We start from the raw sequence: 60,948 nt of genomic DNA, 5'->3' as shown, positions 1-60,948 counted from the left end.
ATTTGGCAGAGCGCAGGAGCCTTGAGCTGCTTGGTGAGATCAGCTTTGGGGTTTTGTGTGACATGTGAGTGATTTCTACAGTGCCCGGGCACTTAACAGATTGCAGCGCAGGGCTCAGTGGTGTCACTTGAGGAACTGCACTGCTGGGCAGCCAAAAGCTGCGTTTCAGAGCCTACTCGCGCGAGTGCAGGGAAGCTGCGTGCGGATTTTAGGCTACTTCTGGACTGCTTGGGAGGAAAAGGGCTACTAATATACCGGGTAAGATTAAAGGTAACTTCGAAAAATGAGTTTCGCCCCAAACTTTTCAAGTAGTGTGAGGACAGGGAACACCCGGCCCCTCGGGCCGGGGGCCGCGCGCGCCCCCTGCCGCCATGTTGGGGCGCCCGCCCGCGGCTGCGGGGCCGCCCGCCGGGCCTAGGGGGCGCTGCGCGTCGTGCGCGGCCCCGCTGCCGGCCTGCGATTGGGCTGCGAGGAGTCACGTGCGGCGCGGGGAGCGAGGCTGCGGTTGCCAAGGCGACGGGAGGACCCGGGGCCGCGGGGCAGGTAGGCCGCGCGCGGGCCGGCCTCGGTGCCGCCGGGCCCGGCAGGAGGGTTCCGGGGCGGAGGGGTCCCCCGGCGGGAGCCGCCGCGCCGCTCGGAGCCCCGGAGCCAGTAGGGAGGCAAGCGGGAGGGACCCATCTCGCTCGCGGCGGTGTCGGGGGAACGGTGGGCGGGGGGGCAGGTTGTGCTGTGCGCGCGCCCCTCTTGACGCCGCCCGCTTTCCTGCTTGCCAGGTTTCCAGCGATGAGGCTCCGCAGAGGCTCCTAGCGATGGGGGATGTCCTGGCGTATGAAGCTGAGTTGCTCGGACTAGTCAGAGAGGTTTGCTTTCCTTTTTTTTTTTTTTTTTTTAATCTTCCCGTATGAAATGAGCAAGGTGAGACCTCATAGTACTCATATTCAGGAATGAGATGCGACGACTGTGATCTAAATTATGTACTTACTTATCAAAATATTTGCTTCTTCTTGCCATTGCGCTGACTTCTGTCTGTCAGTCACACTCTGTAAATTCCAAGTACTCTGTGTTTGTTGAAGGCCAGCAGTCAGCCACTAAATCAGTCTAGAATTACCTGTCAGTCTTGTAAATGAGGCTCTGTTAAATGGGAACAGGTAACTTGATCCACAGAGAGCTGTAGTACTCAGGTCTGACCAGTGATACCCTCTAACCAGTGTTAGCTGCGTAAAATCACAGAGGTCTCTAGTACTTTTGCTAATAAAGCCCACAAAAAAGTCCTCAGACCACCAGTCTGCAAGGTTTAACATCAAAGCAGGGTCATCCAATTAGATGTTTCTCTACCCATGCTGCCTGTAAGAGGTGAGATCAGAAGTTATTTTAAAGTAGAAAAATAATTCCATAAAAAAGACAGTGGAAAGCAAAATTTAAAAGAGTGGACATCTCTCTACTAGTCTTCCCTCCTGCCTTTCAGGTAAATTGGCTAAAACAGGCCACATGTTTAGTATGATATGGAACAAGAACACAAACTGTGATATGTCTGCTATTTGTTAGTGCTTGTTCCTTTGGTCAGCATGTGTTCATAGCCTGGCTTAGGGCCTTAAGTGAAGAGCAAAGCAACATGTAATTTAGTAGTTGTAAGTGGTGGGAGGGAGGGAGAGGACTGTTCATTTGTTTTCTAAAGATCAACATTTGATTTGCTAGTTGACAATTTGACTTGCTTGGACACCTTCAGCTATTACGAGTGGTGTAATTTAGAGGTGAAACAGTCTGACTGTTTTAGAGATGATGGCTGTGTGTTCCTTAAGAATTCTGCCCTCTGAGAAGACGGTTTACAAGGAGGCTATTTGCTTGTTTCTTCGACTAAGATGTTGAATTAATAGATTCTAAACCCTTCTATTCTTTGGCTGAGTGTAGTTATTGGAGAAATCAGGGGACATTGTTCCTTCAGATTGTCAGTATTATTGTCTAGGATATAGGAGAGACCTCGCTTGAGACTCAAGATTTTCTTACTGCATGAGATGCCAGTTCCTAGTATATTTCAGTTCAGTCTTTGGTATTTACAGGTCATGTAGCACAGAAACTTCAAAGGACTTTGGTGATTCATGGGTCACTCTTGGAAGCATTATTAATCTAAATATTATAGTAATCTAAAAAAATTATTGTCCTATGTTTTTCTTGTAGTATTTGGATTTTGCGGAATTTGAAGAAACAGTGAAGATATTTGTGAAGGAATGTAAGGTAAAAGGGAAGCCACTGCCTAAATCAACAGGGGTTTCCCTGCGAGATTCAAAAACTTTGACTGTTCAGGTAATGCTATTGACACTTATTTTAAATAATTAATACTCAAAACAGATCACTTACCACCTTTTGTTTTATTACAGCAATTGAGATCTTTTTAAATCTCTGAAATGATTCTTGATATTTTGACTGTTAGCAGTCTTCTTTCAGTGCTGGAACATTTTTACACAAAACCCCACTCCTTTTGAACTTGAAGAAATAGATTTAGTTCACACTGTTTTAAACTTTTAGCTTGCTGTACATTGACAAGGCTGATTTTTTCAAACACTGTAGGCACTCATTTTTCCTTATAGCATCATGAACCCCAAAACTCATTAGACGTACCTGAAAATATAGGCTTTGCTCCTTGCATCGATGGCCTATTCAGGCTCTGAAATAGGGTAAAATAGGTGGAGAAAGAATATTTATGTGGCATTTGAATGGTAAGAGGTTTTGAATAAAACTTTAAATGAAAGCCTTCAGATGGCTCTTAAATTCTTCACACAAATCCACTGCTGAAAAGTGTAGTTCTTCTGTGTTCTTTTTTTTTTTTCCCACTGGGCAATTTTCCCTTCTGCAGGAAGATCTGCTGACAGCATTTGAAAATGGAGAGCAGAAAGTTTTCTTCTGCCTTTGGAGGGAGCATATACCATCTTCAGTTCGAGACAGTGAGCCGGTTGCTCAGAAGCTGGAGTTTTATCTTCACATACACTTTGCCACTTACCTCTTGAAGCACTCTGTGGGGAAGCCTGTAAGTTTACTTTACGGTTTGAATTTAAGATTGCTTTTGTTTATTTTACTTCCTGTATTTATCTTTGGTGTGGATAAGGACGGGATCCTTAGTAAGGATTTGCAGAATTCACATCCAGTCTTTGGGCAGCAGTCTTCAAGGATGAAAGCAGGCCTTTCCACAGTAGTACTACTCTGTACAGAACTCTGTACAGTACATCTCTGTACAGAAGTACAGAGATGAAATTCATAGATTTCCTTTTTTGGACTGCTTGAAACACTTTCATGTTGATATCTGCATATTGATACCTTCACCTCTCTTAATTGTGTTCTGTAGGAAATTCTTAAAACATGTCTGCTTTTAGTTTGGACCAAAGCCATTTGTTGAGAACCAAATGTTTCTGTTAAAATGGGGAGGTTGAATTTTGACCCTTTCACTGTACCAAATTTGAAGGTATTATTTTAAATGGTCATAAAACAAAATCTCCATTACATAGGGCTGGGATATCTTAGGTGATGCTTTTATGATGAAGAGACATTTAAGCAGCTTGAAGCTACCAGATCTGCCAGGTTCCTGCTTTACCTACTTGCAGAAGTGCTTGGATGCCCTCAGTGTGTTTTCCAGTTCCTGACTATGAGTTTTTTTTATCCCAGCACCCACAGATCCTTGGGAGAGCTCAATGTTGAGCCAGGTAGGATGCAACAGGGCTTGTGCTTTGTCTAAGCCGATCTAAGGCAGGCTTCTCAAAGGCAGTGGTATCGAGCACTTGCAGTACTGACCTGGCAGTTCTGCTTGTTGTCCCTGTGTCCGACCTGGAGTAGGAGTACATTTACCAGCTGATGTGGACTTGGCATTATGTGAATGCCTCATATAGCCTCTGGATCCAAACTCAGCTTCTTTATATTAATTCACAAACAGTGTACGAATATATGACAGAGTTGACTGCAAGGGATGTTAGCAGTAGTAATAAGATGAAAAATTTAGCAGAAGGATTTTATTACTAGAGTTTATCAATGTCTTGTGTGAGAACAGCTTTTCGTAATGCATATGACTTTAATAGTATGTATTCTGGGTTTAGTACAAACCTTACTGTGAAGCAGATCTCAAAATGAAATTGTCCAAGAAAATAGTACACCCAGTTCAGTTGTTGACCCAGTGATGTCTCCTTCTTCCCCTCTCCCCTCAATACTGTATGAGTAGATTTTACAGTTCTGCATTTTTCACATAAATGAAGCATATCTGAAGTAAGGTAAGTATTTCCTCTCTGCTTTGAGTGTGGAAATGACACTCTGCTTTATAAATCTACTCTGAAGTGGGCAGGACTAATTTACACTCCAAAGCAATCAGCCCTCTCTTCCTTTTCTGAACCTGGGTAGCAGAAACCACAGGATTTTCCTTCTAAGTAGGGGAATCAGGATGTAATACTTACTAATGGAATGAAAATTACTTCCTAGGTTGGCTGTGTTACTTAGATAACAACTATTCTTAGATTTCACACTTGAAAATAATGTTGAATTTAGGTTTCCAATTGGTCAGCTTTATTGTGCATTCAGAGTAGTTGTGTTCAAAATAAATGTGTTGTTTTATTTCCCAGGACAAAGCCGAGTTTGAGGAAAGGATTTCTCACTTTAAAACATACCTAGAAACAAAAGGGGCTGCACTTAGCCAGACAACAGAGTTTCTTCCCTTCTATGCCTTGCCTTTTGTTCCTAATCCCATGGTACACCCTTCATTTAAAGAACTTTTCCAGGTAAGTATGTGTATGTATTTTGCAGAAGTGTTTTTTATTGATTTTTTTTTTCTTATTGGGTGATAGATATTGAATAATGTTTACTTCAATAATGGCTTTTATTGTTTCCTTTAACAGAAAATATACAATCATAAAGTATCTTATACAGGGAAGAGTTCTAAGAGTGCTATCAATAACAGAGTACTGGCTTGTGCCATAAATGCTGTGCTATCTGTATGTTCTCCTCTCCTTCCTTTTAACACCACCCTGAAAGACACATCCTTCTTGGAAGCACAAGTGCACTTGTTGATATTTCTACTGCTTTAAGGTTGTTGCCCAAGGTACCATATTATGTGTTTATGTATTGCTGAATTAAAATATGATAGCTAGGCGTAAGAAACCAAAGGAGTTGCATTTCATGTGGAAGAGAGAAACTTGAATTTATAAATAATCTTCCTGTAATAAATGATGAAATTGTAATTGTCTCAATTTAGATAACAAATTCTTGTTTTCTGCATTCTCAGAGACCGAGTGTGTGGTTGTGGAGATGGTATCTGCAGCAGTGATTTGAAATTCGAAAATATCAGTGGGAATTTTTGTGGGGAGGCTACTGCCACCATACATCCTGCTGAAAGCTTATTGATGTAGTTTAAAACTATACCTTAGTTTTTTGGTTGTGCTGGAAACAGCTGTTTGTGCAGCTGCCCTTGGCCTGGATCAAGGAACTGATCATATGCTTTACTGCATATGAAGGGGTGTTATATACATGTACGTACTCCCATGTACATACTCTTGCACACACGTACACAAATTTGTAAAACTATGTAAATTAAATATATATCTAATATTTTGCAGGATTATATGGTTGTGTGCTTCACTGCCCTACCACATGAGCAGTTGTGATGGCTCATGCAAGCAGCTCGGGTGGGAGGGAGATCTCTTTTGCCTGCAATGCTGCCAAGTGCTTTTTGACATCAAATGAAGGCTTAAGTGATACTTACCCTAGGATTGACTTTAGACATACCAGCTGATGAGGAGCTCCAGTTAACACCAAAAAAGGCATATACTGCCATTTTCCTTTGGGACTAGTTATAAATAATGAGACGTGTTGGTTGATCTCAGAGACAGGACATGAATACTCTTCTTTTTTTTTAATTATACTTACCAGCTTTTCTTTCTGAATGCCTTGTCTTAGACAAGACCGTCAGGTTTATTCATAGTAACTCGGTGTCCAAGCTCTGAGTCTAGTCACTCATGTTTTCTTGTGGGAACTGTACAACTTGAATCCTCCTTAGTCTTGAAGCAGATTGTTTTGTGATTGGGAAAGAACAGCAGTAGGTCACTAATCTACTAAGCAATGTGCTTGCAGGTTTGGGCTTTTTTGTTGTTGTGTTTTTTTTTTTTTAATTGGGTGTCTGCTGCTTTGTACAGCTGGAGTTTTGGGTTTATTTATTGGGTTTATACCTCAAAAAAATAAGATAGACTCCTTTCTTTAAGAATCGTGGTTCCTACGGTAATATGCAGTGGACTGTAATGTACCAATGTCTTGATATTGAATTGATGAATGTGGCAAGTATAATCCTATACGCTCTCTAACGTGGTAGAATTTGAGCAAATTTGAGCTGTAAGAACAGCTTGCAGCATGCATGCTTACATACATACCTATACATATGTGTGTGTATAAAATTATGTATATACACACACACAGAGCAGCAGATTCAGAAAGCTCCTACTTGTAGAAAAATAACTGTTTTTCACCTGGTGGCTAGTTTTCCATCAAACAGAAACCAGTTTAAATGAAGGTCTGAAGCAGAAGAAATGAGTAATCAGAATGATTCTTAGATGTATTTTTTTCCATAACAGTGATTTCTCGTGCTTAACAGACAATTAATTAATGTCAGACAGAGGGGAAGATACGATTTCAGGTACTAGGTGATACCTTAGTCCATTTTTCGTACATGAATTGTTTTCTTCTGTAAATCCATCTTAGAAATGTTTTACCCTGACCACCGCTATCGTGTCATGACCTTTATAATAGTTTTTGACAAAATCTACAAGTTCCAGATCTCATTGAGGAAAGATTAATACAGTGATTTCTTTAAAAAAAAAAAAAAAGGAAAATATTTTTGTGCTCCATTAAAGAAAGTGAATCTGTGTTCATCTTCTTATTTTCTGCTCAACTTGTTTATATTTTAAAAATACTTCTAATTTAAAGGCAATTGTTGCATGTATGTACAAGGCACCAACACCTAGTCTAATAGGATTACTTAGAATAGTAATTTTACATTGCAATAATGCTATGTCATGTTCTTAGAACTCTTGTCTAGGAATAATATGAAATTCACTTCTAATTTCTCTGTGTACACATATTCACTTCAGTAATAGTGAAGAATGATCTTTTCACTACAGTGTTGGCCACTTTATTTACCGGCGGGGAAGGTTGCTGCAATACAAATAGTACTGTCAACATAAGTGTACATATTTGGTGATCAGCTGTCATCTTTGTTTTTCTTTTCAAGGATTCTTGGACATCGGATTTAAGGACAAGGTTGGAAAAGTTCCTGTCTCTGACTCTCAAAGCCAGCCAGACGCCCAGGCTTCTCACTTTATTTGTATCCTTTTGAGAAAACACTTTAAAGATCATTAGAATTATTGTAAAGGGGCTCTATAACTTATTGGAAGTGGATGTTGCTAGAATTTGTTGCATAATTGTAGTAATGTTACTGCATGGTGTTTTTTAGAGTAGGAAACCATGTTTATAGTCCACATCCAGAAAAAGTGTTTGAACAAGTTGTCTCAATGTATGGATGCATGGGAACTTGCATATTTATTGTATAGCCATTCTTTATTTCCACATATGAAACCCAAAGGCACCATCCTGACCTGACTTCTTTCTTAGCATTTGTAAAGTTGTTAGTCTTTTCAATTAGCTATTTCAGGGACTAGCCAGATTTTTTCCAGGACTTTTAAGGATCTTGGAAATTATTATTTACTAAGAGCTGTGCTTTAGACTTTATTTTCTTCTAAAAATATTGTTTGAAAATCCTGTGCTTTTAGGTCTTAATTGTGGAGTATATAGCTGTGTGACAAGACTGCCTTCTCCATTTTTGGTCAGTACAGTTAAAGGCAGGGCAGAGAGGACTAAACTGGAGACTTTGAGTCTTTTTTTTTTTTTTCTTATCTTTTTGGTGTTGAGTTGGAAATGTTATTCTATGCTCCATTCCTGTTGATTTGCTAGGGAGGGAGTCAGCGACTAAAAGTGACTGCTTTTAGTCCTGTGTTATGGCTCTTGGTGTGGCAGTCTGGCATAGAAGAGTTGAAGAGAAATTCTCTCCTCTTATTCCTTCCTTTTTATGGAATCATGGACTGGATCCTGAATGAGCCCTCTGTATTTGTTTGGTATAAAGCTCCCTAAACTATTTGCATGTTTTTATGTTTGGGGTGACCATATCTTATATGTCAGGATGAGGTCTGAATTTAATATGTTCAGAGGTCAGAAAAAAGAGGTCTTATGTCTTCTTACAACCTTCTGCACTTGGCTAGGTGCCTTACGAGTTTTTTATTTACTAATTTTTGCATTCCTGTGAAGCATCAGGTAGTGATTGCTGTCTGGGACAGTAGAGATATTTGGCTTGGTTGGGTTTTCCAAATGGTTGAATATCTTGGTCCATGTATATGGCAGAAACACTTACTGAAAGGACACATTTTCCTGAATTACGCCTTCTCTCCTACAACAGAAGGAGAATGGACAGTGTAACAAAGGTGAGTGTTGGGATGTGGTAAGGATGTTCCCTATGATTAGTATGTTGTTAGGGGCTGTAGTTAAGGGGATGCAAATTCCTTATCTTGTTAATAGTTATTGCGAAACTGGTTGAGTTCCTCAGGGCTGAGCACAGGCACATAACTAAAAATGGTAGGGGTCTCAGAGGGGTTTGGATTTTAAGCCTATTCTGCCCTGAAAGTGTCAAGTGGCTTAGGTTCATTTTAAAAAAAATGAGCACTAAATCTCATTAGATGCTGATGGTACTTGAAGTGTGTGCCTTTTAAACATTAATTCAGTAAATAGAGCTTAGGTTCCTACTTTTCCCTTACATTCATTTTTCATTTGACTTTCCATGTTCAGTTTGTTGGTAGGGATTTATATGAGCCCAGCTTGGGATCATAAAATGACTTTTCCGGTTGAATTTGGTTTAATCTGTAGTTTTACCTTGAGGATTTATTATTTGTAGATTGTAGCTTTGTAGATTTGTAGATTGTGTTAAAAAGAGAGGCTCATCTCGCAGTGTGAGTTCCAGATGTTTCCTTTCTTATTTTGTTGCATTAGACTTTCACTGACTAATAGTTATCTTTGTAGATCTTTATTTTCAGAAAGTTACTCTTTTTCCTCATAACAAACTTTTCTGAAGGCAATAATTCCATACTGAGATGAAATAACTACATGATTGAGCCTGAATTATTTGGGGCCTGATTATTTTTCATTTGAGCAAGTTCTGTGTCCTGTGCAAGGAGAGACTCTCAGGGTATTGAATTTGTGAGGGTAAGCCTTCATTTGTAGATCTCTTATGTGTATTGGAGTTTAAAGCAATTTAGATTTTTTTAAAGGTTATTTGAGGCCTGTCTTGCATGGAAGAAATCTGAGAGCTTAGCTTTGCAGCATGTTTCTCGGCTCCCATGAGATCCCTAGTACACACTCACTGTTGGAAGATGATGCTTATGCTCTTGAGGATGTGCTAGAGTGCTTAGCATGTTTACCTTTCCTGCCTGCTGCAGGATGACTTCCTGTGCATCCTGTGTGCAGACAGGAATGGAGAGAATTGAGTGTTCGGAAGGTGTTCAGCTCCTGTCCCTTCTATTGCCTCATTGCAAATCCTGAATGAGCCTTTAACCACTCTTCCATGCTTGTGGGGAAGGAGAGGGTGGGAGGAAGTGCAGTCTGAAATGTCACTTGAAAAGCTTATTGTGAGGATATGTGTGTATGTGTAACTCTGCGGAACCACAAAGGAACAAGAGCCAAGACATTAAAGAGGCTTGGCAGGTGAAAATGGAGAGTTACCTGCATGAGTTAATAGGAAGAAATCAAGAGAAAAAGGTAGAAGGCTGCAGAGGTTTAGGAGATGTATCATGCATCTTCGGTATCTTGTAGCATCTTCATTTTGGCAGTATCACCTCTGAAAGCCTCTCCCTTCTCCCCTGTACTGACCCAGGCTGCAATAATTTAGCATTTTAAGCCAGCAAGCAAATGATTGTACCTGGAGCGGTGGCTCCCTCATCTGGCCACCTAAATGCTGCTGTTGATCATGGGCATCAGGCAGGAGTCTTAAGAGCAGGAATAGGGCAGTGTGCGACCACCTCTTTCAGCAGTTGGCTTATTGTGTCACTGGGAGCTTTATCAGTGGTCTTTATTTTGGTGGGGGTGATCAGGACCTGTGGCTTGGCACAAGCTCTGCTGTGATTTCCATCCTGGAAAGCATAAGAACAAAATAATTAGAATGGCTTAACTTGCAGTTTGATACTAAGTGTCAGTCACAAGTCCTGCAGGTGCCCACTGCTGTGGTTAATAACGGATACTCAAAAGGATTCCCTTAAAAGGGGAGCAGGCTGTGAGAGTAAAATAATTGTCTGGATTTTTTATATGTAAAATTTTGAAAGATGCCGGTTAGAGGTAAGAGAAGGCACCTTCTCTGCATTCTGTGCTTTATTTTAAACTGTCAGTGTATGGAGCTGAAGCTTATAGCTAAAGTTTATAAATGCACTTTTTTTTTCTCTAAAAGAAAAGATAGCTGAAGTTTCTGAAATTAAATATAAACTGCCATATTGTACCATACATTAAATATATGGCAGAAGTTCTATCATATATTGCTTTTCATATGAATGAGATAAAAGCAGCCTATTCCAGAAACCCTTAAAAAAATAAGATGTGAAAAGTTCTTAAAGCAATTTCCAATATCAGAATTTAGAGATCTATCTAATGACTTCTTTTTCATTTATAATGAAAGCTTTATTAGCAGTTCTATCTGACTAGCATTATTCTGACACTTTTATGTCTTATAAGTCCATATGTTTATTACTTTATGAAGCAGTTTGTCAGAAAGTAACTTTCCAGACAGTTATTTGGCAGATATTTGCGTATAATCAGCATGTCACCTGTAATGTAATTGGATTACCATTGCAGAAGACAGCTTGCGAAGGCTCTGCCAGATGAGCCATGGTGCTTATGCAGTATTTTTATTTTCTGATTTTTCCCTCTGTGGAAGATTCCATTCCTGTGCTAGCCACTGGGGAATGGGACAGGATTTGTGCCTTGCTTCAGAAGAGGGGAGCAGATGGTTATCTAAGCACAGTTATGTTTTAAATAGCTCTACCTGAATTCTCAGGAGCTTATCTATCATAGCTGCATGATATGCACGATAGCGTGGACCTGTTTTTGTTAGCATACCCATACTCTACTATTCTAAAATGTATCTTTTGCACTTGTATATTCAGTGATGTTGAGTCTGGTAGTTGTATGGCTGAAATTTGTGACTAAAGGAATTGTGATGGCAATTTCTGTGGACAATCAAGAAAAATGTTTGTTGCTGCCATGATGAACTGAAGTCATACCAATAGTCTGGAATTATCCTTGTAGTAGAGCCAACTCTTTGAATAAAAATAATTCCATAGCAGCATATGAACTTGTTGTTCCCATCAGAGCCATAAAACTCTTTTTCAGTGTTGGTTTCCTCTTTCAGTTGAGAAGATGAAGTTACTTCCTTTTTATTAATCTCTTTACAGAAATCTTACAGCAGCTTCATCAACAGTTAGTGGAGTCTGAGCACAGGACCATGACCTACCTGAAACGATTTAACAAAATGCAGGCAGACTACCATAATCTCATTGGGGTCACTGCAGAGCTCGTGGATTCCTTGGAGGCCACAGTCAATGGCAAGATGGTAAGAGGCAACTCAAATGTGTACTTGCTTTTTTTGAGCATGACACTAAAACATGAATTAATTTTTATAGTTATGAGCATTTTTCTAAGTACTGTGTCTCTTTACTGATGAAACAGTGCTTGGGCTGAGAGAGTCTTCCTATAACTTCAGCCTAACCATTTTATGGCAGACATTAGTGGCCCTTAGATGCTATTAAGGGAGCTATGAACTGCTGGCATGGAGAATGGCCTTGGGGATGCTGTGCCATGTTAGTACACACCTTCTGCTGTCCTCAACGAGATGATCTTGTGCTTTGTTACCTGAGAGTCAGGATCACTTGTCTGTGCACATCACTGCTGTGTGGTAGAGTTTGGCTGTAGGTTTGGATGATGCTTTACAGCAGAGTAGGAAACACGTCTACTCAGATGAGCCTTGAAACAGTAAGAAACATCCAGTCATTCATTTGCTGCCTCCCATTTCATGCTTCATTGTGCTTCACAGCAATATCTTGTGTTCTATAGTGCAGGAATTAGGTTCTGTTTACCTTTTTTTGCAGATGATTTATTGATTTCCTGTGTAAGCCTTATACTAGGCAGTCATTTAGTCCTTCCCAAATGTGTCCAGCTGATGGTGCTCTTTCTTTATGAACTTGGCTTGTGTCACTTTTCTGAATAAAAAAGTGGAATTGGGCACTGAATAAAATAACGTTGAAATTACAACTTTCCAAAGTTGTTTTGTTGTCTCGCCATAGGATAGTGAATATCAGACATGTCCCTATTTCCCTTTCCCCTCTCCCCTGCATACTTACTCTACACTATGTGAGTGCTGATGGAGATCCTGAAAGCAGCTTCTGCTGCTGCAAGAGTTTGATACCATGGTACATGTTTCTTGGAGGTGGACGAGTAAGCTTCATGGCTTCTGAAAATGCATTAAGTTTCCAGGGGTTGGGTGTCCAGATCCGAGAATCCTTAAATTCAGCAAGAGGTGCTGAGAGTCGAGCGTTTGAGTAGTCTCAGTCTTCTGACCTCTGTTTTAAAGTCATCGACTAGTCTGGAATTAGGCAACCCTACAGTGATAAAGATTTCCAAAACAACAACAATAGAGAAACCCCTAAAAACTCTGAGATGTTTTGTATTAAAACAGAGTCCTCTACTGTCTCATGTCTATTCTCTTTTCTGCATAATTGAGTGATCTCAGATCTTCTCTTCATATAGACGACACTTCAGCATATCCTTGCCTAAGTCTGAAGTGTAAAACTGCTTCATACTTACTGTAGGAGAACTTAGCTTTTTGAGTGAGGAAACTGTGTATACAAATGTGTGTGACAGATACCGTCTTTCTTTTCTCTCTGAGAGAAAATGTTTAGAGAAAGTCTTGTAAATAGCTTAATTATTCCCAGGTGAGAAGAGCTTATAGTTAGTTCCTGAACAAAACTGTAGTTTGTTGTATACACCTTGTACTTCCCTCAGCAAATCTGAGATCTGTGATTTCTAGCTCTTAAAAAGAGGAAAAAAATATGCAAATATTTGACTGATATAAAGTGCAAGTCTTATATAATCCTGTTCTATTGGTATGCTTCCCAATTTTTTAGATCACTCCAGAGTATCTTCAGAGTGTTTGTGTTCGCTTGTTTAGCAATCAGATGAGACAGAGTGTAGCCCACAGTATTGACTTCACAAGGCCTGGGACGGTAAGTATCAATATTTGCTCTTCTTGTAGTAGCTATCTGGAAAGACAATACGAGTTAATCTATATGCTGAACATGGGAAGTGAGATTGTAAAAGACAAAAGTTATGTCCAAGCTCGCATAAGAGTATAGCAGATTGTTGGTCTCAGCTGGTAAATGCAACAGGTACACAGGCATAACTGCGTATGTTTAATTAACTTTGTTGTTATCATAGCAGAGTCAGTTGTGTCTCTCTTAAATGCTAAATGATGTTATAAAAACACAGGTTAATGTCTTGAGCGTGGTTTGATGGCACATCTAAGCCAATTTAGTTTAGCTAAAAAGCGGTTCTTTTGTTAAACTCTGGACACATGCTCTGTTTCCTTCTGCTGCCAGCAATACTCTTACGACCATCCCCTTTGTAACAGCTGGTTGTTAGGTTGGCTCTTAGAGGATATGCCTAAACCATCCTGTTGCTTTACATTATGGGTTTAACTCCATAGGTAAAGACCCTTGATCTTACTAATAAGCAGGCCAGGATGTGTAGGGCGTCTTCCTACTCCACCTGCCTCTTGCTCCTTTTCAGGTGGTTGCTGTGAAACCCCAATACATCTTCTCATACCTTCTTTCTCTGCCTCATTTAGGGCCAGCTGGGAACAGAAATTTGTGTGTTTAGTGGGATTTTGAAAGTGTGAGTGCCAGTTCAAAGTTGGCCTCTCTGCAGCCGAAGTAATAGATTCACAGACACTTTATAAGCTGGCACTGCTGCTGAAAGAAGCAGTTTTGCCTTTTTTTCCAGCAGTATAAGCAGATTAGGGTAGTTTCTAGTGACAGTGAAGCTGTTCCTGGGGGACATGAAATTTAAATTATGGTATGGCCTAGTATAAACATCATTCAGTGGCACAGTTTTTTAAAATACTTGCTGATTATTTTTCTAACTTAATGGTTTTCAAATAAGTTTTAACATGAAAATTGTGTTCAAACACCTCAATATTCAATAAGTTTTAACATGAAAATTGTGTTCAAACACTTCAATATTAAAAAACTGTTTACTTTAAAAAGTCAAGCCAAAGTCATGATTTGCAATTATTATTTTTGCCATGACATTCATCCATACTTACTGTGTAATAAGATGGTTTATGAATTGTTGAGAGAAGAGCAGAAAAAAAGGACTCTTGCTCCTTGTTCTAGCCAAAGTTTTTAATAACAGTGACACTATGGGAACATCTTGTTCTCCTTGAAAATCTGTTACAGGAGAATGAGGAAATTATAAAAATGTTCCATTTACTTTTTCTCTATGTTAACATTTTCAGAGATAAATATTCCTCATTGCTCTTCAAGCATTTTAATACCCTTGTTTCACATCTTCAGGGTCAGAGCTCCTTTCTCTGACTCGCCATGTATTTAGGAGGTGGCAGCACTAGCAGGTTTTGCAGGCTGAATGTCCTGAGGGGGTCAGGAAGGAGTCTAGAACTTCTTATATTTGTTTCTCTGCTCCCACTTCCTTTGCCAAGATCACCCATTCCCTAAGAGCCTATTCTGTTTGTTCCTGCACTTCTCTTGCATCAAAGCTTCTCTTTCTTTCTCTCCACACTTTCAAGGTGCACCGTGTGTCCAGTGTTTCACTATTATTTCTTTTCTTTCTCTGAGCCAGACTGACCCTCTGATCATTTAAACCCTTCTGGGAGATGGGCAGAGGGAAAAAAGGAATGTCATCCTTATGGCAGATGCCAAGTTGTCTCTTTATCCACTCTGTAGAGAATGCAAAAGTGTCTGCAGGTTTCTTCACTAGTAAAAGTTGGGTGGATTATTGCTAGTTTGCAGATGTCTTTCTGTGCCTCAATCACATAGGCTATTTTTGCATAGATGCCTATTTTTGTGCCTTTTACCTTTTAAGTATAGGCACCTCTTTGATTCTCCATGAAAAAGGACTTGAAGTTTAAGACTCATAAGTGATCATTGAAGATTTCCGTAGGCAACATTGTATAAACACAGTACTTCAGCAAGAACCTCAGTCATAGGAAGTTTTTAAAGATCAGGGCAGATGCGTCTGACCCTCTGTCAGATGCTTGGCTGGGCCTCCAAAAGGACAGCACAAGCTCTCATGCTTTGCCTGCCTTACTGCCTCCGTTCCCTTCTCATAAAAGATGCTTTCCTGGGAAATGACAGTCCATCCTGTGCATCATGTCTATTTACTCCTTCTCCAAAGCTGTGTCTAAAAGTTCTGTAAAAGGGCCTTTGCCGCTCTAGTTTTGCAAATGCGGCCACTTCAGCAAAGTCCTCCACTATGTAGATCAGTCAGAGAAAGAGGATTTGTTGGTGGTGGTTTCCTTGCCTTCCTGGAGGCGAATTTGTGTCTCTGCTCCAGCTCAAATTAGCTAGGTTAAACTCAGTAGAGCTGTGTTATTCTGACACAGTTGTATGTATTTTTTATGCTAGGCTGTGCTAACATAATTGTGTCTGTGTGAGTTTATGGCTCTCCCATGTTCTTTGATGCTGTAGCTCTGTCAACAGGGCTCTTCTAGTGAAAGACCAGGACAACTATAGCAGTCAGTCTATTTATTTCAAGGATTCCTTGACTGTGTTAAGTCACTCCTCACTGCTTGACGTTGAGGTTATACTAGTTACTGGTTGCAATCTAGTGTTGTTTGTACAAGCAGACCCACATACTTAAGCTGTCTGAGGGCTTAGCCATGTTTGGGGAACAGGGCTAATCAGTCTTCACTGTAGACCTTAGCTGAATCGTGGAAAGGTTTCCTGCTCTGATCCTTTTGCTCTGCGGCTTAAATGGAAGAAGAAAATAGAAAATATTATTAAAGAACTGTGCTTCTCATGATTACTTTGGATTCTTGAACAGCAAGCATATAGAAACTTAAATATACATACAAGAAAAGAAGAGAAATGAGATTCCACCATTATCATCTTCATCCCCAAATACTTCTCACCACTCCCTGGCTTTGTTGATTCAGGAAGCTGGAAGACACTGACTAAAAACCGAATTCACACAGCTTGCTTCCAGGCTGCTAAATCAACTTATTGCTGGTCCTTTAAAATTACCTCATTGTTATACACTTGGATGTTATTTTGTGTCCTTAAGTGATTTCAGGTTTTCACAGGAGTTTTGGAATAAAGCTGAGGTGTCGTGACCCAGGCTAAGCAGTGGCAGGAGTTTGCAGTGTCAGTGCTGGCCTTGTTTTGCAAGATCCCTTCACTATTTAAACTGATCAGAGACACAGGGATACTGGCGTGTGGACATTTGAGCTGCACCATTTGACCAAACTCCTGCTGCTGCAGGGATGACAGGCTGTAACAGTGAGGGAAGGGACCAGCAGCAGAGCAGCGCCCTTGGCTCTTCCTCACCATTGGGTCACTGTGTAGGCTCTGTAAGTGTGAGTTTGGAAAAGAAAGTCTGTAGTCCCTTTCTAAAGACTTTTTGCAAGCATTAAATATGACTTGACTTTGCTTTTGCTTTGCAAACAAAATTGATTAAACCTTTTTAGTTTACATGTGCTTTGAATATTTGAATATTCTCGTCAACTTCACTGATATCTGGGCTGGCTGCATCCCTAAACAAACTAGTTCAGACAGATCTAGAGAAAACAAAATGATTAGTTTGGAAATTCTCCTCTTGATTAGCTTGTATGCAGCTATAAATATCACTTTTACCTTGTGGATGACTATACATACATTTCTTTAAGTTTGCAGTCGGCTGCACAAGTGCATAATTTGGGGAAGGATCCAAGTTTGGTAGCAGGTTGCGAGAGCAGAAATTGCTAAAGCTGCCAGTAACTTCAACTGCTGGAAGTAATGAGTATGTGCTCGTGCCCCTTGCTGGGAAATGAAGATCCCAAGGGCCGTTAGGAGAGGTCACCTTTTTTTATCCTTGAGGTATCAAGTGTAGGTGTAAGCGTATACCTAGGAACTGGGTTTAGAAGGGAAAGAAATTATCATGCCGTTCTATTGCAGAGAGACAATTCTGAGTTACTGCAAAGTTACAGATCCACAGCTCAGTGCACAGCTGACGTTACTTAGCCAGCAGATTGCAGCATCGTGATCCAAGATGGACACCAGGGCTCTACTGCACCTTTTTTTGCATCAGTTATACTGCATTAGTAATGTAAGGATATACTGGGAAGGAGAATGAGTGCTATAGCCAAAATGAAATATTGCCAAAGAAAATTAAAGATTATACCTTGGATTATGTCCTTGGTAGCATTATTTGTCTGCAAACTTGATTTTGTTCCCAGTGCATTGTACTTTGTACTTTTTTTTCATTGTCAGGAAAGTAGTGTTGTGTAATATAAAGCCTTGAGGTCTCAGGCTTTTGGAATTATAATAAAGGTTGCACGTATCACTTATTAAGGTATGCTGTTATTGGACAGTCATCTACTTCCTGGTTTGCCCTCTGTGGCTGAAGGTCTGTCTTGCTGGAAGAAATTCCTTTGAGGAAGAGAAAGTCCAGAATTCAGCTTTAAGACTGCAGCGGTGATGTCTCTTAATGAGGAGACTGCCAGCATAGTCGTACCTGCAAAATCTTACTTAGCCAGCACAGGGCTTCTAGCGTTGACTGTTGCCTCATGCTCTCCTGCAAGCTGATTTGGATCTCATTCTATTGTAGAGTAACTTTATGCTTCTCTCTTGCCCAGTGACCTCCTGGGTTGGCTTGTGAGCTCAATCCATAAGCCATTAACAGGATGCATCTGGTGTATGGATTGGGGAAGAGACCACAGCACTGTGGTACAACTGGAAGATATTCCTTGGGCTTCTGTAGGGCCATACCTTACCAGAAGGCTTGTTCCCAGTTGCAATTGAATGTTATCCCCATCTTTGATCATGTTGTTTGACATATGTGGTCTGAATTAGGAGATAAGAGACTTTGGAGAATTGTCAGAGCAAAAGGTCCAAATGTAAGACTAGGAGGTCAAAGCACTGGTTCTGACAAGTTGAAGGAAACACTAATATGAAGATTTAATCTGATGCTTGACTTCCTAATATTCATTTGGCCAGGAAACTGATATGGATAATGCTGGGTGATTTTAAAAAGAGCATGTTAAAATTTAGTTCTCTAGTATGGTCCATCATATCTTTAATATTCTTGAGATGACTTATGTGAGGTCTTATTTTTTTTTCTAATAGTGATCTGTTTGATGGCTAGGAAGCATGGGTCATAGTCTTTTGATGCCTGCAGCTGTCTAACACATATCATGAAGTCAAAAGGATTTTCCCTTTTATCAGCTGGTATTTGATCCTCCAAAGTGGATCACTCCTTGTCCAGTGTAGCTTTTAAATTTGGTCTTACATCCACAAATAGATTTTTTGATTCAACTTGGACTACACACCTTCCTGGAATTTCTTGGATTAGTGCTCAAAACATCACAAGACTGAGTTTATGGCTTTTAGCTGAGCAAAACTGGCTGTGCTGCTTCAGCTCTGTGCTTTGAAAAAGATGCATCTCCTGTCCTTGGGACTTGTTAGTTTCTAATGGTAAACACTTGCACTAATGTGCCATAATTCAGATGTGAAAAAAAATTCTGGTATTGATACCTGGCATGCAAGGCATCAGTCAGAGACAGGACTAGTAAGAGAGCAGGGCTTTCTGAATCACAGCTTTGTCTAGCTGAGTCTTGAGAACCTCTAGGAATGGGAAAGTCTTTCAATAGAAGTACTTTAAAAGTACTTCTATAAAATATATTCTAAAAGTACTTCTAAAGAGTACAGTGTCCCTCGTGATGAAGTCTTTTCATGAACAGCTCTTATTAGAATTTGGTCTGCTAACAGTGATTCTAGGCCAAAGATTATTTTTATATCTACTTCAAGTACTGTTTGAGAATACAAATACTCTCCTTCCCTTTAACATGGAATCAGGAAAATTCAGTCAGAAGAGACTCAGACAAACTGGGAGAGAAATACAGGTTGAAGCTGTAACTTGTCTTCATTAGGATTTTTTCCACACACTAATCAAGGTGAAATGAAAGTCTTTGTTCTTTGTCAGAGTAAGACCCAGGAAGGAAATTCAACTTCTATGTTATCTTAAATCACCTGACACAGCACGCTTTTGTCCTAAACAAAAGAAAATCAGTTTAATGTACTGCTTTGTGCCCTATCATATGCAAATTTTATGAGTTATTCATCACTTATTGTGGTTTTTCTGAAATGGCCATTTTAAAAGGCATTCATCTTGAGTACATGATCACAGAAATCTTTGCATCATCTAGTGAAAGGAATGTTTAAAATGTTTAAAACTCAGGGTTACTTGAGTTTCCATAACTTTCTGATTAAGGTAGAAGTTGCAGGAAGTACTTTAGGTTGTGCAGGTTCCATCAATAGAGGAGCTGTGTCTTAAGCACCTGGGAGTCCTTCTGTGACTAGAAAGCAACATAGTTGGTCACACATTTTGCCTGTGTTATGGAATAGAATGAGCTCCTGTCGTTTTTTCACTGCTATTTGTATTTTCTTGCAGTCTAATTGTGTTTATCTGTAATTCCACTTAATTGTATTTATCTTTCGAGCAAGTTTTAGATCTCTTTTGGCATAGTTCTTAGAAAGCTTTAAAGAAATAATAATATATATATTTTTTAATTCTTTCATTGGACACCAGCTTTTCTATAAAGTTAGGCTGCTGCTTACACACTATTTGTAAATCAGATTTTTAAATGCAATTTTTTGAATTTGCTTTCTTTCTTGTGGTCTTTGATTGCAATTTCTTTCCTCAAACGTGCTTTTTATTTCAAATATGAGCATGCTATCAAGCTGCAATAGCTGGTGGAAAACATTCTGTTTCTTATTTGTAAAAATATTTTCTGCACCAGGTGTCCACATGAAACCTAGGAGACATGGTAACAGAAGTCTTTTTATTATTATTGGCTATTCTGAGAGGATTCACCAAGCATTACGTGGAAGCACCCTCTTTCATTTCAAAACAAAATACACATTACAGCAAACAGCATTTCCCCTAATTAAAACTTTCTTGGGATGGAATATGTGTCTTCTCCCTCCCTGCCTGTGGGATGACTCTTGTATGTGACCTCTCATATATGATACTAAAGAAACCAACCTGCCTTTTCATGTGAACAAAGGAGAATTCTTTTTTTTTTTTTTTTTTCCTGTTGACACAATATATGATGCCTTTTCTGCACATTGCTACTACCTGCAGTGAACTGGGCATCTTCTGTGTTTTCATAAAATCCTGGTCTGTAAAGGTAAGATGTTATCATCTGTAGTGGTTTTCACAAAGTTACCCTCTTCTGTTCTCAGATTCTTCCTTTAACATCATCTTTTTCTTGATGCTTACAGACATTTTCGCTGGTTCATGTCATGTCATTTCCATCATGCTAAAGGTGGTCTCCTGGTTTCTTCTGCTCACTTACAGGTCTCTATCCATCTTGTCTTTTGCCTTTTTAAACAGTCTTTATCAGGGACTTTGCAAAGCTCTGGAAGAGCTGAATTCTTATCCACAACAGGGAATCTTGGGTGAAAGGAATAAAAAGAAAAATATCAGGATTTAAAATTTTTCTAAAGAACACAGGAAATATTATTTCTGACAATGATTAGTAGCGAGGTTCTCATACCTTCTGTGGGAAGAACAGCATAAAGCTGTATAAAGCTCTTAGAAAGGATCCTGCTAAATATCCTGTTTGTACAGTGATTATTCATATGCAGAAGTATGTCCTCTAAAGTAAGTATTGGCAGCTTTTTCACACACATACACACACACACACACAAAGCAGAATAATGTTGGTTATATTTCATTGTATTGTACTGTTGTACTGTATACTTATATTTTGAGTTAAGACTGATATCAACCTGTTGTAAATTTTATCAGTTAAATATTTAAGTAAAGAGTGACGGCATATTTGTACTAGACTACTCAAAGCAGAGATTATGCTGAAATTTTATCTTAGGACCATTTTATAGGTATCTAAAGCTTAGGCTTCCTTCCAGAGACCTTGCTTCAGTTTAGCTTTAAAGCATTCTGGAACGAGGAATTGAAACATTGCTGAAACACTTCAAATTGTTTTTCTTAGCTTTCGTTGTGTGCTGGTGAGAAACTCCAACCAAAGCAAGGATGGAGAATACTTAGAGCTAGTTTCCCAGAAACTGAGGTCTTCTGATCAGTATCACATTTGTTAGTATCTCTCTTTTTAACTGCTTTAGTGTAGTCAGCAACACAATTCATCCGTCTCCATAAATGGGTCAGTGCTTGTTATGCAGCTATTCCAGCTGACAGTTATACTGCAAAATGTGCAGACTAGGTATGTTTGCCAAGTATTGGAAGGAGAGCTTGTAATATAAATGTCCCTAGAGAGTCCCTGATACCAGTCCTAAAACACATAAATACATGGAATGGAAGAAGAAGGGGCTTATACTTTTTTTTTTTCCCCCAAGGCTAGTAGTCTGTTAATCTTTAGCTAATTTTACTTTGCTTGCTGTTTTTTTAGAACTGTGCAATTCTCTGTGATTTATTTCTGTTAACTTGTTTTTTTTAATCTTCTTTATTTTAATGTGTGCCTGTTTGCCCATAAAGGGATATTACTCTATGAGCCCTTGTGATGACGAATATGTAAGTGTCTATATCTTTATATCCTTTCACATTGCCTGCTGTAGCCTGTCACAGTCCATATTTCTCTTCCTTTCACAATGTCTAACAAACTTCCTTGTGTTTTAACTTGTCATGACATGAACTGTATGATTTATAAAGAACCAAAGATGTATATGGTTTGGGATTTCTGCATGAAGAACATAAAAAACTCTTGAGTAAACTTGGAGCTTCATAATACATGTAACAAAGCATGTCAACAAAAAAGCTACTTTGCCACAACTCTTACATGAGACACAGCTTCTTTATAATGTGCAGAATGCAATTGTTTTCTCTCTTGGAAGGTCGGTGTGGATAGTATATGATATCTTTGAAGTGTGCTGTCACTTAACTGATCCCACAACATCTTTGAGTAAGCAGAAAAGTAATGTTGCTCAGATAATAAAAACAGAGTTGTACTCTTCTCAGTGCTATATCTTACAATTTTAATTATTTGTATTCTTAATTTTAACCTGTGAAGTGAAACTTTCTCCCTGTAGTTCAGGTTATCACACAGTTTCATGCAATTAAAGTGGATCCTCTTTCACTGAAAACTGAAAAAAACAATATTTTTCGTAATGCCTGTGCCTTCTGTAGTCCAGATGGAGCTTTGTATTCTGGCAATATCACAAGTACACCATAAGCATCTAATTTTGCCCATAGTCAGTGCATTCTTTGTAAAGAAAGGAAATTAATCTACTTTTGAGTAACACAGGATGTAATCAAATCATAAAAGTGATTGACACCTCTTCTAAAAAAAGTCAGTAAGTATTCTCCAAAATCATCCATGTTTGTATATTTTCCCCTTTTCTTTGGGTAAAACAAGATTTCACACTTAAAGAGAAATGGTACTTTTTTCAAATTTATTCCTCACCTGAAACTATAGTAATGTCTATATGCACTCAGCTTCTCATTTAAAACTACCTTTTCTTCAGAGAAATAGAATCACAGAATTACTGGATGCGATGGGCTATTCCTTAGTGTTTCTGTTAATCCTGACCCAGTGAATACTGGGCACATTCACCCATGTTAGGAGATCAAGAGGTCATCTGCATCAAGCAGCTTATTCCCATTGATGATCATTTTTTATATGCAAAGTAGGAAGCTTTAATTACAGCAGATCTCTAGTGTAGTTAAAAATACAACAAACATACCCCCAGCAAATTAATTCAAAACATTTGTAGGTCTTCCTGTGAAATAAATGTGGATAGCCCCAATAGAGAATGCAGATTACGCAAGCTCAGAATCAAACTCATCACAAGCTGCGTGTAGCAGTTTTGTTGTCATTAGTGTATAGTAAATGACCTTGACATAATTTTGTAAGGTCCAGTGATGTGTAAAAGCTTGGGTTTTATACTTCACATATTGGATATCTTTGATTTTTGATTATGAATCTGTACTGAAATTAAACTGAACTATTACAGCACCTTTCCAGAGTGGTAACTGAGGTCAGAATCTGGCTGTTGGTTTTAGGCTTCAGCATATTATGCATATATACATCTAATAACATAGAAGCATTAGTCTGAATACGTCTGCAAGATTTGATAAAATCAGTTGTGGTTTTGGCTTGCACCGAAAATGCTTTTGTTTTCTTTTACAAATATTGATCCTCTGCCCCAAACTTTTTTGTTTCATTCCATGCTGTTCATATTCAGGCATCACTTCTTTTAAAAATGAAGAGCCGCCATGTGTAGCTAATCTGCGTTGTGACAGAATTACTTTACTTAATATGGCACCTGGTTTGGCTTTGGCAAGAACTAACGCAAACATAAGTCATACCGTGCGATCCTGCCAGAATGAGCTATGCTTGGGCTGTGTTTTTATTTCCTTACTTTAAGACACCTAGTTTCTGCTCATGTTTTAATTGCAGAAAAACATTTTGTTCCCTGATAGGTTTTGCATGAAAAATATTTTAAGATTAAGCATGAATGTAGAGTGTCATGTTTAACAGATAAGTCACATATGCAGTATGTTTTTCACAGTCCTTGACTGGGAGTTTGCAAAATGCCCGTATTCACATGGTTGAATTAGTGTCTAACCTGTTTCGGGAAAGGTAAGAGTGGGAACAGACCATGGGAGAAAATGCCTGGTTTAAAGTATGTCCTGAAATCCTTAGAATCTGAGAAAACTGTTGCTGAAGAGAAGCACTGCATATTTGGTAAAATCGGCTGGTTGAAGCATTCTCCAGAATTATCATGGAAGTTATGGAAGGAAAAAGTGCCACTAATTCTACTTGATTTTCTGTCTATGGCCTTGGTTTCATCACCTGAATGAGAAAATTGTAATGTTTCATTTTTTCCTCACAATAATATTAAGAGTTTATTTATTATAGAGTACCTTGAGATCTATGAATGCAAAGTGCTGTATATCAAGTACTTAGCTTGGTTGTTTTTTTTCTCCTGCTTCCAAATACTTTTTCAAATAATGCAGAAATGGAATTCACAGGACAATTGGATATCCAAGCTCAGCATTTAGGCTTTAGAGTGAACACCGTGAAAGAATATAAAGGAACGGTGAGGATCAAAGCTCAGAAGACTGAAGTAGAGTCTTTTCTGCCTGCCTAGTCTATAGACTTTATAGACTATTACAGAAAGCAGCACAAATTCAAATCAGTTGAGATTTGGATATTAATCTTTCCCTCAGTTAAATGTGTCTGTGTTAATCGCAGTTAAGTGTATATGTGTCTAAAAATCATTTTAAGACTTCACATTTTTAAGTATATTTGCAAAATGAAAATCCATTTTTAAAGTCATTACTAAAGCTTGCAAAGGACTTGGAGAAAAGGAGAGTTTTGTTATGAATTTTTCTATGGGGTGACTTTATGCTCCTGGTTTCGTTTTGCCTGGGAATAACGTGTTGTGAGGGATAAAGGCTGGTTAAGCCGGCATTGCTGCCAGAAGCAATGTAGGTGAAACCTTGGCCTGGGGGCTACCGTACACAGCGATAATGGTGAAGAAAATTGCTTTTTGCCTCTGATCAGATTATATGGCTCAACTCAGGAACACATTTACCTCAGTGAAACAAACCCAAGGGCTCCCTTACAGGACCCAGATGTATTTGCTGCCTTGTTTTGTTTTTATTTCAAGTAATGCACGGGTCCAGAGCTAGAGTTGAACATAGCTTTTTTGGTTAGTTTACGTAAAGATATTTAATTAAGCAAATCTCCTGATACTAGGACATCTCAGATCAGTACCAAAGAGCAGAAACAGAAACAAGCAAGCAAACAAAAACCACATAGTGGAATGTGAAAGGCGGCTCTGAGGTAGCCGGGCCCTGTGCTGTTTGCTTTGGCAGACTCAGTCAGAGGCAATTTGTGATGTGCATTTGCCTGGCCCAGGTTCACATGGGGCAAGGTGCCTTGTGAGGAGGCATCAACACTGCTGAAGGAATCGCAACAGTTAGTCCAAACTTTAGGCTCTGCATTTCTTCTAATTCAGAAAGTTTATCTGAAGGAAGCTGTGAAGTTCTCAGTAGAGCATGGTCATGCTCCCACAGCTTAATTTCCACCTAAGTCTATAAACCAGTGTTTTCTATTACCTCGAGCATTGCTGCCCAAGTGGGGAAGTCCACCAGCCTTAAAAATGAGGAATGTAGCTTGGTACAAACCATTGTGGTCTGTCAGGCAGGAGTCTGGGAGCAGGAGCTGAAGAGCCCACAGGGTGAGGAGGGAAATTGAAAAAACAGCACTTGGTGATGCTATATTTGGATCACCTTTTCCAAAATTAAAATAGCTGAAAATCTCTTTTGACCTGCTTAGCAATAGGTGGAGAGTACATGATGCTGTCCTCTCAGCATACTCTATGGCTGTTTCAGAGGACATCTCAATTGCCTGTCCCAAAGTAGCACAACGTCTGAAATGATACTCCTTTAAATCACACGAGAGCCAAAGGATTATATAACAATAATAATAATAAAAAGTATAGATCTCTAGCAGTGTTTTACTGCAGTTCTTCTCATAAAATTATTTAAAATGCAGGCCTAAACAAATTCCAAAACACTTGTAGAAAAGTTGTTACAGTTGTGTATCAATGGCAATTAACTTATTTTACAGAAATAACTGTTTTCCAGTAGCACCAGGAGCCTAAGGAAACAACCTTCCTCTTGTTCAGGTCCTAGAGGGCGATCATCTTGAGCTGGATTAGAATGGGTTGCTAGACAAGGAGTCTCTTCCATCTAAGCAGCCCTGTCCTCAGAGCTCAAATACAGCTTGCCTCATTTTGTGGTACCTTTTCTAGATAGATTATAGAGTAAAAGTTTACTATATATTTTACTGGGCTTCATCTGCCTGCTTAAAAATAAATTTGGGAATGAATAGGCCTCTCAGAGTCCTGCTCGATCTGACTGAATTTGAAAATTTTCACGTTTTCCCGGTTGAAGTTTCTTTAGTTTGAAATTTAAAAAAGCTTGCAAAATCCTACACTTACCCCAAAGAGTTTTATTTGTGTGGAAGGATGATGCATGCATGCATGCATCTTCACCAGTTCTGTGTCCTTCAGTTTAATTTTGGTTGGAAGATATGTTTTTAAGGTGGCAAGAAATATTGGGTAATAAGGACTTTTTGGAGAAGCATAGGGCTTATATATAGGTCTTTATACATATACACATATATACACATAAACATACACACATACATACACGCATCTGCTCTGTTTCTTTTCTTGCTACTGGTCGTTGTCTCATCATGTTTTCATCATTGTCTTTTCATCTTCAAGGGCCCTGTCATTTCTTTTGCTTTAACATATAAGAACGTCACTTTTCTCCCTGTTTCCTTTAAGGGAGGAAGATACTGAGGAAGGCTGTAAAAATTTGTGATTTCATTGTGTGCGCAGGCACAAGGTGATAATTTTTAAACAAGGCAAGAGTTTTGCTTAAATAAAAACTAACCTTGATGCTTATCAAAAGTGCTATAGAAGATGAATAAAAATAAGTAAGGGTGGAAACATTGTAGGTATATATGCTATTTTGCAAGACTTCTGCTGTGTAAAATAAACTGTGTGAGAGAACTGCTGTCAAGAAAGGTTAATTTTGAAGTGCAGGACCTGTTAACTGTCTATTGTGTACAGGTCATTCATTGAGTTAAAACATTTAATCCAGGTCACTCACTGAGTTAAACATAATATTTAATGCCTTTCAATATGCGTATAAGCTTATTTCAGCTCTAAGAGAGCAGTTGTTTGTGTTACGAAGGATACCTGCGAGCCTTGTGAAATCTGATGTGGTCAAGAATGTCAACCAGTGTAAATCAATATTTTCTATGGTATTTCATGCTTTTTGTCTTCTAAATCCCTCCGTTTTAAATCTGACAATAGACGCTGATTACATAGTTCCCCTTGAAAGAGGCTAGATGAGAGAAGACCAGTTTTAAAGGAGTAAGTGGTAATGATAGATTTTGTGAGGGGAAAGTGAGATCAGCCCAAAGGACACAGAACATTCTGCAAATATGGCTTGTAGTTGTAATCAGATTGCATGATATGAAACACATTTATGCTCACCTACAGAAAATATATTTATTAAAGTGAATAACTTTTATATGGTTTGATATTTGTAAGTTCTGACTTGTGCAACATTGGTGCTTGTCTACGTTACTTGTCACAGTGCAACAGGCAGGAAATATTGAGGTTTAAGTTGAACTAATCCTAGGCAGAATCACTGAGAAATGATAGGCTGTTCCTTGTAATTTTTGTCTATACTAGAGTAGATAGCCTTATAATTATGTATTTATAGTTTTATATGTATGTATATATAAAATATATAAGTATATATATAAAAATACATATAATATAAGTATATATATAAATAATACATAATATACGTACATATAGGGAAAAGAAAGGAAAAGGATGGAAGTTTCTAATTCGCAATGCGGTTTTTGTAGCAAAACAACTGCAGGATTTCAGGGAGAGAGTTGACTCTGAACCTCATTAATGACACTGTTGGTGTGAAAATTTGGGCTAATCTGCTGTGATTTCTCTTTTCTTTCTTTTTGTGATCCAGGCTTCTACAATGTTAAGAGCATCTTTAGCCCCAGCGTAAGTGTTTCTTGCTGAGCTGCTTTTTTTATGGTAGCGTGTGGAAGGAAAGAGCAAATCCAAGTGCATTGCCGGTTGTCTGGAAATGGGGATCACTCCTTCACTGTATGCTGTGGTTTTCCTCTGCTCTCAGTGAATGTACTGTGCAAATGCTGTTTGGTCTGTATTCTTCTGGGCAGGTTTGGTAACACCCTAACTTCAGCAGGATGTTACTAATACGGTAAATCTGCTGTTCCGCACCTGTGACTTGGCTGCTGTATTTGCTTTACCATTTCCGCACAGTGAAGTCCTATTGTTGTAACGTGTTTGCTTCTCACAAATTCAGGAAAAGGAGGAATTGGTAAACTGAACTTTCGTGTGCCCTAAAGTTCATCTTTCACTGATTTAGTAATTTTTGGTCTGTAAGATAGAACAGAGTTTGTATATCTGGGGAAAGATTGTTGACTTAAAAAAAAAAAAATTCCTTGATCCTTCCATTTTTTTACAAGATAAATAAAGGGACAATTTCATCACTTACAGCTTTTAAAATTAAAATTTGTTTTTCAAAGTGGCTGGATAACGTTACTGTATCTAATGTATATTTGTATATGACTATTAGCTGAGAACCACAAGCTGCTGTGCTCATATCCTTGTGGTCTGCCAAGGGCGAAGAAGGGTGTCATTGCACTGATGGTTTTCTATGCCACTAAAAAGGTGGATCATCTATGGATAATTTTCACAGTTTAGTGTCAGAAAATTATGATGACAAATGGGGTGCATCCAAGGTCAAAAAATAGGTCCAAATTTAAGAAGTTATTTCAAGTCCTGTTACTCTAACTTGGTGAAGGTATTAGAAGTTACAAAGATGTAAAAAAAAAATGTAGGGAAGTTCTTTTCTTGAAGAAAGAATCATTTTGGTTCTTCCCTCTTCAGTAATATCAGCGACCTTTGAATAAGAGGAGCATGAGTTTTGACACATCTCTTTCCTATTTGCATTGCAGAAAGATGCAGGATGTGCCATTGTTGCCCTCTCTGGATTATGAGAAGCTGAAGAAAGATTTGATTATGGGGAATGATCGTCTCAAGGCCTTCTTACTACAGGCCTTGCGCTGGGTAAGTGAGATGGCCTCCACAGAAGTAAAGAATTGAGTTCCTTCTGGAGCAGTCCTGAACTAGAATCTATGTTATTGACAAGGTGGTTTTTCTGGTGAGTGGTCAGTAGTGTTATAGGCAGCTTCTCTCTGTCAGTGAAGTTTGCTGGGCTCCTGAGGTTAAGAAAGCTCAGGCAGTAGCTCTCTTTCCCCTCTGTGTGATGTAAGCCAGAGGGAGGTACTGAGATCTTCAGTGGAAATGACTGAGGAAATGCATATGAAGTATTCGTATAAGAAGTGCCTATCAAAGAGGTGCCTAACTAATCACCGTTTTTCCTTTATAATCAAGATAGTCTAAAAGAGCCTACATTTGGTTTGGCTCAAATAACATAATGTTATTTGGGAAAAACAGAAAATGAATACAGGAACTGAACATTTTCCTGTTGATAAAGGAAGCCGATGGGATCTAAGTAATGGACATGGATGGTAATAATAGTGAAATTCTGATCAAGCTTCAGTGTCCATTTTTACATACAAAACATCTGCTGGATCAAACCAGCAGTCCTTATAGCCCATTACTCTGTCTCAGATCTTTGAGAAAGAACATGAATTCCTTGCTGCTTTCTGCAGTCCGTTCCCTTTGTTCTCTCCCACCATCTAGAACCAATAGATTAGAGTGCTTGGGGATATATCCTTCTGTAGTCCTTCTAGGATCCTTTTTAAGCGCCTCTTGGCCATGAGTTTGTTCATTTTTGAATCTGCTAGTACTATCTGCCTCCACCACTTCCTGTGACATCAAATTTTAGAAAGTTGCTGCCTATTAGATATATTTAAAAAAAAACTGTTTTAAACAATTTTCTTACTGGTTTAATTGCGTGCTGGTTTAATTGAGTTTAACTGAGCGTTTTGGTGTTTTGGTCAGCAATTCCTCATTTTTGTAGATTTTTTGGTTGTGTTCCCTTCAGCCTTCTTTTTTTCCAAAACGAAGTTGTATTTTTTTATAGCAACTGCTCCATCTTCTTGATAATTCAGTTACTTTTCTGTTCACCTTCTCCAATTCCACTACACCATTTTTTTAAGCTATGCTAACCAGAACTCTGCACAGTTTTGCAGCAAGGTTTTATATAAAGGCAAAACAGAGCATCCTAACCTGTTCTATTTCTGTAGCTGTTTAACTTTATGGGAAGTTATGTTGGATCCATCTTCTATGGACACTGACAGCTCCTGATTAACAGTTTTGTAATGGATCACTAAGCCAAGTTCTAGTCAACTCACTTCATCTCATTCTCTTGGACTGGTGAGGTTGAATGCTTTATCCCCATGAGAAAAGGATTAGTTCTCCACTGTGATATCTTAGCTTTTAAAATCTTTCAGTGGTTGTCAATGCTCAATACTGTTCATTTATGAGTAACTGGTTTATTTGTGTTTTTATTTATTTCAGCGCTTGACAACATCATATCCTGGAGAACAGAGAGACACTGTCCTGCAAGCGTACATCAGTAATGACCTCCTGGATTGCCACAGCAATTGTCAGGTCAGCAGAAAGAACTTTTCCTCCAGGTTGTATACAATACTGTTCATTTGTTTCTGTGAGGTGCTGATCAGAAACTTGTATTGTCCTCTGGAGAGGAAAGAAAAAAATAGTGCCAAAATCATGCAATGTGTTGAATTAATGCATCCCAGTCTTGTAGCATGATAAGAAACGCTTTGCATTATGAGAATTGTCAGTTTAGATTCTCGTGGCTGGTCTGTACAGGCCTCGTAGGCGTACAGATTTCATACAGGCTTCAGCCATTGATAATCCAATACTATTGCCAATAGAAGTGCAACATTTGCACTCACAGTGCTTAATTTTCTACATAGTTGAGTTTCCTGGTTGTTTGAAGCAGTTAGTCTACTATGTTGTGGCTCCCACTGTCATTGCAATGGAAACTTTGAAGGATTAATCTGTTTTTCCTGCCTGTAAATTTCCATATAGGAGGGAAGTCATGTAAAAGTACCACAAGAAGTAAACCTAGGTTAAAAGTAACTTGAAGTGTGGTCATCTTGGGAAGTTACTGTGCTGCTTTTCCACACTCTTAGTCACTGAGCAAAAGAATCCCTATTCAGGTCACGTTTTGGTCATGTTTTGTTTATGAAAATGTTAATTTTATTGATGAACTTCAATATGATAAGTTTTACATTTCCTCTTTAATGATGCTGGTTTGTTATAATGCTCATCTTGTGCCAAGGAGCTTAATGGTGCTTTAACAGACTGAGCCAAGCAGCTGCAATTTGCTTATTTGTTCATTTTCTATCTTCCCTTCCACCCTCATAAGAAACTGGATGTTTTTTAAATGATACTGACATTTTTAAAGATATAAATATGCAGTATAATTCTAATGTTTGCTGTGGAAATTTGCTGAAGTTTTTAAATCGGTATAGAAAAAAGCTTGAATTTTCCGGCTTAGTGAAGATTTTTTTAAAAATGTTTGCTTTCTTTTTCAGAGAAATGTCTTCAAATTATTGCATTCGAAGAGTGAGGTAGTCAGACAATATATGGCAAGGCTCATTAATGCTTTTGCTTCACTGGCAGAAGGTAACTTTATGAAAGATTAGATCAGCTGCATAAGGGGTGGTACTTTCTTTCGTATAGTGCTAGCTCATATGCACTTTACATGTGCACATCACTGCATATGGAAATTTAGAGTCTTTTCTTGAGACTCCCTGGCTTTGGTCCCATGCATTCAAAACCATTTTTCAGTAACTAGAAATGTTTCATTTTGGCCCTGTGTATTCACCATTTCTGTCTTTGCATAATTTGGGATCTGTGTAGGAGTTTACACAGGTGGTACCTTTAATATAGTCTTCAATCTTTTCATGAGGGTTGTGAGTGAAGTGATGCTTGAAAGAAGAAAAAGGCAGGGGGGCATAGGGAAGGGCAGCCTCTCTCAAATGTTAGCCTCAGGTTGGTGCTTCTGAAGGAACTCACTTTTGGTAGGAACCTGAATCGCATTGACATTCAGTCAATCACAGTGGGACAGCTACCTTTCCTGAGCTCTTTGGACCTCTCTGTGCTTCTGCTAGATATACAGAGCTCTGCAGTAGATTAGAAAGCATGCACTGAAAGTGAGCTGGTGGATTCCGTCTGCTACAAGCAGAGGTACGAACTTGGCAAGTGGGGACCTCGTGCTCCAAGTGGCTGGACTGAATGCAGCTTTTAGACCACTCATTTGGGCAGATTTCGGTTTTGGTACAAGACTGTGGCTTGTGAGGAAGAAACTGAGGCCAATCCAGCTTGCTTTTCCAAGGTGAAGGAGCTTTTCTGTCATGGGCTGATATCTCAGCATCTGTTCTTTCATCGCTTTTTGCACCAGGTCGTCTCTACCTTTCTCAGAATCCAAAGCTGCTGCGAGTACTGGAGGAGAGACTGAAAGCGGAAGACAAGGATTCCCTTACACGGGAGAATGTTCTGGGGGCTCTGCAGAAATTCAGCCTCAGGTGATGAAAGCCCAGCAGGCAGTGGTGACAGCAGGAGAGGAAATGCAGGCTAGTTAGGCTCTGTTCAGGGAGGAAAGAAGAGCACTCGATTTTCCTACAATAATCATCAGAACCTCCTATGACTGATGAAAGCCGTGTCACTTATTTTGGAGGAGATCTCAGTTTTGCTGATTGAATTAATCTAACTTCCTAACAGCTGTCAATACTCAAGTAAACATGCATCTCCTGCCTTTATACATATTCCTTAACTGAGCAACCAAAGTGAAAATCTTACACAGAAAATTCTGAAGATCCCACCAAAAAGAAAAAAAAAAGAGAAAAAAGAACTGACTTAAGTTCCCATATGTAGGGCTTTCATTATCTATTCTGTATGTATTTTTTATGGATTTCATCCTCATCCTGTTGATTTTCTTTTCTGAAGCTGTGTATGTATGGGCTGTTTTGTTTCTTCTGTTTGCATTGGCAGTCTGACTTAGGTGGTGAAACATCATGGAAAAGCAGTAAAGGACCTGATGTTTCCCTCACTTGTCAGATAAATTTGATCTGGACTTCTGTTTTCATAGTACCCAAAAGGAACATTCAGTCCTCAATAGTTAAGAGTGTAAGAAGGAGGATATACGTGTTTAGCTCCTGTCATTTTCTATCTTCTTCTTCTAAACTAAGACTAGAAGATGTGTTTTTTTGTTGTTGTTGCTGTTGTTGGCTTTTTTTTTTTTTTATGTGAGACTCTCTAGAGGAAAGTGCAAATGGATTTAAGCAAAGAACTAATTTGTTTCTCCTATAGCACTTTTTTACTGTTGAGAATAATTAAATTGTTCCATGGAATTGTTACATGTGGCTGGCTTTCTTTTAACAATTTGAAAGCAATTGACAATGCAGTTTTAGGCAAAAAGAAGAAACTTACCCCAACTTGTAGGTCTTAAAAAGAATTGCTCCCAAAAAACACAGAATATCCCCCTGCAAAATCTACATCTTTCATTTCTTTGGTCTTTATTAGTTCACTAGTTTAATTGATTAGTCCAAAAGAGGTAGTTTGTTTGCAGACTTATGCATAGCAGATGATTAAGCAGGGATGAATGTACTCGTAGTAGCTATGTATGTGTTCTAAATCTATTTGTCTTTTTTAAATCCTAGGCGTGCACTGCAGTCTGCCATGATCAGAGATGGGCTCATTTTCTGGCTGGTTGATGTTCTAACAGATACTGATTGCCTCTCTGATTACACACTGGAGTATTCTGTTGCCTTGCTCATGAATCTTTGTCTGAGGAGTGCAGGTGTCTTGCATTTCAAGTTTTAATCTTATTCCAGGAAGCAGATAGGGAAAATTTCAAATCCTTTTTTCTTTCTTCTTTTCTTTTTTTTTTTTTTTAATTTTATTGAATTCTTTTAAGTGCCTGTATTTAGTAGCAGGGATCCACATATCCAGTGATATTTGAGTGGCATAACCAGTGCTTTTGTGCAGATTCTTGCCCAAGAATCCCGAACTATGGAGGTTAGCTTAACCAAATGTTAATGGAGTCCTCCATTAATTTTGGATCTCTCAAGAATTGTGGGTATTTTTGTTGTTTGTTTTTTGGGGGGTGGGTGGTTTGGTTGGCTTTGGGATTTTTTTTTTTTTTTTGAATCGTACATAGTTATTCCTGTATCCTAGGCCCACTTTTCAAAGGATATGGTATGCATACTTCTATAAGAGATATGCTTTAGAAAATAAATTCAGAACTCAATTAAACAGTAATGGCAAGGAGCGTAAGCTTTGCCTAGGCGAATGAAACAACTTGCATACAACACTGCTTTTACAATGAAGAGATTCTCCCCAAGAAAGTAATAGTCTTGCCTATGCTCCAAAGAAGCTTAAAGAAATTTCCTTTTAAAAAGGAAAACAAGTCAAGGATGAATAAGTAACTGCTTGGCATAATTAAAGTAATGTCTTTGTTTACTTTTATTAGATTTTTATTGCATCCTGGCCAAGGTTATATCTGTATAAATCCAGAGTAGATCGATTGATTTCAGCAGAGGTATGCTGAACAGCATTTGGCAGGGACAAGGAACAGCATTGTTCCTTCTAAATTAATTATATTTAGGACAGATTTTAAGAAATGAAAAAGAAGCTTGTTCTTGTCTCTTTCTCTTTTTTTTTTTCCCAACACACATTTCTCCTTTTACAGGAAAGAAAATGTGTGCAAAGATTGCAAGCCGTGTGCTCAAAGTTCTCTCTGACCTTCTTGGCCATGAGAATCATGAGGTATGTGTACAGTAAACTTTGGTCAAGGAAGAGGTGGAAAGAAAAATTAATAAATAAAGAAAAAACAAGAAAGTAAGAAATGAAAGTAAATTGGTTTCATTTCCCTTGTTAGAGACCCATTTAATAAGGTTATTTGAAAATTTTCTAAAATGCACAGTGTAATATAGTTGGACACTGACCTTGTTAGGCATAATTATGTCTGTCTGTACATGCATTGGTAATTGCAAGTGAATGACTTCCGCATAGTCATCAAGCAATCCATGTATATTCTTAATTGCAGATTTGAATGCTATTTAAATGTCACCTTATATTAAATACTCTCAAATCTAAGTTCATTAGATGAACAATGTGTAGTGCATGCCGTTACGTAAAACATCAGATACAAAGAAGGAAATCTTCTAGTAGGTTTAAGCATTATAAGAAAGCAGTGGACTCGCATCTAAGCCATTAAATTAAAACAACCCTGGAGAATGCTAAAATTGATAATTTGTTTCTACCTACTGCTTTTTCAGCATATCACCTAAGCTTACAGTGGTTGGAGTCTATTTTGAGTTCCTGTTAACACATTTCTTTGTCCTTTCCTTTTTCTTGTATCGCCCTGTCAGAATTTTATACTACATTTTCACCCACATTTTTACCTTTTTGGCAAGATGGATTTGCAAAAATATATTCTCCGAAAGGGGGGAAGGGATAATCAGCACATGGGGGTTCAAATTTAGATCAACCATACTGCAGTGTATGTGCAACCTAAAAGTTCACTGCTTCCCAGGTGGGAATTTTTGCAAGTGCAGTTCTGTGAGCATGATTCAATAGCTTTGCTTTTTCACGCCTAACCTTTGCTTATCATCGATAAATATGTGAGAGTTCTTAGTGGTCTGACTACGGGCAAATATTCCTTCCTCCTAGATACAACCATATGTGAATGGAGCACTGTATAGCATCCTTGCTATCCCTTCTGTCCGAGAAGAAGCCAGAGCAATGGTAAGAGATACTGCCTTGCCTAATAAAAGGATCAACATGTGCCAGAAATGGCCTACGGGTGGGTACCAAGTGAGTGGCAGGCAGCAGGCTGGAGAGCCATGGACCTTCAGAAAGGGAATCCACAGGAGGCAACCCACCTTTGATACACAAGCAGGTGTGAATTTACTCAAAGGTTTTTGCCATAATTGCCATATATTCACTCAGAAAGCCCCAGCAGTGTGAGGGATTTTTTTCTAGATTTCAAATTGAAGGTGTTATTTTAGAGTAGAAAAGTCCATCTAGCAGTTCAGGAACAGGATATACTCTTGAAGATAATTTCATCTTTCTGTTACTTTTTCCTGAACCTTTTTCCTGTCTGCATCAGTGAATAGTCTTCTAAAGGTAAAAGTTCTTCTTGTTGCATTTATTTTGTTTAAGAGGGCAGTAGCAGGAGAGTCATCTCAGAACTAAGAACTGACCTCTATGAAAGTTAGTCTAATAGTAGCAAATGTGTTTTTGACTTCTAGTTTTGAAGTATATCGTTTTATTTAAAGGACTAATCTGTAGATATATGCAGACTCAATTGCTGCCATATTTTTTTACCTCACAAAATTGGATATAGGGAATTGGATGTCTAGATAAATGATTAAAGGCACTACATCAAGCTTACAAGAAGCCACAAGGAAGAAAGGGCGTTTAGGAGAAGATCAAAGCTGATCCTAAATTTTACTTACCTTCTTTGAACCTTGCACAGTTCTCTCTGAACACAAATTTGACATTTTTGTTATCAATTTTGTATTGAGTTCAGAAGAATTTGCTGCTTGTTATGGTTACTTCAGTGTTTAAAACTATAAGCAATAGAGACCACATATTTCTTTTGTTTTTGGAAAATGTATGGACAAAATAGAATTCTTAGAGCTGGACACAGTGATTTGTTTCATGATATGTGTTTTTTTTTGTTTGGTTGGTTGGTTTATGTTTTTTTCCTTATACCCCCCCCAAACAAAATAATATTATTTTAGTTAACAGAATGAAAAAATTATTGTAGTCACGTGAAATACTAATCTAGCCATGTTTTCCACTATCTCCAGGGAATGGAAGAAATCCTGCGCTGCTTTATCAAGGAAGGAAATGCAGAGATGATTCGACAGATTGAATTTATTATCAAACAGCTCAATTCAGGTCAGAGGAACAGATGCCGCTATCTAAGCTGTAAATCTTTCACAAAAGCCATAAGAAGGCTCATGTTTTTATTTGGCATTGTAATTCTCAAAGAACAAAGAATGACAATAGTGTGCAAGTCTGAGAGAGGGCAAATAGCAAATGTTAGGATTTGAATGTCAAATGTATTTAGATGTATTTTAAAATGTCCTTTTTTGTTACAGCTATAAAGAAATAAAAGGCTGCAAAGTCTCAAACCTAAAGAAAGCTTTGGGGCCGTGAGCAGCATGACTGTGGCTGTGTCTTTTATGCCGTTGGCTTCACAGTAGTGAGAATGGTGTCAACTGAAAAAAAAATGGGGGACTGGATCCATCTCTTCTCATCTCTTCCTCTGTGGAGGAGTGCAGCTCCGTTATCTGAGATGGCTACCTTAAATAGAGGACAGAGACTGTCCCTTTCAGAAAATACATTGATGGGCCCCAAGGCCTTGGTGATAGCTTGGCAATACCGAAAAACTATGAGGAAGTGTTAATATTTCTTGTATATTCTATTCTCTCTGGGTAAAAGGAAGGATGAAGAAAGAGAGAACAAATGTGAATAACAAAAAATAAGTGAATTCAGATTAAATCCTTTTGAACAACAAGAATAGAACAAGTTTGACTGCTTTCTTTTACTTTGGAGACAGCAGAAGATGCATTTTATAATCCTAGAAGATGCATCTTATAATCCTAGCATGCAAAAGAACAAATAAAATATTAAAGCACCATATTATCCCTGTGCAACATCTACATTCTAAGTTTATGAGGATATAAAATCCCTCTTCTGCCAATGAGAATGGCTTTTCAAAAGGGTGTGTTTGTGTAGTGAGTAATAGTTGAGTTTCTGGTATAGCCTCCAGGGTTTGCTTCTAGGAAAATCAGTTCATCAATGTCGTCATTGCTATCAAAGTTATGATGTTTTTTCTTTAACTGCTTATTGATGTTTCTGCCTTATTACACAAAAATTAAAGTATTTCATATGAGTACTACCTTTTTACTTGTAAACAGTTTGATAACAAGGTGCTTGTAGGGTGAAGTAATTATCTCTTATTAAAATATAGTTGGAACAACAGACGAACATTCGTCTTGCTGGTAAATGCAGTGTGAATTCATACTGGGTTTTATGAGAAAAGAGCCATTCCAGAGTGTTTCTGGCTTTTCCTTGAATATGAATTGACTTCAGTGATGTCTAGAACGCTTTCTAGGAGCAAATAATTGCAATCTTTGTCTTGAAAATAATGGCATGTCTATGTAAGAAACTAAATCATGGTATTGCAGGAGGGACAGTAACTGCAATTTATGTTAAGTCTGAGATGTGCTCTTATGTGGTTTTGTTTTGCTTATTTCTAGAAGAGCCATTAAATGATAGTATTGTGTCTGATGATGAAGAGGAGGAAGAGGATGAAGAAGTAAGTACAAATGCTTACTAGCACCTTTTATTAAATGCTTTAACATTCTAGACTGAAAATAACAATATACAAAACAATATTAAATTACAAAAATTCCTGGAGATCATGTATGTACTGAAAGCCAAGCTTATAGCAAGGGAGAAAACTCAGCAAATGAGTTTTTGACCTGAACGAAGGAAAGAAGGAAACTTAAAGCTCAGCAAGTGTGTTGTCTACTTTCGCTACCTTTATCCTATAAGCCAGCTACTGTTTTAATAGTCATCTGTGCTCTACTATAGTAGTAGCACTTTGCAATATAGATGAAATAATTTATTCTAATTTTTGTTAACATATCCCAGTTGTAAAAAGTGTGGTGTGCTCTCGGTTATCATGGAGCTTAGTACCTTGCCAGTTCCAGCCTTTGCCTAGCAGAGGCCTGAGCAGTTTTGCACTTGCTGAATGAGCAGTTTTCCATGTTTACGGTGCAATAATTATCCTGCTTAATACTCTTTACGAACTGATGTTCCAAGGCTTTGTGTGTCCAATGCATTGTGTTGGTGCAAAGAGATGATATTTTGTCTTGATCTCTGTATATCTATTTGAAAGATACTTTGAACTCAACTTTGATCTGTTGTGAAATATAAAAGTTAAGAAAATCTTTCAAAAGTGGGCTTGGCATTGCATTGTGTGATAGTGCTGAGCACTGACTAATTTTGCTGTTGTTGAGAACAGAAGGGAGGTTAATTCTCTCATTCAGTCATGTCCACTAGGCAATTGCAGCTGCTCAAAATCCCAGCCAACGGTCTAGGTCAAACCAGTTTAAAATAAATTTTTACCACTAACCTATCATGTGATTATAACAGATTTCTTCGCTCATTGCTATTTTTGAGTCGAGTAGCAGTGGATAATTGAAGCATAGAAATGGCTGATTTCAGTTTTACCTTAGCTTTGCCATTATATTAAAAGGAAGAACAACTAGTCTCAGGAGGCAAGTTTCAGAATATTTGCTTCTAGTATAATATTAGTTAGAGCAAGTTCTAAATGCTATAATTGTTGGTGGGAATTATAGTCCTATTCTGTTAATAGAGACCTTGTCCCTGAATCCCCCAGTTACAAAATACAATAAATAAACAGAATGGTAGCAGAATGATATGTAAAACTCTCAGTGTTGTCTTAAATAACCAGAGATTTGTGGACTCACTGTCTCAGTGCTTGAGGCCCTCTGTATTTTGGAAATGCTGTGAGTTATTGTTTGTTGATGATGTTCTGTGGTAACATCTCATGTTGTCATCTGGCAAGTGAAGGTTTTGGAAAATTTTATCACAAGTCTTGGGTTGATGTAAGTTTTAAAAATTACCACAAACAATGTATTTCAGAATATATCCTTATATTGGCAATTCAGTAATGTGCATTCAGACTGCCATCTTATAACTTAGTACGAATCAATTTACTACCGATATTTATACATTTACAGCTAAGCAACAACAAAAAAGCTTTTGTCCAGGCTCTTAGTTTGCTGTTTTTACTCCAGTTCTTATTGCTTCCAAAGCATTCAGAGATTCCCCATCTTGATGCTATTACCTTTTCTGTGTTTTGCTTTTATCTGTGTTTAGTTTGTAATTGTTGAGTTCTCCCCTGGCTTTGAACAGATCATGTGGTAATGACTACTTTCTCCTGAACACTTCTTGCCAAGATGCAGTTGAGCCTGCTGGATGATAAATCTGGGCTTTTTAAGAGATCATCATATACGCAGAAGTTTAGGATTCACTAATGTGCGACACCAGGGCATTTAACAGCATGATAAGCCTCTACATGGGTACAGTTATTTGGAAGGAAATTGGCTTAGGATTTGTCTGCTGAACTTTTAAGTAGCTTATCATAGAGCTTGTGCTGTGCTGGCTACAAGGATATTTACCATCTGGGTCGCATTATCCAGGTTGGGTGTGTGGCCACTGTCCGGCAGTCATAGTGTGCATTTCCTGGTGCTGCATGCTCTCTTCACTGGTCTTTTAAATACTAGCTTAATTTGTCTTCAATATTTAATCTTTACATTTTTACTTTACTTGGCCTGTCTCTATAAGCAAGCTGTGGCAGTAAATATGTGGTACCATAGCTCTAACTCAGAAGTTTCGTTACGAACTTGAGATTTATAGATAAGAGTACGGTGACTGTTTCTCAGATACCCTCTGATCCATCTGTCACTTGGCACCTGGCAATAAAATCTGCACGCTCCAGAGTGAAAACCCGCTTTAGTGAAAAAGTACATTAAAGGAAAGAGAGCTTAATCGCAGGCTTGGGGGACATGAAGCCGTTAAAGCCCTTGGCTGCCAACATCGTCTGCAGCCCGTGGGCGGTGGCGAACAGGGCGCCATTGTGTTAGGGAATCAGGGGAACGATGACATGTCTGACAAGCAGGAGGAGGGACACCTTGGGGACACCGTTCCCTGATACGTTAAATAATGCCAGGGAGCACGCTTGGCAGGGAGAGGATTTCTGCAGGAACCAGCTGTACATTCGCTGTGTCACAAAATGCAGGTGTCAACTGAAATATTGGTTGAGGTGCAACCTGGGGTGGACAAAGCATCTGTGAAGACAAATTAAATACATCAGGCACATAGATACTTGGATGAAAGAGAAGGTTGATGTTTGGCTGTTTTGTGTTGCCCTCAAGCAGCAGTTCCTCCACGCCCAGCAACAGTGCATCCCTGTGTGTAAGAAGTCAGGCAGAGGGGGCAGGAGACCTGTGTGGAGGAGCAAGGCTCCTCCTGAGCCTTTATTAGGGCAAACAACAAATAATTATCTGTGGTTGGAAAGGAGAGCAACTTTCAAATACCAACTGTGATTTTTTTAGCAAATTTGTAGAGAGATTGGTTATTTTCTTTTGCTTGAGTGTCTCTAGTTTCTGGTTGTATTTAAGTGAGTTTCTAGGTCTCTACTATTTTTTTTTTTGCCTGAAAAGCTTGTACATCACTGGTTATGTATGTAGTGTTAACAGTCATTTATCTGGAAAGTGCATATCATCTAAGTGACTACTAAAAAGAACTAAATTTGAAGCAAAAAAGTCTCTGGGGCCTGAGCTCAAATAGCTGAGATGTGTTGCTGTTTCAGGAGGACCATGACACCATGGAGGCTGATCTGGACAAGGATGAGGTTTTACAGCCTCAACTGGGAGAGCTTGCAGGAGAGAAACTGCTGACAACTGAGTACTTGGGAGTGAGTACTAGTCTTTAGAATCCTGAAATAAATTACTTTTCTGGATTAACTGTTTAATTTCAGTAGTTTTAAGAATTCTGCCTCTTGAGTTTGTTACTTGAAATACCAGGCTCTACATGCATAGAAGTCCAAATCCCTCATAATGTGAGGTATTAGCTGCTGTCCAAAAGAAGTAACTTTGAGAGAGGAACCTTTACCCCTTTATGGGAAGTGGGCAGGTCATAGCTTAATAATAAGCCAAAGGCAGCCTTAGGGTTCTAGTGGTAAATCCGTGCTGCTGCAGGCACACAAAGCAAAGACCTGAGCAAGTTAATGCCAGAACAGTCTGCTGGTTTGATATTATTTTGACAAAAATAATAACAGTTAACTGTTCCTTCAGTCTTTATGCCAGATCAAGCACTGTGTATCTTACTTCAAGCATTAAGTAAAAAAAAAAAAAAAAAAAAAAAAAAAGGCATAAAGTTGGCCTGTGTTCCATCTAGTATGTGTGACTAGTGGGAGGGAAATGTGCTCAGTTGCCTTCTGGAGCCCAGGGTGCCCAGGTCTGGCTAGATGATGCTAGAACCTTGACCTTAGAAGTCATCATAGAGCCTGCAGTGATTCCAAGGACTTTTTGTTCAGCGACTGGGACACAATTTGGTTTCTGAAGCAGTGTTTCTATCCTATATACTTTTCTCAGTGACTCCAGTTACTTGTTTCTTGACTTCTTCCTCTTTTTTTCCCCCCCTTTGCTCCATTTCCATTAGATAATGACTCATACTCCAAAAAACAAGAAGAAGATGTTCCCAGGTGTCCAACAGAGTATAGATGAGCCCCTGCAGAGACCTGTAACGCCAAGTTTTCACAGAACTGTGTACCCAATGTAAGTCTGAACAAATGAGGCAAAATTGGATTTTTAAAAAACACCTTAAGATTAAAACACGGTAATTCAGTGCCTGATAAATAAAATGTCTATACTTGAAAGTGCATCTTGCTATTGTCATTCTTTACAGATCACTTTGAAAAAATAAAAGGAGGAGTCATTTAAGCAGAGTCTACTGGACGAGGTTGCGTACTTGGAATAACTGACTAAATGTTTATTGATCTGTTTGATAAACTTGCATGATATCCTTTGCATTCATAATCCTTTCCTTCTATGGTATACTCTACAGGTGAATTGCATGCACTATGTAAAATACCTAGGATCTTCCATTTTATAAGCAAATATATTTCTCTAAGGATATTTGCTACCCAAACATGAGGAAACGATTTAAAAATATAGTGGGAAAGACAAGAATCCTCATGTATTCAATTTCTGCTTTTGGAAGGAGAGGGGGAAAAAATAAAAATATTCTGGCAGGAGGGTCTGTGACACTTGGCTCTAGAGGTAATTAGATAATGTTTCTTCTTGCTGCCATCTACTCAGGTAGTGTGTTTTCTTAGCAGAATCCAGGGATTACCTGGTTCTGTGTCAAGTCAAATCTTGCATCTTCTTATCAACAGCTGTGCAGCTCTTGCCTCTACAGGACAGTTTCATGTCACTGCAGGATACAAATTAAAAACAGCTTTGGATTCATACTGATTCTGGTAGCTTTGTGTCCAAGCATTAGTTTGTTGGTGTTTACGCAGTCTTTACGGGTTGCCTCATTATGGGTGCTGGAGAGAGGAAAAATGGTCAGCAGAAATCTAACATAGTGAAAATATATGAAAATTTATTTTTCCATGCTTTGCTCAGATGTAGAACTGGTGTGACTGTTTGGTCCTTCAGTGTTTTAGCCGGGAAGCACAAAATAGCACCCTGAGAAATTTGCGTTTTATAGTGAAATTCTACCTAATTAGCCTTTTTGTGCAAGGAAATTGCAGCAAATGGGCAAAGACATTCTTGAACTAGATTTTACAATAGAAAAGGACAAGCTCCGATGGCTTTTATACCATTCTGATTGTAGTTAGATTTCATTTGCTAAAATGAGGAAATACTCTATTAGTAACTCTTGCAAGAGGAAGACAATAAAAGTGACTAACTCTTACCCGATTTGATTTGAAAGCAAAATCTGAACTGTATGTATGTCATATTTTAAATAATTTAAATAGCTGGTGTTTGCATCAGATCAAATAGTATGAAAACCATCAGTTTTTTTACCCTCTTGTCTCCCTAAGGACAACCAAGAACAGTTGATCTGAATTAGCTAAAGTTGTGTATTAAGCTGAATAGTTAAATCGCACTAAAACTGTGGAAAAAAGAACTTGTTTGCAGTGATTGTAATTTCAAATTCTTCATGAGAGATTTGATGCAATATATTCCATATATTGCATACATAGACATAGAATCCTAGAATCATTATGGTTGGAAAGGACCTTGAACAGGATGGAAGAGGGGACGATCAGTTAGTGGAGATAATATATTGGACCTTTTATAAGTTGTTAGCTCATACTTCAAAAGAGGGGAAGGATTTTTTTCTAGCTGACTAAAAGTAATCACAAATTAATACAAAATAGCTAGTGCACATGTAGCAGCTATTCTATAATAATTTATTTATGACTCCCTACTGAAGACAAGTTTCTAATTATTTCATTTTTTCAGTTATTTTTGCATTCTAGTTACTTCAGGTGAATTGTCTTGCTACGTAAGCTGCTTTCTTGTCGTGCGCCCCTAAGGCACAGTACCTAAGCCCAGTTAAGTGGGATTGAACTACTTAATATTCCTCTTGCTGCTCCCTTAGAAACTGATTTAGCTGTGAAATCATTAACTGCCTCCCTGGACTGCATCCTTTCTAACTGGAACTAGAGTCTAGTTACCTTATCCCGCCACTGGGCATGAATAGCCAGGGAAATCTTCTGGGTCAGCCAACATTTTCTTGCACACTTTTCACACCTCTCTTGCTTCCCTTGTGTGTTGTTGCCTATTCCTAAACTATCTTTATCCTATTCCTTCTTTTTGTTTGTTTGTTTGTTTGTTTTTTCTCAATGATCTAGCTCACAGGGGAAGTCAACAGATCTACTTTTTATTCTAAGTCTGTGTTGCATGTTGCTCTCTGCAAAGTAGAATCCTCGTAATATATAAGAATAAATCTTACATCCTTGCTAACACAGAGTATCGGAGCTTTTTCAGGCCCACCACTGCAGTCTTTTTTTCAAGTGTCCTGATGGTTGTTGTGTCTCCAGGCTGCAAGGAGTTATGGTTTCCTTTCCCTGGCTCTTTATTGATGTAGGAAAACATGTTGGTTTCAAATATGTCTAACATCAGCTGGTTTGGGAGAGCTACAGTCATGCACTTAAATTATGACCTTAATGCTAGTTTACAGTATTAAAAGAAAAAAGAAAAGAAAAGTTTTAAATTCTTCCACAACGTTACAGGCAATTAAAGGTAACTCTCATGCAGTGTTTTAGTCTCTAAAATTTCAATGCCCTGCATTCTCCTTTCTCCTCTAGGCCAGAAAACGATGACATTTCTTGCCATAGGGATGAAAAACTCCAGTACTTGCCAAGTGATCGTCTTCCCACTCGTAGCGGGAGCAGGTCCAGTATTTCAGATCTCTGCGTTTCCTCCTCATGTAAGGATATTATGTGAATGCTGCTGTTAATTGTATTGTCCTGAGTGGGGCAGGCATTTGGGGCAAAGCATGTGGGTTGCAGGCTTGTAAATTGTGGCCCTCCCCATGCTTAGCCTGGGGCAGCCTGCAAGTCCTTGGGATGCCTTGTGCCCTTTTGCCTTGAGCGCAGTGAAAGGCTGCAGGAGGGACCATGTGGTCTGCAGAAATCCATGATCTCACTTGTTTCACTCCATCTTCCTGCGGAAGGGTCAAGGATCACACCCAGGGCTTCCTATGTGCAAAGTGTATTTTCTTTCACGTGGCGATATCCTCTGCCTACGAGAAGAACTGCAGCCAAGAGACAGTGCACTTCCCAACAGGCAAGGCTACTTACTCCATCAAATATACCCTTGTTTGGATCTAAATGAATCACTGTCCACTGGCACCTGCAGGCTCTGTTGGCTAGACCTCTCTATTAAAGTTGAGGGCAGCTGCAGTTATATCCTCAGTGGAGCAGCTACAGTCAAACCATACAAGGCTGTGGAGGATGGGAGGCTCTGTGCTGTGTAGCTACATTGTGGGTAATGCTGCTAAAGATTCTGCTCTTGCAACAGAAACTAAAATTAGTGCAAACTCAGCTGGGTTTGGGAAACGGGATGTAGTTTAAAAGGTTATAGGCTTCGGAAATATTTTATTGCAAGCTCCTGATAACCACTGATCGACTTTTGCTGTGGGAACTTCAACCTGCTTGCAGGGATTCATTAACATTTCCAATTAGGGGTTTAAGGCAAGATGGTCTGCGGTCTTGGATAAAGGGTCTTCCAGTGTATCAGGCGCAGAATTTTTAATAAGTTCAGACAAGGCATGACTTGACTTTACTGAGAAATATGCTTTGAAGCAATGAAGAGAGAGCATACTTTTTTCTCTATCTCCCTTTTTTTAAATTTCCTAGAGGAAATGAAAAGGATTCTGAGAAAAGTAACTGAGTCTTGCAGGAATCTGCCTGTATAATGCCTCGAGCTGATAAATATAATGCTAAACAAAGGGCTTATGAGAGAAGCAGATGAAGGTCTTGCTCAAGATGTGCACTTGCATTCTGCATTCTCGCTGCCGTGCAGGAATGGGAGCTCTCCTGCTATCTCCCAGCCTCACTTCACACAGGAGAGCTACAGGGAGATTAGCTGGACAGAGGCAGCAGCCCAGAACTCCAGAAGCTGCAACCCAGTCAAAACTATGCTGATTAACAGTTTGGTTACACACAAGGATAAGAATAATAAAAAAGGTATTCCACGTGTTTGTACTTTGTAAAGAAGATTAAGTACTGCAGATATCAAGGCCACAGCTATTTGCTGTTTTAAACATACTTTAGGATAAAACCCTCCTTTGGATGCCAATTAGGAGAACAAATTACTGGTGTTTCTCAGGTGTTGTGCAGCCCCAGGAGCCCAGCATGCTGTACAGTACCTTTCCTGAGAAGTGCATTCGCTCACCTCCGTCAGCTCCTCCGTGCTGCTGAGCCTGCCCTGCGCTGCGGGTGCTGTCTGGCAGTTTGCTCATACAGATTTGGGGGGAGGTTTAAATGAGGAACCTGAGTAAGTCACAACAGTAAATGTTGTTCTTCATGTTTGAAGAGGAAAATCAGTTTGATGCCTTCGTACTGAGGAAATTGCTGCCAACTTTGATGTTTGTGTATTTTCAGAACTTTATTGTAGGCCCATCTAAAACACTGTTTCTTAGCTATTTTCAGTCAAGATTATATGAAGATGAATGTTAAGACAACTAGATTACACTTTATCTTCCTGTAGAAAAATCTTGGGTTTATATATGCAAAAAGACAGGTAATTTTTGTGTGTGGCTGTGGCAATTCTTCCTTGCACTTATCCAGGCTATAAAATACTGCTAAGTTCTTGAAGGGGCTGTCAGAAGTTTGTTTCAGGCTTTTGCAAGTAGCCAGTGAAATATGTGCTCCCTTGTCTTTTTCTGCTTACTTTTTGAGATTTAAAAATGCACAAGAGGAGGAGAGACAGTCTTGCAGTGCTGAATCCCATGGCTGTTCAATTCAGTGGCAGGATTTTGATTCTGTATAATGGTAATTGAATTGACTGTTTGGATTGTCCCTCTTTTCTGAAAGAGATTTTTTTTTTTTGTAAATCTTGAATTGTAAAGGTTTGGTTTTAAAACAGTGTAAAATAAGTTCTTGAGACTATAATCCTTAAAAACATTATTATTCAAAGCTTCTTTGCACTTTCTCTCCTAATGCTTTCCTAGATACTGCAGTGAACAGTGCAAACCAGAAAGATGTAAAAATAATTGTGCTTCAGGGGAATATAATTGCTGTAAAATAGTCCTGTTTTTTTGTCCCCATTGATTGCCTGTTGCCCTGTTACTAGGGTTATGTACAGAGGACTGCCAGTGGTTGCATTCCTTTGAATTTAATGAGATGTCAGGCATTGGCTGATATATGTTAGATGATGATTTGCCTGCTGCTAACCCGTTGCAAATGCAAAGTGTAACTGCTTTGAAAATGGGTCAAGTGTAGTTTACTTTTCGGCTGTGAGGGGTTGGAAGGACGTGCACGTGCAGTTAACTTGGCTCAGCTGGTGAGCAGTAGCTCACTTTGCCACAGTGACTCAATAGCCTGCCCTTGTCTAAGGGTTTCTGTCTTGCAGCAGGAGCTGTGACTTGACTGTGTTTCTAAAATATTGTAAAAACAACTTCTCACTGAATTGTGTTTCTTCTTTAAATAGCAATTGAAATGGAGTCATCTAAGGTATTCTCCTCAGGCCATGGAATGGACCAACGCACCCCAGCTGTGGACAACATCTTGTCTTCCCGATCTGCTGAGTTCACCCAAGAGAAAGTAAATGGGCTGTCTAATAGGTATGATTTGTCCAGATGAGTATGTAAGAGAACAAGAGCAGTCTGAGAGGACTTACCAGCTAATTCCATGCAAAGACAACCTGTGAAGTCAGTTGATGTATGATGCAGTCTGTGAGACAGCTCTGATGGTGCTTGCCAAACAAAATACCCTTAGCTGTGCCAGTGGCAGATGTTCAATTTCTAAACATCTGTTCCAGAATGGGAGAAACCTCAAGTAAGACAGTATTAATGAAGATCACATGTTTCCCCATACCAACTTCTGCATGTAAAACTTCCTTATTACTTTTTTAGATGATGGACTATACTGTACCTCATGGAAAATATGTATCAATAAAGAAAGGTAGAGCCATAGAAAGAGGCCAGGAATAAACTTGCAGAAGGAAGAGAGCTTAAACATTTAAGTGAATTCAGAGTGTTTGCATATGCTGAGTAAGCACTGTTCACCCGAGGCCCTGATTCATCCCCTGGCAGGTACAGTGAGGGAGGTAGTTTCAGGAGTTCTCCTAGCCCTGGATTTCAACTGTTTCTTAAAATTTATATTGTTTTATTTTGTTAAAGGAAGACCCATTCATACTGTGAGCCCTCTGTCAGGGTTTTGTCATATATAGGATTATGATGTTATATCTTGGATGAGAACTAAGAATCCATTAGGAATCAAACCAAAGTTTTTCAAGGCCCTCATGTATTTGTGAGACGTTAACAGCTTTTTCCTATAGCTAATTAGATTGGGCTAAGTTTTAAGCAGTGACTGTAGAGAAATTTTAAAAGCAAGTACATTCCAGAAGTAAAACACAGAATGGGTGGAGATGTGTTACAGGAAAGGTTTTACCAACGCTTTATGGATCTGATTTTTCAGAAGTGCCTAGTTATTAATGTCAGTGAAAGCTCTAGCACTTCTGAAAACTGGACTGTCTGCTTAGAGCTTTGGTTTTGGCTCACAAGTGACCTTTTTTTTTTGATTTCTGGATTGTACTGTTTCCATTGTGAATTCTGATAAATTATCTACAAATTATCCCTGGTAAGCAGCTGAGCTGCTTAGTAATCTATCCCAAAAGAAGCATTACTGGTTTGACTTCCCTGTAGTCTGTAATAATAGCAGCAAAGCACATACTACAAATAGAGACAGACCATCAGAACTGTATAGGCGATTTTTTTAAAGGTTTTTGTTTTTGTTTTTTTCAGCCTTTGGCTTTGACATATAGGAGATCATTGATAGGCAAGACCTGGTCCCCCATCTTAGGGAGAGGTTTTGCTTCTCTACAGTCATCATCCGTTTCTCTTCAAAAAACACCACCACCAAAAAATCCTGCAATCTGCTCCCCAGTGTACATCTAACTGAGTATCTAGATCTCACTCATAGGTGGGTTTCTAACTGAAGGCCTGGATGCAGTGTCCTGCAGAAGGGGATTCTATTCTTTCATTGCATGCTTCCTTACCATGTGTACAGCAATTTCTTTTTACAAAAGCAGCCTCAAGTTACCGATACAGGAATGTGGCCATTCACGGTCCAAGCAGAACACAGGGTTTTCTGTGTCAAGGGTGTTTTGTTCATATGCTGGTTTTGCAATTCCTAGACCTGCCTTTTCGTTGTTCTTTCATTCTTGGAGCATACTTTAATTTGTTTGCAAAACAAACAGTGAATAAATCCTTACTTTGATCATAGTTTCACCTACTGTAAGAGGTCTCCTTCCTAGCAGAGGTATGAATGAGGAAGGGAGAGGTGGCTTGTGGTGCTACAGGGGTCACTGCTCCTGTTTCCCCTCTTGCTTGAGCAGTACGAACTGCTCAAAGTTCAGGGAAACTGCATTTACACTAAATCACTCTGAGAGAAGAATGAGGCTCTAGTAGTGGCAGGTCTTTTACAGTTGTTTTATTTCCATAGGAACAAATATTAGTTTTAGCTGCCGCGTGCCAGGCTGACAGCTGCCCTGCGTTGCCATTGCCTGCTGCCCTCGGATCATGTACGAATACAGACCTGTTGTGCTTCATAGCTGAGCAAGGATGGATTTCTGAGTTTGCACTCGTGCCTGGCTGAGAAAGCATTTATTTTTCATTGTCTTGTCACATCTCTTGGCTGGTTTTTCAGATCCCAGTGGCAGTCTGTTACGGGCTTTTTAGGAGCCTATTGTTTTCCTTCTTTCTAAGTATGCAGCTTGGTTTCTTCTCAGTGCAAGGGTAGGTTTCTGCATAGCACCGTGCGACGTGCGTACTGTGTGTGTTGGGTTTATTGTGCTTGTTCTGCAGTTAGCACACCTTGTCATAAATGACTCTCTTACCAAATACTGCCAATCATTTTCCCATAATAGATTTTTTTTTCTCCTTCTTTCTTCATCTAGTCAAGATAAGGGTATTAAATAGCACTTTTCTAAGTTATTCTGAGGATTAATTTCTTTTCTACTCTACATCCTTGTCAGAGAAACAACAGATTGTTCTACAGTGCTTGATGCCTGCTTATTTCACCTAATACTTTCCTGGAGACTTACAAAGACGTGAGCCTGCGTTGCTGCCCTACAGAGCCGTTGTGGGGTCCCCCAGGCTCCCGAAGCACCATGATTCTCATTCTGTTACTTTACTTTGTCTCCAAAGGGCTTATAGTCTGGCTGTGTAGGTTGCTATAGTGAAACACAGTGAAGATTGTTTGTGCTATGAAAACATTTATTCATGAATGGAAATAAAGATCCAGGGTTTTGTTACTTATTACCAAATGAGGGGAAGCTCATTTGTGGCTGAAAGATTGCTGTATGGCTGCTGGCTACATACAGTTGCCGTGTAGAGGACTAGTGTATTGAAAACCCAGCGCTTGCACCCAAATAAATAAAATGATAAACAGTAATCATTAAACAATTCTATGGAGAGAGATACTTATATCTATTCTGTGAGCCTAAAAAGCAGGTGATCTGAGGCTTGGGGTTTTAGTTAACCAGTCTTACATTTTAATCTTGTTTTCTTAGGGCTTTTTTTGGCTGCTATCTGCCAGGTAGCCTTTTAAATGATAAAAAGAGCAATGCTTAGAGATAGGCAGAAGGCTGCAGAGATGGCCCTGAGCAGACCATTTAGCAGGTCTGTGTCCTTAATAGCTAGCATATACAAATGCAAAATACAGACAATTAATGTTATTTAAAATATAAAAGAAATGTTTGCTGTCATATCTTGCCAAGAAGAGAAGCAGGGCTATGGGATGGCTGAGCAGCGCTGGCTCAGCAGCATTCCCGGGGAAAGGAGGGGAGATTAAATGTCTCGAAAATCCTCCTAATCACACTTTCTGCCAGTCACAAAGGCTTCTTTTGATGGAGCAAATAACAGAGACCTTCCAACTAACATTTTTATTGCCTATCTTTAGATGGCACCTTTTTGGATCCTCCCTTGCTTCTACTTTTGTTTCCTTTTAAGAGATTTTCCTTTAGAGACTTACTATTTCTTGGTAGACTCCAGTTTCTGTGCCTTGGAAAGAATGTATTGATGCTAAGGGTAGGAAAGGGGAGTCCTCACACAATCATGAACTAAACCTAAAAGAATGATATTCCTGTAGCCTGGGCAGATTGTAAAATAAGAGCAGCTGTTTTAAGCTCTCAGTATGAGCAAGGGACCTATGTGCCCAGGGAACTTATTTCCTAGATGTCATTACAGCTTTTTGCTCTTTTCACAACAGCCCTGGAAGTTGTACAAATCTCTGTACTAGGGCCAGAGAGTGTGTCTGTGTCTGATAGAATTGTGACTTGTATCCAAGGGAAATAATAGTTTTTGTGTCCTAAAAGGACGTCTGATTCCTAACCTGTTGCATGTATACATGCTTCTTTTGCACCTCAGACCAGTGTGATGATAATATCTGTATGTAATAAATACAGTAGAAAACAGACTAAGCATCTCTTAATCATGTGTCTGCAGTTGCATGGGACTTAACTGGCCCTGTGGTCCAAAGAGGTGCTGCCAGTTCACTTGGTTGTAGATTTAATATGCATTCATTTTTATCCATGCTTGCTAACTCCTTCTGTCTCTTTCTTCCTACAGTGAGTTTTCCTCAGCTTTTACTAGCAAACCTAAGATCCCTCGCACTCCTGAAGCACAGAGTGCCAGCCCGAGAAAGGGAAAGATCCCCCCCATTGCCCCTCAGTTCTCTCAGTCTGGACCCCAAGAAATGAGCCGCTCCAGTTCTTCGGGATCATCCATGAGGAGCAGACAGAGTAAGTGAAAAGCAACTGTTCTACTTGTCAGTGCTTCATGTGGGAAAGGACAGAGCTTTGTAATAGCTCTCTGGGAATTAAGTTGCGTGCTGCAAGTGTGCCAGCAGTGTATGACATTGTACTTGTCATCTGCAGGATGCATGACCGTGCAGTTATATCCTGCCGAGTGCATTGCTCCTACTTCCACCCAGTCGTGTAGAAAATTTAGAGACAAACTTTTTCCTGTGTCTGGGTGGAGAAACCTTCCTAAGAAATTTGTGAAGTATGTGCATACCATTAGTCTCCCTTTTACCAATGGGAAAAATGAATCCCATGGAATTAAAACAACATAGTAAATCAGCAGCAGAGCTGGAGAGAGCTTCCTAGGTCTTTTGTCTGTGGTGTTCACTCACCGTTATTCCACACAGGTGCACTTAGGGTGGTTTCATTTTGGGAGCATAGGTGAGGCAGCAGAAGGGAGTGTCCTGGTGGCTAAGGCAGTTTCTGACATAAGGAGTTCTTGCTTGAGCAGTCCTGCGCTAGGTAACACTGCCAACTCTTTCAGCTCCAGCACTGCTGCCCATGCCCCGTGTTTTACCTCTGACACTGGTGCTTTCTGTTCCTTGTGATGGCAGTGCTGTTCTCTCCTGACTGATTGAGGTGGTAACAGCCAAGAGTGTGTCCCTGCTCTCGGTTTCACTTCCTTTACAAAAGTGCTAGACCATTAAAAAGGAGAAGCTCTGCTGAAGAATGGAAACAAGCACAGTGTGTGTGCACACAAGAACTCTTGTCCACGTATGTTAGATTCTCCAGTACAGCTTTATTTTCTTGCATGTCAGAGATGAGACCCAGGCATGTTCTTGTAGGAATCTGGAATAAGTTTCTTTTGCACTGGCACAGTGTATAATGTACTTTATCTTGAAATTACAATGAAACAGAGTGTGATCAAATTTTGTGATCAGTTGAGTTTCTCTGTTGGTCCAGACTCTTGTGCTTTCTTAATTTTGACTTTTATTAAATAGGGTTTGTCTTACAAGGTACCTCTATCTTTGTTGTACCTGTGCATCCTAAAGTTGAATATACAGTAGGTATCACATTCTATTATGCGTCCTTTCAGTTTTTCTCCATAGTTTTCCATTGGGTTTCCAGGTAACTTTCCTAGCTGTCATGGTTTCCATGAGACAGACTTGGTTTTGGCAATCAACTGTTAGCTGTTTAACTCTTATCTTGCTGCTAAAATTTAGCAAAGAAATTAATTTACAAAGAAATCATCTTTCATACACTCTGCTTCTGTGTATCATAGGTTGTTGTCTGCTGTAACCTGTTAGTTACTCTCTTGCTTGCAGCGTGTTGCACAGGTTTTTATGGCTGGGAAAAATAAAAAATAAAAAAGAGAGGTAGGTGTTAAGGACCTGATTTTTAAACAACTAGAAAGGGTTTTAAAACACTTCAGTCCAAACCTAACTCACATTAACTCAAAGTTAATTCCTAGCTGTCGTTTGGACAGGAAGGCATCTGAAGGCATCAAATGTTTCCCTAGTAAAGCTGTGTGCTCACATCTCTTTCTTTAGACAGATCCTATTCCCTTATTTTTATAGCAGACATTTGTAGATGAGTCTGAAGTTGTATGGGAGGCCCAGATACCAGCAATCAGGAGGACTTAACAGTTCCTCCCTGCCATTTGCCTGTTGCATAAGTATTTAGCCCTTTGCATATCAAAAGAGACTGAGACTGTCTTTCTGCAATACTGGTTTTAACTTGTGAATTTCTTGGTATTTCTGGAAAAGTGCAAATTTTTATTGCTATTGGATATGATGAGATGGGATCACTTCTTTCAGAGAGACATTTTTTAGCTTGCTTTTAATATTGAAGGTGTATTTTCTAGAAACACGTTGCTGCTTTTATGTAAACCCAGTTGAACTAGCTGGACTGCTCCTCTTGGCAGTGTGAATGCCTTAGGAATGCAGAGGAAACACAGGTACTCGCCGTGACTGCTGCACGCCTGCCTGGGGCCAGATTCCTGCTGGAGATGTAGCCCGCTGTTGTCCACCGAGCGGTAAAGCTGCACCTTAAAGCAAAACCGAGCTCTGAGAAGAAAATTCATCATTCCCAGGTTTCCTTCTGCTTTTGCTTCCTAGTCGGTACAGGGATGACACGTGATAGTGAGGCTAGAACACAGGTTAGGCTCCAAATCTAGACTTTATTTTAGCTCTGCACTATGTGCCACTTGTGGGCACGGATGAATGATTAAATCTGCGCAGCACCTTATTCTGCGTCTTTTCCAGTCTCCACCTGGGCATGGTCAAGTTGCATGTGCAGCATATGAAGTTCCATCTAGGACATGATGTTGCTAGTCTAATACAAAAATCCCTACCAGGAAAAAAGAAGAATTTAGTCTGTGACACTGTGCTCTTACGTCTCCCTGCTCCTCCAGAAGTTCTTTAAGTGTCTGCTCACAAGTGGTTGCCCTAAGTACATTCTGCCTTTTTAAGCTGCAATGTCACTGGCTAAGGTGCCTTTGTGCATGTTCTTCATGTTGTTTGTGTCACTGTACAGGTCGAACAAATGTTTCCCTCAGGCAGCTCCTGTCTTGTAATAAATCCTGCTTTTGGCTGACAGGCTCTTTCTTGCTTCTCTTCTGCAGGCAGCCAGTCCTACAGGAAGTGAGAACAGTTGCTTTCCTCAAGAATCACCTGTCACGTTGCTGAAGGACAGAGCCAGCTTCCTGTAATGACCTTTACTGGCGACCTACTTGAGAAGAGAGTGGGTTATTAATATTGCATGTGCACGCCTCGCACAGCGATTCGGGAATTATCTGATGGGATGCATCTTTTGTCATCTCTGTACCTGGTTAACACAAGGGCCTTGTTACAATTCAAGTTTGTTGCAATTCAGCAGCAGCCCGGGACAGGTATGATAGATGAATGTGCTCCCAGTGTCTCCGATTGCCCACTCCTAAGAGACATTGCTGCCCCTTGTTCTCTGCCTTCTACTCAGAGTAAACAGCCCTTGGAGATGGTCTGTAGTGCTCAGCATAGAAGCCTGGCTGAGCAACTGTCTTGTTTACATATTGCTTGCTGAACCTAGCCTGTCACTTTTTTAAAAAAAATCTATTCTCTTGTGAATGAACTGGGGGATATTTGTGTTCAAAGGCTCTGCACTAGGAATTTAGCGTGAGATGAGATCTGCGTTTGGCCACCAGAGACTGGAGGAAAAGCATTTCAGCAACTTGTGATTGACCCATAGCAGCTGGAAAACACTGTGCCATTGCCCAAAGCAGAGTCCTTGCTCACCTCTGTGGATATGATGAGCAGCTTTGTCTGCAACTATTACTCTCCTATGCATTCTTTCTAGGTTGGATTTTTTTCTTAATTTTTCTTTTTAGTATTTGCCGAATGAATCCGCCACCTTTTCATTGTTTCTTCATTCAGAGGAGAAACCATAAAAATGTGAACAGATCAGAGGCAGTTTTCCCTTACTGACGGTTATGACAGTCCCCTTTGATCTATGTCATATTTTCTGATGTTCTTCAGTTCTGAGCCTGTTTTATCTTTACGAAATCCGGAACGATCTTCAGACATTAGGAAATGCTGTCCAGGCAAGAGAGCCCAGGAAGCCCTTCATTGAATAAAAATCCTGCAGTTAATTCTGCCAGTGATTTATGAAGCCAAAACTGTTTGTTGTTCTTTCTCTCAAAAGTAACAGTGACCAGGAAACACTGAAGTCTTTACTGACCATTGCCTTTTCAATAACATCCCTCATGTGACATTGCTGTTAAGACAACAGTAACAACTTTTCCAGAAATGCAGTTTGCCTTGGAACTTGGCTGCCACTGGCAGGGGAAGTGTATTTGTCAGAGGTGGACTTCAAAAGCAAATGTTTTAGCAGGTACTAAAAGAAAAGCTTTAACTTCTCCCTTTTTGAGCTTCAGCTCAAGAAACTAGAAGGCAGCAATATAAAAGCTACTCCAGATAGTACCATTTACCTTGCCCTGGTGGAAGGAGTTGCACAGCTACAAATGTTTTCCGTAGGACTGGAAGAAAACTCTCTGCTTGTGCTGGGACTTGGGATTGTGCCTATGGATGTGCAGTGGCAATGGAGTAGCCAGGGTGATTTCCTCACATGACACAGTTGCTATGAGGAGGACTGTGATCAGTGACATAGTGTCATTTTCTTGTAAAAATGGATCCCACCTTCAAGTTCCGGTAATCTGTTGGATCATAGACTTCAGATTGGAATCCGGATCTTCTGTAGAGCAAGATAACCCTTGTTTAAAATCTAGTCATGTTCCTGTGAAAGTTAAGTTTACTCTTTGGTAACTTCAGGGTGTCCACAGACCAAGCATGAAGCAGACAGAGCTTTAACTCTCAAACTTCATAGGACCTGAGGTGACTGTAGTCCTTTGGTAGCCTCCGTCCTGTAGATCTCCATGCTAGATAACGAAAAGACAGAGCATTTCCAACCTGTCTTTGGATTCACCTCCCTCTTTTCATAGGTGATAAACACAATTAATGGAAAAATGTGCTCTGATGCACAAAAAGGCAGCAGTGGAGAGCAGGCATAAAAACTCACTTGTGATTTTCCAGTGTAGCTAGCTTTTATTTTTCCTCTGAAACCATGTATTTTTTCCAGCAAGTAGTATCAATGGCCAAGTTGTTAACATGGAAGTGCTGAGCATGTGCATTTGCATATGTGCACATACAGAATGCCCCAGCAGTTGAGTTTTATTTATTTTATGGCAGAGCTTAGGTTCAGGTGGGAGCAGACCTGACCCTGAGATGCAGAACAGCTTTTGAGAAGTGCTGAGCACAGTGACTACTTAAAAAAAACAAAAAAACAAAATGCAACAAGAAAAATCCCAGCATACCACGAGTTGAGACCAAAGTTGTATCCTTCTAAGTCAGCTAAAAGAGGGTTAATGAGCACCCTGCAGAAGATCTAGATTAGTAAATAATAATAATAATAAAAAAAGCCCAAACCAAAATGTGTCTTGCACAACTGGACTGGAGGGAATAAGCTGAAGTGTATGAATAAGTGTATTTGTTTCTCACCTTGGCCTGCTGCAAGGCAGAGCTCCACACGTACTTTTTTCCATGTTCAGCTCTTAGTGTGAGTGCAGAGTTTGAAAACTGTGAAGCTATTTTTTATGTTAATGCTTGAGACACTTGTGTTTTCCAAATGTTTGGGATGAGAGAAACTGTGTATGTATGTGCTACAAAATAAATTATCGCCTGAGCGCCGTTTGAGAGGCGGGCAAGGTAACCTGTCCCACTTCGTGTCATTCACAAAAAGCCCCTGCCAGGTCAGCTAGAAGGTTCAGAAGCTAATGAGAAATGTTATTTTGTCCTTCTCGGCCAGACACAGAAGAGAGAAGACTCCCTGGGTAAAGGTCAGTGACATGTACACAGTAAATTCTGCATCTTACTCTTAAAAGTCGTTAGGTGTGTTTTCTATACACTGTGCAGAGGCTGCTGAGAGGTGCAACACCACCCTGTTAAATTCATAACTGAACCAGTGAAAACTGCCTGTTTGTGACTGTACACAATCTGGTCTTGTTTACAAGAATCAAGTGTAGTAATTGCACCTACCATATAGATCTAAAAGGAAATATTTTTCTGGAGCCAGAGTGCTATGTGGTCCTACCATGTTTCTTGGATATTGCTTTTCTATATTCAGTCTGATTTTGTTTATGGATAGGGTAGTACAAGACACAAACTACTTATGTCTATCTAAATTGCATGGAGAGCTCAGTCAGTCTGTATAATTGCTTTAAAATCACCTGTCAGTGACTGGGTGAATATGTTTCTTAAGGACTGTGTTCATTTCCCTCTTTTTGGTAGTCTCTCTTTGGGCCTTGTGGATTTTTAGGGTGTGCATTTCACATTTCGCTACATTTTATTATTGACAAATCCTGTTGCCAGCTATTTTATCTGCGCCTGAATGGCAAACTCGGCTCCGTCGCGTTGGGCAGCGTGTTTGCTCACAGGGCTGCAGAGCAGGCGTGCGCCTCGCATTGTGTTTGGGCTCTCATGAGGAGAGCCCGGGCACGCGGGATGGGTGGGATGCCACCCGTCACCTTGGTTTGGTGTCAGAGGTGGTGGTTTTGGGCGGAGATAAATGAGAGCTGGGCACGCAAGGACATTTGCTGGAGATAAAGTGTGTTGGGGAGGGACACGCTGTGCTGGGGAGAGACAGAGGTTGCTTGGTTTGTTTTGGTGCTGTTTCCTTTAAATAAAGTTCAGCAGTCTTTAGAAATCATGGTAGAGGTTGCAGGGTGGGGATGAAAAGCGCAGCGTTGCATTCGTATTCTGAGCAGCAGCAGTAAAAAAGCAGGCGAGCCGCCTTCCTGCCAGGCTTTAAGCACCCCTGGATTTTCCTTTTAGCTTGGGGCTCGAGTCCATCATTGAACCAGACCTGCCTGGCAGTTTGCGCTGTCTTCGTGCTTTTCTACAAGCCTAATCTAAAAACAGCAGCAAGAAACAAACTTCTGGGTGCAAGAATTGTCCTACCTTATCAAGGCAGGAAATTCTCTAGAGTAGCGGCATTATCTGATGTTTCAAAGCAAGGTTTATCCCATCTCTAGGCTGCTTTCTGTCTTAAGAAGAGTGAGCATTGCATCCAGTTATGGGATCATGATCCAAATTTCCATTCTTTAAGGAGCGATGTCTAAGAACAGGCGGAGTGGCGAACTCTAGGATGTCTAATAAGCTGGAACATGTCCAACTTTTATTGCAAGTCCTGGCATATGCTCCAAGTTTCCAGGAAACAAGTAGATTAATTTATTGCAATAAAAGTGAAAATGCTTCACTTTATGTTCACATGCAAACTGTGAGAAATCCATTTGAGTCTGAAATGTTCAAGTTTATCCTTGACTCATGATAAATGCTGCTCTGATCACTTGAAGTGCACAGTTTTGGAGAGTGTAAATTATTTTCTTCACTTCAAGTGTGAATGACCTAACAGTGTATCTAATTAAAATAGAAAAATAAATAAAGGCTTCTAGCATGTCTTGCTGGTTCGTCTTAAAAGTCAAAAGAAGTGTTGCTTCACTTTATTTGTTTTTCTTCTAATGATGCTGAAAGCTAATTTTGCTAAGTAAAAGGATCAACATGATAAATAGAGAGGACTGGATGGCTGCAACAAAAATATTCATCCTACTTTAAGATGCTTTATATATTAGACTGTTGCTATGAGTGTTGAGACCATCTAGAAATCAGACCACCTACTGAGGGATATTAGGAGGATGAGGACATCTCCCACTATGGCTCTCAATGAAAAATTTTGGCCTTTCTGGATCCAGATTTTGTTGCACACAGACAGCTTCTTTCTCTGAAGAGTGCAAAAGTTGACCTAACGTGAGGATGGGATGTAAGTGCTGGAAATAGCAGCTCTGTGCCAAATGATACAGTTTCTCATTTGGTGACCCCTGTGCCGGTCTGACCGCCCCAGACCTTGTCTGAATCCGGTTGACTGTTGGCAGAGGCTGAACGCTTCCTGAGAACAAATCACGTTATTGTTCATGGCTGTTCATGCACTGCCTTTGGGGATCGTGGTTCGTGTTGGTAGCAAAAAGCAGGGCCGTTAGCACCAAATTAATTCTTTGTCAAGCAGCACCACTGGCTGAACTTTTTACCCTTTGCTCCAGCTGCTTGGGATGGAAGTTGGAGTTTTACCCCTAGAGCAGGTGTATAGTGTTTTCTTGTAGACTTAAGAGAACTTGTTCGCTTTTGTAACTTGGCACATTATGGATTACCATGGAACTGGTTCCTTCTTCTTTCCTCCTTCTCTAAGTGAGCCATCAGGAAGAGAAATGAAGCAGCTCTGGACTTGAGGAAGTCATCTGAGTGTCGATCCGGGTGCTTCTGTCCTGGAGGCTCGTGTAAGGTGGGCCCTCTGGAACGGCAGAGCACCATTGCCCACCATCTGTGTGGGGCAAAATGTGTCACAAATAATGTACTTTTGTCCCATTCTACACGTAGATTAAAAAATATGAGTATCCAAGTGGTTGCTTCCAGGACCATAGTTTACAACTTTTGTGTGCTTTGGGTTAGAGGATAGGATCGGAAGAGATAGGGGAGCGCGTCAGAAGAGTCTGTTTCTCTCTAGTGCTTGGTATGTAGGTGACTCTGAGACTGTTGCTGCTGAGGATGCAAGTTTTTGCAACAGCATGCAGAAAGGTATGGGCAAAAGCAAATACAAACCTCCTCAAATCTTGTTGGAGCCTCCAAGGCGCTCTGACCACTGTTGCAGCAACTAAAGCAGAAAACCAGCAACTAAACCAGTGCTCGGTGCTGGTATGTTCTACCCCAAGTCACCCAGACGTAGCAGCAGCAGAACAGGTTTCCTCTCCAGCATCCCAGCTAGGGTCTTGGCTGTGGGGTCGTACTGACGCAGGAGACAGTAGGTGCAAGGCTTTTGACCTGGGCAAGCCTAGATGATCTTACACCTTTCAGGTATCAATAACACATTTCTGGTTCTGGAATCCAATCCAGAGTAGAGATTTCCTTGCTGGAAATCTTACTATTTTTATAATTTGTTGCTGGTTGATATATCCATGTATCCTATATTCAGCTGAGTTCAGCTCCTACTTAAGTGGTTGTGAGGAGACAGCTAGTTTTCCCACCAAACCTACCCACTGGAGCAGTTGAGCTGTCATGCAATGCTGAGTGTTTTATTCATGTGTCCAAAATGTGGATTTTCAGAAGAATTTGCCTTTTGCGACAGGCATAAAAATACAGCCCTTTATCCTGCAGCAGTGGGCTTTTTGAAGAGTGGCCTTGTCCTTTCCTGTTTCTGCTTCCTTGCCTCTCTCTAGCATTTTTGGTTTGGTTGGAATTTTTGCCTCCTTTTTTTTCCTGCAGTGGGAATTTTCCCACAGAGGTGGATCGTGCTGACACGCTGTGGAGGCAGCGAGGGCTTTGAAGGGCACTTATCTCAGG

The 60,948-nt window shown here is 39.6% G+C and overlaps 1 protein-coding gene across 1 annotated transcript; it reads left to right on the top strand.

Moving 5' to 3' along the window:
- The first annotated feature begins 480 nt into the window (after positions 1-480).
- On the top strand, positions 481-54,895 carry ARMC9 (armadillo repeat containing 9). The gene is made up of 26 exons (XM_088525489.1): positions 481-543; positions 774-860; positions 2,176-2,301; positions 2,852-3,022; positions 4,596-4,751; positions 7,250-7,342; positions 8,468-8,492; positions 11,502-11,659; positions 13,230-13,328; positions 21,829-21,864; positions 27,874-27,908; positions 28,889-29,000; positions 30,420-30,512; positions 31,466-31,556; positions 32,335-32,458; positions 33,593-33,732; positions 34,624-34,700; positions 35,607-35,681; positions 36,752-36,842; positions 38,210-38,268; positions 41,356-41,460; positions 42,207-42,322; positions 44,869-44,990; positions 47,717-47,849; positions 51,858-52,030; positions 54,654-54,895. Exons 2-26 carry the CDS (start codon positions 810-812, stop codon positions 54,674-54,676), a joined length of 2,484 nt encoding a protein of 827 aa, XP_088381615.1. The 5' UTR covers positions 481-543; positions 774-809; the 3' UTR covers positions 54,677-54,895.
- Positions 54,896-60,948: the final 6,053 nt, after the last annotated feature.

Source organism: Tinamus guttatus, unplaced genomic scaffold (genome assembly GCF_059628265.1).
Source record: "Tinamus guttatus ecotype Peru unplaced genomic scaffold, ASM5962826v1 Tinamus_guttatus_pri_ptg000227l, whole genome shotgun sequence".
Classification (NCBI taxonomy): Eukaryota; Metazoa; Chordata; class Aves; order Tinamiformes; family Tinamidae; genus Tinamus; species Tinamus guttatus.
The sequence above is the reverse complement of the archived record's forward strand: the minus strand, read 5'-3'. Positions and strand labels throughout refer to the sequence as shown.

Excerpts from the sequence above, each read along its gene's own strand:
- ARMC9 (XM_088525489.1), top strand. The coding sequence starts at position 810 with ATGGGGGATGTCCTGGCGTATGAAGCTGAGTTGCTCGGACTAGTCAGA. Across the intron at positions 11,660-13,229 it reads CCACAGTCAATGGCAAGATG|ATCACTCCAGAGTATCTTCA; the intron begins GTAAGAGGCAAC and ends CCAATTTTTTAG. Across the intron at positions 31,557-32,334 it reads TTTTGCTTCACTGGCAGAAG|GTCGTCTCTACCTTTCTCAG; the intron begins GTAACTTTATGA and ends TTTTTGCACCAG.